General features: G+C 42.4%; 1 protein-coding gene across 9 annotated transcripts; it reads left to right on the forward strand.

Annotated features, from left to right (window-relative positions):
* Positions 1-32,112: 32,112 nt before the first annotated feature.
* Positions 32,113-59,499, forward strand: LOC148900396 (transducin-like enhancer protein 3-B). 9 transcript variants are annotated; one of them, XM_088992054.1, is made up of 21 exons: positions 32,113-32,528; positions 32,812-33,014; positions 33,271-33,371; positions 33,576-33,639; positions 36,780-36,824; positions 41,550-41,612; positions 43,640-43,744; positions 47,891-48,089; positions 48,505-48,521; positions 50,650-50,772; positions 51,771-51,821; positions 52,193-52,354; positions 53,285-53,420; positions 53,844-54,025; positions 54,612-54,688; positions 55,481-55,730; positions 56,309-56,556; positions 56,655-56,802; positions 56,882-57,032; positions 57,865-57,941; positions 58,195-59,499. In XM_088992054.1, exons 2-21 carry the CDS (start codon positions 32,991-32,993, stop codon positions 58,300-58,302), a joined length of 2,331 nt encoding a protein of 776 aa, XP_088848180.1. In that variant the 5' UTR covers positions 32,113-32,528; positions 32,812-32,990; the 3' UTR covers positions 58,303-59,499. The 9 variants fall into 9 exon arrangements, with proteins under 9 accessions (XP_088848180.1, XP_088848181.1, XP_088848175.1 ...); XM_088992055.1 differs by having other exon boundaries at positions 53,847-54,025; XM_088992049.1 differs by having other exon boundaries at positions 47,891-48,088; positions 48,462-48,521.
* Positions 59,500-70,538: the final 11,039 nt, after the last annotated feature.

Below are 70,538 nucleotides of genomic sequence, written 5' to 3' on the forward strand. Positions count from 1 at the left end.
TCATTGATTTAAACGATTTTTTTCTTTTTATTTCATGTGATATTCAATTTTTTTAGACTCGGATTTTGCGGTTTTCAAAAGCTGTAAGCCATAATAATATAAATTCAAACAAATAAAAGCTTGAAATATCTTGCAAGACAAGACGCCAGCCGCCCCCGGCCCACCGTCAACTTCACCTGTAGCTGCACCTGCAGCAACTCTCACTGGGGCCTTACCCTCCCTGCCCCCTCTCACGACCAGCTTTCCACAACCAACATCTGCCCTCCCAACCGTTGCCACACCCTCAGCCGCCACTCTGCCTCCTGGTTCCTGCCTGTCTGTCACAACTGCGCAGGTGAGGAACCAACTGAGAAGGATGCAGGTGAGGAAGGCAGCAGGTCCGGATGATATCAGTTCCCGACTCCTCAAGACCTGCTCCGACCAGCTGTGTGTCATTGTCCAGCACTTGTTCAACCTGAGCCTGAAGCTGGGCAGAGTTCCACAGCTGTGGAAAACGTCATGCCTGGTCCCAGTGCCCAAGATTGCCAACCCCAAAGAGCTCAACAGCTACAGACCGGTGGCGCTGACGTCTCACCTGATGAAGACGCTGGAGAGACTCGTCCTCGCCCACCTGCGACCGCTGGCAAGCTCATCGCTGGACCCGCTACAGTTTGCCTACCAGCCCAGCATCGGTGTGGAGGATGCCATCATCTACCTCCTCCATACGGCGTTGCTGCACCTGGAGAATGCTGGGAGCACGGTGAAGATCACATTCTTCGATTTCTCCAGTGCCTTCAACACCATCCAGCCAAGTCTACTGGGGGACAAGCTGCGGCATGCCGGAGTCGACCATCACCTCACATCCTGGATTACAGATTACCTCACAAAACAGGCCACAGTACGTGAGAGTAAATAACTGTGAGTCGGGAAGGCTTCTCTGCAGCACCGGAGCGCCGCAGGGAACAGTCCTGGCTCCATTCCTCTTCACCCTCTACACCTCGGACTTCAATTACAACACCCCAACCTGCCACCTTCAGAAGTTCTCTGACGACTCAGCTATTGTCGGCCTCATTACAGAGGGAGATGATAGGGAGTACAGGGGACTGACAAAGGACTTTGTGGACTGGTGCCAGCAGAATCACCTCCAGATCAACACCGGGAAAACCAAGGAGCTGGTGGTGGACTTCTGCAGGAAACAATCCTCACCTGCACCATTGAACATCCAGGGTTCGGACATTGAGAGGGTGACCTCCTACAAGTACCTGGGTGTTACTCTCAACAATAAACTGGACTGGACAACAAACACGGATGCCCTAATCAAAAAGGGACAGAGTCGCCTCTTCCTCCTCAGGAAACTGAGGTCTTTTGGAGTTCAGGGGTCACTCCTAAAGACTTTCTATGACTCTGTGGTGGCATCAGCCATCCACTATGGCATTGTCTGCTGGTCAGGCAGCATCACCACCCGGGACAGAAAAAGACTGGAGCGCTTTGTCAAGCGGGCCAGTTTTGTCGTGGGCTGCTCGCTGGACTCTCTAGAGGAGGTGGGCAACAGACGGACGCTAGCTAAACTAAAAGCTATGACGGACAGCCCCTCCCACCCCCTCCTGCCCATCCTGACAGCTCTGGGTAGCTCCTTTAGCCAGAGACTATTACACCCGCGCTGCAAGAAGGAGAGGTACCGCCGCTCGTTCCTACCGACTGCTGTCAGGCTTCACAATTCCCAATGATCACATGTGAAAAAAAAAAAAAAACTGGACACTTGTAAATATGGGTTGTTGCAATATATCTAAATGCATTTCTTGATTCTGCACTATGTACAGTCTTGTTTATAGAACGTTTTTTGCACATCTACATTTGCACAGTATACAGTTGACATTTTTATTTTGTTATGCTTAGAATATCTTGTTTTCTATCCTTTCACTCCCACCCCAACCCCATCCCTCTTCAATTGCTGCTGTGGACTGCAAATTTCCCCATTGCGGGACGAATAAAGGTATTCTGATTCTGATTCTGAATGCATGTTATGAGTCTAAATAATATATCAATGTCATCCTTTAAGGCGAATTACTTAAATGAATGAACTTTTTAACAATATAATTTTCTGAGTAGTAACTGTATAAGCAGTCCTGTGTATGCAGGCAAATTATTTAAAAAAATACAACGCATGAATGCAAGCTGGCGTGTGTTTTTAAGGAGGCAACCGAAGCAAAATAAAGTTGTATTTTATTGTATTGACGATGTACCCCTGTTATTTTATTGATTTAGGTACAGTGGAGCCTTGGTTTACAAACTTAATTGGTTGCCAGACAGAGTGTGTAAGGCGAAAAGTGTGTATCCCAAAAATTAATTTCCCATGGGAAACCATTAAAATGATAATAATCCGCTCCCAGGGCTCCATAAAATATAATTTTCAACTAAATAAGCCTTAAAACTACACACAATGTACATTATTCTATGTCTAATCAATGTGCTGTTGTATTGTAATGAAAGAAATACGCTGCACTCTGTAGGAAATTCACTTTATTTACATTTGTGATGGTCGTTGATGGCTCTTAATTCACACCTGTTGCTTTCTGATTTGTAAGATCTTACGAAACTGAGGCATCACATTATCATTCATCATGTTGATGATTCTCATGGCCACAGTCTTTTCTGGATGCAACTGTTCAATAAAAGCCTGCACATCATTCCACTTAGCCAACATTGCTTTGATGCTCTCACTTGATGCTGCAGCCATCTCCTCCTCCTCGCCCTCAGATGACAACTCCTGAATGGCTTGCTTCTGCTTGTCCTCTTAAAGGCAAATAGAATTCTCTGTGTTGAGGACCTCATTATGGTCAGCAACAAGCTCCTCTATGTCATCTGCATCCACTTCGAGTCCCATGTTCTGTCCAATGGAAGTTATGAGTATCAAATCCTTCAAATTCCCTCTGAAGGATGCATGCGGGCCACTAATTCTTCTATGCTGCTTTCAAGGATCGAAGGGTAACATCATTCCAAGCCTTTCTGTCAGCTGAATACAATGATACACATTGAAATGGTCCTTTCAATAATCCCAAAGGGATAGTTCGGTGTCACCTCGTTCGTGTTTCTCAATGATCTCTTTCTTCTCCTCGACTGCAATTTTGTTTTGTGTCTTCTTCGGCTGAACACGAGCCTGTGGTGGGGTCTTTTTCAGTCGCATAACAGCAAACGTATAGTTGAAGACGCTCGACGTGTGCATTCAGATAAAGGGGGTGTAGAAAGGTAGGCCGGCTGGGGCGCTGTTCGGTCGTGTGCTTTGGTATTCTTCCGCCTAAGATTACTCCGCCAGCCGTGGTGGGGCGCTCCATGTGTATCCCGAAAAGTAGTGCTTATGCCAAGGTTTAATTTTCATAAATTTAACGTTCGTAAACTCAAAATTTCTGAAGGCAAGGTGTTCGTAAACTGAGGCCCCACTGTATTTATTTTTTGATCAAGACTCATCCTCAAATCCATCAAGGTCCAAATTTTCTGTATCCAAAATGAGCAGATGGTCAAACTCAAACAAGTTCCCTCACATCATTTTCAGAGTCAGTGTCTTTGCTGTAAGGTAGGAAATTATTTTGCGAAAAATCAAACTACAGTGCAGCAGACACATTCCAATCACAAATTGTGGCCCAGCTAAACAGATCACAATGCGTACATTTAAATTAAATTACAAATTGTGGCGTAAATCACTGCCCCCCGCCTCCCCAATAAGTATCATTGCCTTTTTTTCCGGGGGCAAATGCAGACAAAAATTTGACACATCAACATAGTTATTTAAAATGTGGTATGTTTTGTTTTTCATCAAAAATAAAATCAGACAGTCATATCAGACAATGAGAAACAAAAGACTGAACATTGTAATGAATTGTTCCAGGGTCTAGTTCTGAAAGAAGAACTCGTAACATTGTGTAGGTATATCAAATGAGTGTTTTTAAAACATTCCCACGGGTGTATGTCTCAAGCCAGTAATGGTCTAGTAACACTTCAAGCAGACGAACCTACCTGTACCCGTTCGTCATGAGGCAGTTTGCACGCTGTTCCAAACCTTGTGGGAACATTTGAACTAATGGGAACTCATTAGATGGAGTTTAAAAATATCCTGTCAGGTAATATTAAAGTATTTCATCTGATTGTGATTGGGACCATTCAGACCCCAGGGGCTAATCAGATTATCTCAGATAAATTTCCATTCAGTGAGGCACCTCGTTTGTAACCACCTGTTGTTTGGTTAAAGTTGCTTTAAATCACTCTAATCTTTTACACTTAAAATGACTACAGATTGAGTTGAGCTACTGTACATCTGCTCCTACAGGCTGAGCTACTTCACGCATCGAACTAGAGTTTTCTCAGGTCCGACTGCTTTTGTTCTGTCGAAATACACACAAGACAGAGCATCCAATTAGAGAATGGAAATACACCAAAACACCCACACACCTGCTGCTCATGCTCAACCGCAGCCCCTCGTGTGAACGGATTGGAGTCTAATTACCGCTCTCACACTGAGACGACTTTCTCCACACTTGTCTCCCAGGACATGAGCGCATGTGTGTGTCTCGCGGTCATAAGGTTAGCTTCTGTCAGCTCAGACACACTTCTCATTAGGCCACCTCTCGTGTCAGTGGTACACGGACAATCGCAGCACTACAAGGAAGAACACGTTCAACATAGCGCACTATTCAGCATGGGGTCCATTCACTTTGTTTATTTCCAATTACCATTTTTTCCCGTGTATAAGGGCCACCCAAGATCCTTCATTTTCTTCAAAAGGTGAACCTTGTACTTATATGCAGGTGTAACTTATGTGTGAAGTAATATTGAGCAACTACAGGTCTGGCAACTACTGTCAGCAGCAGTGTGTAAGGCGCACCGCAGTATAGGGCGCACCCCCAATGAATGGTGTACAGTGGGACCTTGGCTTATGAACTTAATTGGTTCCCAGACAGAGTGTGTAAGGCGAAAAGTGTGTATCCCCAAAAAAAAATTCCCATAGGAAACCATTAAAATGAGAATAATCCATTCCCACGTCCCCATAAAACATAGTTTTCTACTTTCTAATTTTCTAAGCCTTAAAACTACAAAAAAAAAAAAAAAAATTATGTAGAATAAATGTGCTATAGTATTATTATTAAAGAAATAAACTGTACTATACAATACAAGTCATTTTATTTACCTTTGTGATGGTCGTTAATGGCTTGATGGAATGGAGTGTCCGGTTTCCTCAGCATTAAACACTTGATGAGGAACATAGGCTTCTTTCACCATCTTGAGGAATTATCCCTTGTAGGTGCTTTCTCTGTGATAATTGTATCTAGTTCTTCATCAATTGTGATATGTTTAGCTGGGTTGATAGCTTTTTGCATCAAGTGTACAGATGACTTGTGCGGGTTATTTGTGGAGCCTGATTGATGGGATATTTTAACTGTTGTCTATCACTTTTTTTCACTATTCTCACTCTCACACTTGTTTTTTTTGTTTCAAGCTCTGTCATCTCCCTTTCATGTGTCTGTTCTGACTCTCTCTCTGTCTGCCTCTCTTTAATGTTTAACCCCCCCCCCCCCACTGCTCGGTTCTTGACCAATCACGTGGCTTTAACCAAAGTCTGGAGGCGGGGAATAGAGGACAACAACAGTGGCCACCATTTTCTCGTTAGGAGAACGGGCTCGTTCGCGAACGACACATCACTTATTGTGGCAGCTCCGTGTGTATCCCGACAAATAGTTCGTATGCCAAGGTAAAATATTCATAAATGTAACGTTCGTAAACCGAAAAGTTCGTAAGCCAAGGGGTTTGTAAACCGATGTTTCACTTTATTTTCAAACCTTGAAATTCCTTACATAATTTCTTTACATAAGGCGCACTGGACGATAAGATGCACCTTCAATGAATGAAAAAAGGTTTCCAAATATAATATAGAAATATAAAACAGTTTTCCAAATAAAAGGCACACCGAATTATAAGGTGCTACAGTGGAGGCTGGGGTTACGCAAGTCTTGTACAGGGGGAAATTGAGTCGGTGACTGCCGAGAGTAGTTGTGAGACGTGTTGCGGCTCAATATCACTTCAGATAGAAGGCGCACCTGCGTATAAGGCGCAGGGTCATCTTTTGAAAAAAATTAAGGCTTTTGGGTGCGCCTTCTACACCGTAAAATAGGGTAGTGCATAACCCCAGCCTCTACTGTAGTGCCTTGTAATGTGGTGTGACTTATATTTGGAAAACTTAATGTTAAACTAAACAAAATGTATTAATTATTTATTAATTATTATTATTTATTAAACTTAAACTAAGTATTTCTATATTATATTTGGAAAACGTTTTTCATTCATTGAATAATGTGGGTGCACCTTATATATTGAAAAAGTTGGAAAATACAGTGAGACCTCAACTTACAAACTTTTCGTCTTAAGAACGTCAAATTTATGAAAATTAAACCTTGTAATAAGCACTATTTTCATAATACACACCCACTACAGCTGGCGGATTGATCTTCGGCGGAAGTACACGACCAAACAGCGCTCCAGCTGGCGCTACTTTCCACACCCCCTGTCATTGAATGCACACGTCGATCGCCTACTTGGAGCTTTTTGCTGCTAATTTTACTATGATGGGACCGAAAAAAACACCACAGGCTCGTGTTCAGCCCAAGAAGACACAAAATATAATCACTGTCACTGAGAAGAAGGAGATACAGTAAAGTCTCGTTTTATCGATCGTTTATATTGATAATACTGCTTATTACGACACTATTTTCATTTCCCGTGCACATTTCTAGTCTTTTTATGTATAATTACTTCCATTTAGTACGATTTGTGGTTTTTACGATAATCCGGTTACTACGGTGCTCTTTTTCATCTCCCACCGTCCATTTTGCTATGTTTATATCGATACAAAAGATATTTAAGATGAATCGATATTTGCTTAGGGGTTTCTATACAGTACCACCATTATCGAAATCTGTATCGGTCGCTGTCTCGGTCGCGCCATTGGTCGACTTGGTCACGTGAGGTTGTTACGTGACCAGCTCCCGTGTAGCAGAGCCATTTTCATTTTCAGACGCCAGTTCGTGTGTAGTAGACGAGATTGAAGTGTTTGTGTTAAGATTGATGACTTTTTTAAATTGCATACATAATACAGTAAGATGTAAGCGTTGTAGTTTGCCTGTTGTGTTATGTACATGCCCACTGTACTGTATATGAATGCAATCGTTTTTTGCAACAATTTTTCTTGTTTTGTCTGCTGAAGCGTGATGATTTTGATTATATCGACATTTTTTCTAACTCCCGAGAATATCGATATAACGAGAGTTCACTGTAATTGAAAATCACGAACGAGGTGTGCCTTTGTGTGATTTAGTGGCCGAGCACGGCTATGCTAAGACAACCATTGGTCCCATTCTCCGGAACAGAGAAGCCATCAAAGGTGCGTCTGTTGCAAAGGGTGTTTCCGTGCTCTCAAAGCGACGGTTTCGGGCAATCGAAGAAGTTGAAAAACTGTTAATTTCGATTCACGAAAAGCAACTATCCGGCGACAGCGTGAGTAAAGCTATTTTATGCGAGAAAGCGCGGCTAATTCACGCCGATATCGCCATGCGCCAACCTGGAAGTTCGGCGCTTATTGAGGATTTTAAAGCCAGTTCGAGAACATCTGAGGGCGAGGAGGAGAAGGCAATGTTGGCAATGTGGAATGATGTGCAGGCTTTTACCGAACAGTTCCATCCAGAAAAGACTGGCTATGACAATCATCAACATGATGAACGATAATGTGATCCCTCAGCTTCATAAGACCTTACAAGTCAGAAAGCAACAGGTGTCAATAATGAGGTTTTTAATCAGCAAAAATGATGAGGAGTCTCCAAAGAAAAAAGAGAAGCACACCAGAGGTTAAGTTACCAACAGTCTTTATGGAAGGTAACTGTCCTTCCATAAGCCATCAACGACCATCAAAAAGGTAAATGAAACTTTATTTTACAGCACTGTTTATTTCTTTAATTACAGCCCTCGTGTAATGTGCCTCTCTTTGTGACTTTATGATACAATGCAGTGTATTTATTTCATTACAATAGTACATTTATTATACATAGAATAAGGTATGTTGTGTGTAGTTTCAAGGCTTATTTAGTTAAAAACTATATTTTATGGATACCTGGGAACTGATTATTCCCATTTTAATGGTTTCCTATGGGAATTTTTTTTTTAGATACACACTTTTTGCCGTACACACTATGTCTGGGAACCAATTAAGTTTGTCAGTTGAGGTCTCACTGTACAACATTCAATAGGGGTGCGCCTCATACTCCGGATACACTGGAAAATACGGTAGTCTTGTGTCATGTCGTTTAAGGCAGAGGATTGCAAAACAATGATTGACAGATAACATACAAAGGATCCTCACAGTTTAGTTTAGAAATAGCAATGCAAGGGAGGTACTGATTTCTTTTAGGGAAAACTGCCGTCATCCACGAATGAAGTTTGTGTTTTGAATCTGTCACACACTTTTTCGTCCAAAACTGAAATGACTTCGACCGCAATGTCTGTGTGTTCTGTTACCAACAAAGAGCACCAGAGGAAAAGTGGCTCAACAAAGCAAAGCAAAAGGTCACCTGGGTCTGAACAGCATGACGGACACAAGCTCTCATCGGTGAATGTCCGAGTCTGTGCCAAAAACAAAGTCCTTACCCTTGAGGCCTAATTAGCCCTTCAGCAACGGTGTTGCTAATCGTTTATAAATGTGCCTCCTCTAATTTATTTGACCCACAGTGTCACAATATTTTAATATAATAGGGGAGTTGTTCTCCGTTCACTGGATGACCCTCCCATCTAATGCGGCATTAAAGCAATGTTAATGAGCTTTTAATGATGCAATCAAGACAAGATCAATTCATAATTAGTACAAACAATGACTTTGGAGTCATTAAATACAACTTGTGATCATGACAGTACTTTCAAAATGACAAGTTTGACAGTTGGATGCACAACAAAAGTCAAGTGGCGCTCTTTTAAAGCTATCGGATATCATTGCATAATCATTGCTTTAACAGACGACTGGAGACCAATGTGGCTAATAAACAGAACAATAGAGCAGTTCGTGTGAGAAGTACTCCAGAAAAAGACTTTCTTTACGATGAAAGACATGGATGGACAATAATGCCTTCGAATGCGAAAAGCGAAAAAAAAAAAAACTGAAATTCTCCTCGTTGGTACCAAATCCACCTTGAGCAAAGCTAACAGTTTCTCTCTCACTATTGAAATTTTGACCCCCCCCCCCAATCAGGTCAAAAGCCTGGGTGTCATCCTTGACAGTGCATTATCATTCCACTCCCATATAAATAACAACCCGATCTGCGGACTTCCACCTACGCAATATCAATCGTCTTGGCGCGTCTCTCATCCCTCACACCACTGCTATCCTTGGTCATAGTCTTGTCACCTTCCGGATTGACTATTGCAATTCACTTCTCCTTGGTGTCCCTCAGAAACTTCTCCACAAACTTCAACTAGTCCAGAATTCTTCAGCCCGGATCGTCACCAGAACCTCATCCTTACACCACATCACCGCCGTCCTCCAAGAGCTCCACTGGCTCCCGGTCAAATGTAGAATCAACATTAAAATTCTTCTTTATACATTTAAAGCTATCCATAACCTTGCCCCCATACCTATCTGACCTTCTTCAAATTTGTATTTCTTCTTGTTCTCTCAGATCATCTTCCGACCTCCACCTCTGTGTGCCTCAGATTCACCGGACCGTGTGTGCATGTGCACGAAGCAGAGTCTCTAACTGCACGGTCTTGCATTTGTGCAATAGAGTGTGTCAGCATGGGTGAATGCATGCATGTGTGACGCTGTATGTTTGAGTGCCACATGTCCTTTGTGTGTCTGTGTGTGTTTGTTTGCTAATCTCTCAGGGTTGCAATTCATCTTGACAGCCTGTGTAGCCTCGTCACGTCAATGCCACTCCACCGTTTTACTCGGACGAGTGATGGAAGAAGTCCACAGGGGGAGGGAGCGAGTGAGTGACAAAGAGGATGACAGATCACATTGGACTCAACAGCAAAAAGTGCTGTGACACACACTCTTGTGCATATAGCACTATTCAACGTGGTGTAAAACCAAATCTGAATCAACTATCTACTTTTTTTAATGAATAGATCATACAAGCTGGTTGAAAGACTCCTGCTATGATTTTAATTGTCAGCTGTATTATTCAAAAATAGTTCGTTTGTGATGAGAACAGTTTATCGTAATTTTATAGTTTCACGCCACTACATGTGACCAATCTAATGGATAACTGTGAGATGTTCTAGTAATGAGTGAGCACAAACCACGATGACACGCTGGTGCTGTTTGTCACATTCCTGCTCCTGGGGAGTTTGGTGCACGCATCGCATACTGTATATCAGGCAGTTTGACGGCTTGAACACACATTCTTAAAAACCACAGCTTCCCTCCGAGCTTTCATTTTCCTCAAAAAGACAAACGTTTTAAAGGCCACGGTCATTCTGACTTTGTAAACGTTCTACTGTATAGTGTTTACGGACACGTTTGGTCTCATTGCTGTTTGGAGCTGTATATCGCGACTGTGTAGCTGAAGAATTTTCATGAGTATCAGCGAGCAAAAAATAAATAAAATAATCAAATGAAATCACTTGCAGTGATATATTAACAACATTAATTTATAATGATATGCCTAATCAGCTGCATTGTCAAGCTCTGAACACATCAAGATGGTGTTTACAGCTTTATCACTCAGCAAAGAGAGGCAGAGGAAGACTGTAATTAAACTGCACTACCGGCTGTGCAATGATGTTACATTTGGAACATGACTCAATATTTCATTTGTCAGGAATTGGCAGACATGTACTCATGGTAATACAAGACTGTCATTGTCTTCTTGTATGGTATATGGTTTTGAAACTTAAATTGGCTTCATCCATTGTTAGGGCAATTCGCTGTATGAACACATTTTAAACATATTTTCTATTTCCTTTCACATTGTTTTATTTTCTCCGATTTCTTGTCATCATGTCACATTCCGTCCTTTACATGACGCCACTTCCTGTGCATCATCAAGAAGTCACATTTTGTGCCGTCCCAAAGATAAAATAATCTTTTTGTGTTTACTTTTGATTCCTGCTTCATTAATAATGACGCTAACATCCATGACAGTTTAATCTAACTAAACGCCAATAGTAGTAGTTCGCTGACGAAGCTTTTCGAATGAGGAGCGAAACGTCCAACAACTTCAAAGAAGTACAAATGATACCTGAAGAAACCTTTTCATCGATGGACCACTCCTGTATGACTGAGAGCTTACACAGACGGCAACACTAATGCATTGACATGAGGGATTAATTTGTATATCCCTCCATCATAAAAGAACAATTTACGATAAAAAAAGAACAACATCACAGAGTCTAGAATCCTAACCACAAAAAAAACCTTTTGAAAAAAAAATGGGAAAGGATAAAAAGGGGGACACCTTGAGAGGTAAATAGAACTAAAGATTGCTGGGCTGTAATGAACACATGCTATGAAGCAGTACCATGTTACTTTCACAGCAAACTAGTTTAACCAAAGGAATGGAGTATGGCAGGTTGGTCAGCCCCCTGTGTGAGCAAAACCGCTGATATTTCGGGCCATAAAGGAGAGTAAGAGAGTGCCAAAGTGATGGCCGTTTCACTCCATCACACAGTTGGTCAATTTCTAGGAATAAATCGCCGGGCCATGTCGGGCATACCACACTAAACACAAAACATAATAAAGTGACACAACATACTTTTTGTGCCGTGTTCATGAGGCATCTGAGACGCCAGATCGGCAGTCTTTGTGTGTTTCTGTCAGGTTTCGCTGTGTCTTGTTTTGTTTTGTGTTTCAGCATCAGCTGGAGTGTTTTGCATCACGTTCTAGCCGTGCACCTGTGCCTGATCAAGGCAATCACATGAGGCCTATTTAAGACACTCTCTACCTGCCTCTCTTGTTCAGAATCAGAATCATCTTTATTGCCAAGTATGTAGAACACACAAGGAATTTGTTTCCGGTAGAACACGCTGCACTAGTATCGTCGTCAAAAAAACTGCTAAGTGGCACTATACAGTTCCATTTTGGCTACTGTTGAAGAGTTCAAAGAGTTAATGGCTTGGGGTCGGTAGCGCCTGCCTGAGGGGAGTAGCTGGAAAAGGTGGTGGGCAGGGTGCGGAGGGTCCAGTAGGATTTTCCGCGCCCTTGTTCGGATTCTTGCAGTGTGCAAGTCCTCGAGAGTGGGTAGGGCGGTGCCAATTATTTTTTCCGCCGTCCTAACTGTCCGTTGAAGTCGAATTTTGTCCATTTTTGTGGCGGCCCCGAACCAAACGGTGATGGAAGAACACAGGATGGATTCGATGACAGCCGTGTAGAAATGTTGCAGCACCTCCTGTAGCAGGCCATGCTTCTTTAGCAGCCTCAGGAAGTACATTCTCTGTTGGGCCTTTTTCAGAATAGAGTTGGTGTTGACCTCCCACTTCATGTCCTGGGAGACTGTGATTCCCAGGAACTTGAAGGTCTCAACGGTTGACACAAGGCAGTTGGATAGTGTGAGGGGTAGCTGTGGTGATGGATGTTTCCTGTTTCCTTGTTGAACTATTGCTCTTGACCACTGCCTTTGCTCATGTGCCTTGTTCATAGAATCCTGTGCTTTTGGTCACCTTTCTCATTGTTGTCTATTTAGGTTAGTGAGTATTATGTTTCATCTTTTATTTGATACTAGTTTTGGTTTGCGGTTCCAACCATGCTTAATTTTATGTTACTCTCAGAAATCATTCGATCCTTGTCAAGCGCTTTATTGCGCTAATAGCTTCTTTTGTTGACCACTTTGTCGGTACTTCGCTTTTCCTTAATTAAACATTTTTTCGTTGTAATTTATCTGAGTCTGCATTTGTGGGATCCACTCTCCATCTGTCTGCGATCAGACCACGTGTCAGTTTCACACTTTGCGGGGTGACAACGTGTTTGTGTAACAACTCATTACTCAATCGACCACAACGTTGTTCTTTGTTTGTGAAGAGTCTTTTGATGAGAAATACAAGTCCAAATACAATCCAAATACAGTTACAATCATGTAGTCTGGGGTCGGGAGAAGTGGTTTCTACTCAGGACCTGTATTTTAGGCCCAGTTGATGAGAGAAAAGTCCCATTCTAGTGTATATTGGCCAGTATCGGAGTAATAAGAGAACTTCCTATTATCGTCAATCGTTTTCATTCAATGTTTTGCACTATGTTGACTTTTAATACTAGGCATCTCTTACAAGCATCTCTCAGTATGCTAAAACTAGGAACTTCATCCCATCTCGATGTAATATCTCAATAATATTGTTTTTAAAAAATGGCATTCTATTTAAATTGACATGCTTTGTGATGATACTTTTGGTAACCAGTCTTGGATCTCATTTCATTGTGAAGGCTCCACATGTTAACCCCCTCAGTATTAAGTAACAACACTTGTACGCTTACAATCAAGCTGTATTAAGCGTTGCGACAACAGCCTGCACCAGAGAGGCAGAACCAATTAAATCTGTGCTAAAGTGCATCATCTGCTTCAAAACCATTTAGATGTGCTCCTAAAGATAGCCGTTAATGAGATTAGAGAGCGGTAATCATCGTCGGAGTAGTCAGCTGAAACAGTCTGCGATGAACAGATAATGCAAAACATGTGATAACGGGTCTGACCAATGGGAAAATGTTTTCCATTATAGTGGCACAGCCAAAGGAAATACAATAGCATGATACAAACAAAGGCAGATAGACAAACTTATATAGTGTGCAAATGAAAATACTGGAATCATGACGAATACAATGAAATGGAATACTGAACTGAAGAGATCAATTGAAGGATTTTCTCCTCCGATTCCACAGTTTGGTTCCTCATGGAAGAGTCCTACTTGTCCCAATGTTTTCTTTACCCATTCAACAAATTTCTTCTATATTTGTAGCCTTGCCTAGATCCAGTGGTGAACTGTCAAAGCCTGCAAAGCCTTCTCTACTGGCCTAAAAATATCTGAATCACAGACTGATGTTAATTTATGTTTTGTCCATGAATTCTTATTAAATAATTCCAAATTGGCTTTCAGCGTCCTTCTATTGCTTTTCTGCTATTGCGCTGCTTCCAAATGTGTTTTCATATTTAAGAATTTAACCAATCGTATTCCAGCCATCATTTGCTACCAGAGACAGAAATCTACCTGGGCGCCATCACAATCAGATTTTGAGTTAGCAAACCAAAAGTGGTATCAGCACCTTCTTGCACGTGCAGGTCAATGTCAGAGTTTTCGCAAACCATGATTGGCCAGTCATATGATTGGATAATCATCACTAACCACTGGTGATAAGAACATACTGGCCAGAGTGAGCACACTAAATCGGTAGTGAGCTGCGTAAGCAAATATATTGTTTGGATTTAATAGCAGTTTTGTCAACATACATTGGCTGAAGGAGGACAAGAAATTGATTTGGTTGTAGATTTACTCTTAAAGCCATTTTCAAGACAGACTTTTCAGGAAAAGTTGGACATCATTAAGAAAGGTCGGACTAGAAAAAATAGCAAAAAATATTGCAATTTTATGAGGTTATTAATGATGCTTCGCCATGCTTTGCCAATCATCTTCTCTGTGGTGTGAAACAGCGACTTCTGAACCCATAGCATGAATTCACACATTGATGGTAAAAACTTGAACAGTTTGCTGATAGTATTTCTTTGTTCACAAGTTATTTCCTGGCTAACGGGACCCTCTAGTACAGGATAGTGAATCACACCACAATTTTTTACAGTGGCAGCTGCGGATTGATTCAGACGTAGCACAAATTAAGTCCGAGGAGTGACATGCATGGCCAGCCACTACCAAGATCTGTGCATTGCAACATTTAGCAGCAGTTATTTTCACTAATGGCTTGGTTTGTGATGATATAAGAACCGAATGGAACGGATTTGGGGATTATGTTGGAAAAAAAAGGATATGATGTTATGATTCTATGTACGTTACCACTCAATCTAATACATTGTCTTTTCCGTTTAAAATGTATTTGAAATGTCTCCCACCTCACAGCGAGAAGACACTGTGCAGTTTATATCCTCTTATATACAGGGAGTCCAACTTTGTACACAAATTGAAGATGTAATGTGTTTGAAGTTGGATATATTGAAGCAAATTGAGCATTGTCATTGTCAATTCTGTTGGCCATCTGTATTGCAGTGCCAAAGAACCTCACCCCTTACATCCCCACCACCCCTTATTTTCCAATTAATATGGAGTACCAATTGGTGCAACGTTTTGAACTTGTTCAAAATGTATAAGTGCCGCACACACTCGGTCCTGATCTTGTGAACTCCGGAATAGCCTCTGTCTCTTATAAAGACATCAAATGCCATGGCCACTTAAAAACAATGACGCAGAGCAATGAGGTTGTATTCTTTGTGTATGGATCTTTGAAGGAGACGGCTGTCGTTGGAGAGGCACTTGAGTCGGCTCCTAAAATATAGTTGTGAGTGCTGCTACAAAGAGCATGAGACAGAAGCACACGGCGCTTCAGGTGCGAGAAAGCTTCACGTCATGACCCCAGAGAGGATGTTGATCACGCTTCACAGCAATCTCATCTTCACAGGCCAACAAGATGGAACACCTCAAAGATTCGCTCTATGATTCACTAAGCACCACTTGAACCTCCAACTAAGAAAACCCAGATACTCCCTAAATCCCAATTAATAAGAAAAAGGTTTGGAGTGGCGGCTCTTGACACTGGTTCTGACGGTTTAATTGTAATTTTTGCAAGCCCCCTCCGGCACGAATCTCCTCTTCTTGATAGTTCTGCGCCTCTGATTGATCTGAAAGGCCTCTTTTGCATTTACATTTATTTCCAGCAGTGGTGTTTGAATGCATGTCAACTGATGTGTGGGAAGGAACAATTGTACATATTGTATTTCGTTGTAATGACAGCGGATCCAAGCGCAACTACGACAATTTGCCAGTAAAATAAATAAATAATGTATTCTATGAAATAATCTGTGTATGTAATACATTATACTAAATCTACAATTACAAAGAATTATTAAAGAACATAGTAACACGGTGCGCTTTGTTTTGGTAAACCTGTTAAAATTGAGATGAGATGAATCAATCACATTTTACACATCAAGCGACGTGACACTTGATAACACGACGCATCCCAGTCATGAGGTTATAATGTAGTGAACAGTGTTAGCGTTAGTGGTGGCCCTATGTCTCTTTGCCACACGTCTGAAACGCCACAGTTCCGAAAGTAGTTCATCATGTGACTACCGTATAATTGTCACTGGATTTTTTTAAACCATCCTCCTTCCCCGCTACATGAATAGGATGGTTTCTCTTCTAAGCTTCAACAACTAGCGTTCCAATATTGTTTACATTTGTAACTGTGAGAGAAAGTTAACTTGCTTACCATGGAAACAAAAGGCCAATTTTGATTCATACTGATAGTCGCAGTCGTAAAAATGTTTGTCAAAAAAAATATGCGAATCCCATACCGGATCGGTCGAGGCCTGGGTTAACAACGGCCGCCATTGGTACTGTTGACCTTCAGGGTGCCAGTGGAAAATGGACTACTGTTGGTCAAAGAAGGAGAGGAGGGAGGTGTGCCCGGAGGAAAGGAGAGAAATGGAACACCAAGAGTATAGAACTGAGAGTAAGAACTTTGAATGTAGGTACAATGACAGGTAAAGGTAGAGAGCTGGTTGACATGATGCAGAGAAGGAAGGTAGACATACTGTGTGTCCAGAAGACCACGTGGAAAGGGAGCAAGGCTAGAAGCTGAGGGTCAGGGTTTAAATTGTTCTATCATGGTGAAGACAGAAAGAGAAATGGAGTTGGGGTTATCTTAAAAGAGGAGTTTGTTAGGAATGTCTTAGAAGTAAAAAGAGTATCAGATAGAATGATGAGTCTTGTGGTATGCCCCACAAGTCGGATGTGAGCTTGCGGAGAAGGAGAAATTTTGGTTGGACTTTGATGAAGTAATACAGGACATCCCGAGAAGTGAGAGGGTTGTAATTAGTGGAGACTTCAATGGACATGTTGGCGTAGGAAACAAAGATAATGAGGAGGTGATGGGCAGGTTTGGACTCCAGATGAGGAACGCTGAAGGACAGATGGTGGTTGACTTTTCTAAGAGAATGGAAATGGCTATTGTGAATACTTTCTTTCAGAAGAGACCGGAATATAGGGTGACCTATAAGAGTGGAGGAAGAAGTACACAGATAGACTATATTTTGTGTCAACGGCGCCATCTAAAGGAAATCAGTGACTGCAAAATAGTGGTTGGTGAGAGTGTAACCAGACAGCATAGGTTGGTGGTGTGTAGGATGACGCTGGCAGTGAGGAAGATGAAGAAACCAAAGGCTGAAGTGAGGACAAAATGGTGGAAGTTGAAAAAGGAAGAATGTTGCATGACATTTAGGAAGGAAGTAAGACAAGCACTGGGTTGGCAAGAAGTCCTTCCAGATGACTGGCAAACTACAGCGAACATAATCAGAGACACAGGTCGGAAAGTACTTGGTGCATCGAGTGGAAAAAAGGTAGATAAGGAGACTTGGTGGTGGAATGGGGAGGTGCAGAAGTGTATACAGAGAAAGAGGTTAGCAAAGAAGAAGTGGGACACTGAGAGGACGGACGAGAGTAGACAGCAGTACAAGGAGATGCAGCACACGGTTAAAGTAAAGGTGGCAAAGGTCAAACAAGAGGCTTATGATGACTTGTATGCTAGGCTGGACAGCAAGAAAGGCGAGACTGATCTTTACAGGCTGGCAAGAGAGAGAGACAAAGATGGTAAGTACTTGCAGCAGGTTCGGGTGATTAAGGATAGAGATGGCAATGTATTCACAGGTGCCAGTAGTGTGATGGCAAGATGGAAAGAGTAATTTGAAGAATTGATGAATGAGGAAAACGAGAAGGAACAAAGAGTAGAAGATGTGACTGTTGTGGACCAAGACATAGCAAACATTAGCAAGGGTGAAGTGAGGAGATAGCTGAAGAGGATGAAGGGGGGAAAGGCACTCGGGCCTGATGATTTACCAATCGCTGTATGGAAGTGTCTTGGAGAGGTGGTGGTGGTGTTCCTGACTGGGTTATTAAACAAGATCTTAGATGGTGAACAGATGCCTGAAGAATGGAGACGAAGTATACTCGTGCCCATTTTTAAGAACAAGGGAGATGTCAAGAGGAATAAAGTTGATGAGCCATACATAGAAACTATGGGAAAGAGTAGTTGAAGCTAGACTAAGAGCAGAAGTAAACATTTGTGAGCAGCAGTATGGCTTCATGCCAAAAAAGAGTACGACAGATGCAGTGTTTGCTTTAAGATTACTGATAGAGAAGTACAGAGAAGGTCAGAAGAAATTGCATTGTGTCTTTGTAGATCTGGAGAAAGCTTATGTCAAAGTGCCCAGAGAAGAGATGTGGTGTTGCATGAGGAAGTCTGGAGTGACAGAAAAGTATGTCAGAGAGGTGCAAGACATGTATCATGACTGTAAGACAGTTGTGAGGTATGCTGTCGGTGTGACGGAGGAATTCAAGGTGGAGGTGTGACTCCACCAGGGGTCAGCTCTGAGCCCCTTCTTATTTGCTATGGTGATGGACAGGCTGACAGACGATGTAAGACAAGAATCTCCTTGGACCATGATGTTTGCAGATGACATTGTGATCTGTAGCGAGAACGGGGAACAGGTGGCGGAGAAACTAGAGATGTGGAGATATGCCCTCGAAAGGAGAGGAATGAAGATCAGTCGCAGCAAGACGGAATATATCTGTGTGAATGAGAGGGATCCAAGTGCAAGAGTGATGCCACGGGGAGAAGAGATAAAGAAGGTGGAAGATTTTAAGTACTTGGGGTCAACTGTTCAGAGCAATGGAGAGTGTGGATAAGAGGTGAAGAAACGTGTCCAGGCAGGCTAGAGTAGCTGGAGAAAAATGTCAGGTGTGATGTGTGACAGAAGGGTTTCAGCTAGGATGAAAGGAAAAGTGTATAAAATGGTGGTGAGACCAGCCATGATGTTTGGACTGGAGACAGTGCCACTGAAAAAAATACACGCTAGAGACAGAAAGTAGAGAAGTTTTTTCAGTTTTGAAAATGCTCAATCATTGCAAACAAATGTCCAAGTATTAAAAATAAATGTCTGAATCTATTGTACACTTGGTTAATTAACAGTGATTGTGTTACTGTATGTTCCCCTCGAGGCCTTACAGTACGCTGTTTATTAATTTGTATGAGTATTATTTTTGTCCTCATTAATTTCTTTGAGTGTTGTATGGCATCTGAATCTCTTAGCGTTCACAAATAATTCCTGAGATAAGGTCTGTACTTTTTTATAAGTACTGCCTTAATCGTACAAAGCAATTTCTGGCTGGCTACACTTGCCATCCAAAGGAGGCAGTATTTTTAACGTGTGAAGCCATGTCTTCTTCTGCATCATCTGACACGACACGGTCTCCCTATTAGCATAACATTAACTTTGAAAAGACTGGTGCTAAATGCATTTTTCCACATGAATAATGTAAATAAGAGGCAATACTTTTTTACGATTCCTTTTGCACAAATCGCACAGGACATATTGTCGAATGCAGAAGTTGTTAAAAGCCTTCCCTGGAAGAGTGCAGTGTGGTGGACAACAAAGCCCAACTATAGAGTAGGTGAGTGTTTCAATGATGCATGGAGGTTGTCAGATTAAAGCAACTCATTACACTTTGGTGGCATTTTTTTGAGCATCAAAACACAATCAGACCTAAATGATGATTCTCTGGGGGAATGTTTCAAAGAGCACACAGCTGTCCGTTGATGACAAAATGAATAATATTAAATTTCCCCTAAGACCAAAACCTCATTAATAATTGTGTTTCCCTATTTTCGGTTGTTTCTATTATGTTTCTGTTCTGCTGGATACAATAGTTCACAACTTCAGATAACGAAGATAGAAAATGGAATGTCCTGTGTTTTAGTATGTATGGATAGTTTTGCACTTTACGATGTGATGAATACAATAAAAGCAAAGCATGTACTGCAAGTGATAATGATCAGGAAAGCGTAATTAGAGGATTGTAGTTTTAGTGACATATTTGCTAGAGCATGAGGTAGACCTGTACAATCTGATGAGCGTGGATTTTCTCCGGGTATTCCAGTCTTCTCCCACATCCCAAAAACATGCATGACAGGCTAATTGAACAGTCCAAATTGACCAAAGGTGTAAGTGTGAGCGCGGATGGTCGTTCTTTTCTGTGTTCCCTGCGATTGGCTGGCAATCAGTTCAGGGTGTCCCCTACCTACTGCCCGTAGACGGTTGAGTTTAGCTTCGGCACATACACATTCTCGCACATTTATGTTGATTTTCTCATATTCATAATGGTTATTGCATTTCATTACTACATTTAATGCTGGTGTATTCCTATATTTAATAAATCTATCAAATGTATCAACATAATTCTTGTGAGCAAAATCTCATGAATATCTAACAAATGTAATAACTTTTTCATACATGTATCAAATTTATCACCTTTCTTCATTATAAGATGGCTATGGGAAACCACCGTTGGTTGCTCATTGGTTGAACCCAATAATTTAAATATTTGAGAACACAAGATATTCCGAAACTCTAGCATCAATTTGACCTGTTGTGGTGGCTTTGTTCATACATGTACTGTATATGAAAGATTTTGTCAGTGAAGTGCGGTGGACAATCACAAGCAGTGTTGTAAATGTTGTCGTGAAATGTAAAACACAACACAACTGTGACTTAAGAGTTTAATTACATCAGTGAGGTTTCACAATTTCAGTTCCTTGAAAACATAACATGATAGCCTCTGTACTTACAGCAATGGGAGGAGCAGGGTAATTGGAGATATTGATCAGGTTAAATGATAGCCTTTTCCAAACCCTGAAGGGTGGTTTTCTCAGCTGTCGTCCGTTCTATCTGATGACCCATAAAATCAATGACCTGGCTGCAATCTCCCAGATGGCATATCTCGTTCCAGTTATCCACCAAGGCTGTATGGCTCAGCCTTGTGACTGAATACAGCACACGTAAGGACACTGCACATGCACATACACACACACACGCGCGCACACACACACACACACACACACACACACACACACACACACACACACACACACACACACACACACATAGTGGTGCGTCCACAACTGCATTACAATTGTCACTGCATGTGTACAAGTTCAAACACCTCATCGAGACTATTCCAAAGGGGCTACATGGAGGGGGCTGTTCCCTTGGAAACCATTTTTTCCTTCCTCCCCAAAATGAACTCTATTTTCAGGTCGCCCGCTGAGTGGCTGATGAAAAAAAAGATCATTACACAGAGAAGATATCTCAACTATTACAATGCCGCAAGGCTCTTCATTGATGCCTATAATACTTCTAGTTTCTCGGTAGCTTGTCAACACAAAAATATTAAATTTGTCAGTATGGTATCATACAGCAGTCATGTCAAAAAGGTGAAAGTCAGACATTTTGTAAACAATTATTCAGTTATTTTCTTTGGTTAACTGTGCCGGAATAAAGTTTGAACAAAAGGTTGATGTCATGATCTGGTTGTCGACCAACCGGTGTTGCTGTCGGTCTCGCCTGCACCTGTACAGATGCTGGTCGTCCCGATCAGTGGCGGACTGCCACGTTCGGATTGGAAACCGATGGGTGGCGCTGTCAGACCTGCCTGCTACCTCGCAGTTGCTGGTCATTCCCAATCAGTGACAGTTAAAAGGACTCCCGGCACGACCATTCGGTGTCGGGTCATTGATGTATGTCATATGCTTTGTATGCAATTGTATGCATTGTGCATTGTGTATGCATTGTATGCTGTGCATGTGTTTGTTTCACATTGGCGGACATTTAATCTTGCTTTTCTTTTGATACTTTGTATTTTTTCCGTTCAGATGACTTTGATGTTTTACATTTTGTTCCTGATGACTTTATTTTAATACAATTTGACAAACACCACCTCCTGCTCCCTCCTGCCTGCTTTTTGGGATCCACAACCGCCATCACCACCTTGCAAAACGTGACAGTTGAATGCTCAAAAATATGAATCAGTTCCACGGTCACTTGCTGTTCTAGGTCGTATTTAATGTTCTTTTCCTGTTTCTCACAGGCCATCCCTTAAAATGGGATCAGACTTTATTCTTATTATTTTTAATTCATGTGCGATATCATTCACAAAGTAGTGACAAAGTGGGACTCACTGACAACAGCCTTTCACACTCAATCTGAAGGACAGGTCATAAGGTCATTCATTGTGTTGACGTGTTTTTTTCCTTTGTTTTTGGAGCCACTTGGACTGAAATCACAGAAAATGACGCCAGGCCCTCTAAAGAGCCTTTGACTGTGCAAGCGCACTCGACCTGGTCACAGTGCGTGTTAGATGAGTTTATTAATCATGTGCTGCAGTAGAAGTCTAGTCACTTTCAATTCAATACCTGAGTGAAGCAGTTCAGACGAGAGAATACAATGACTCACCCGTATTTATATGATAAGTGGACTCATTTCAAATTGACACAGAATGCACTCAGAATATTGATACCGCATGTATGTGTGTAAGCTTTTACTCGTATTGTCACCATAATTTCAAAAGACAATCTGACATCTCCACTTTGTCAGGATTTTGATCTTTTGGTATAATTAGATTGTGTTATACTACAGGTCCTGCTAAGATTGCGCAGCGAAACCAGTTAAACCACTTCTTCTCATGTCATTTTGACAAACAAGCATAAGTGGTGAGCACATTTTTCTTATTCATCTCTTTATTTGATATGGACAGAGCAAAACATTGGACAACACTGCTTTAAATGCTTTAGCACAAGTGTTAATTCTCAACACTTATCGATAAGGGGGGGGGGGTCTCATTGGAAGGTACTAGTAGATAAAATACAGGAAGGTAGAAAAACATCTTGAACACAGTCAAGAGGTTTTGTGTTGGAATTTCATCTCCAGCCCTCCTGTGTGGCGGTTAAACATACTCTCGATCACATAGGGTTTTTAATGTTGTTGTTTTAATGTTAGAGTAATCAGTGACTCAAAACTCCTCTTAAGTGTGAATGTGAATTATCGTTTGTTCATCCTGTATGTGCTCTGTGTTGGACTGGCGAACGATTGGAAATGAGTAAAGAAAGGACCCAAGTGTGTCCTTGGCTTTCTTTTCATTGCAATTGTGTCAGATTACTCAGTAAATATAGTCTATCTAAATCCGTAACGACATGAAGATTCATTTACTGTTTATATTGTGCAGATAGTATGTCCGCTTCACCATTTAAAAACGTAAAAATGTAAACATTCACCAATGAACCTTAAAATATGATATCATTTTCTGACTCTAATAATGGCACTTTAAGCAGATTTTGTGACTTGCTGTAAGAGTTCCCAAACTGTTAAATTCACCCAAACATAATTTGGAAATATGTTGGATACCACTGCTCATGTATGCATACGGCGCTGCTACTACTACCCCTAAAAGCTTTTATTTTTGTGACTGTATGCAGAAGTGTGAATGTAGATTTGAGATGTTTTACAGATTGTAGGTTAACTGTTGATGAGTGGTATTGGATTGGATTGGATTGGATTTGCCTTTATTAGTCTTGCAGTGGAGAAATTTACATTTCACAGCAGCAAATTTATGAAAGAAATGAAAGTAGAAAAGCAAAACACAGGAGCTGGAGGATTGTGGAACATTAATTAGGGAAGACGCTTCTGGCAAAATAAGTTGCTTTTTACTGTAACCAACAGAAATTCTTTTGAGTCAGCTCGGCCTTTGTGCTCTACGAACACAATCATGAAGCCAGCAATGGGAAGTTGAGCAATTCATTTGTTGCCAATTGAGATAATTGACTCACATCCATCCGTTTGTAACATCATCATTGCATCGACTTGAAGATGCCTTCTGGCTCGAGTTATCTGAAATAAACATTTGTTTTGGTTATATCAGTGTAAGTTTGGTTCAACTCTTCCATCAAACTTTGATGGGTTACAATTGAACATTATGCAGGACCTCCACACACACACACACACACACACACACACACACACACACACACACACACACACACACACACACACACACACACACACACACACACACACACACACACAACACGCACACATACTGTAATCCGCGAACATCCCAGAAGCTGATAAAAGCAGGGCATGCACGATTGCTTTCATTCGACTTCCTCTCTTAGTGTAAGTTTGTTGCATTTGACGAGGGTCTTTCATCATGTTTGCATTGACCAAATATTGTTTAATTCCTGTGATAAACATTTAGTTCAGGTCTCTTTTCATGTCTGCATGACAAAAGCTGGTTAGTTAGTTCTATTGTAGCCAACAATGTCTTCTTTGAAGCCTTAGCTCAGCCGAAAGCATATCAGTCTTGTGCTCATTTGGTTTGCTGTGATCATCCTTACAAACTGAACACAGCTCCCATCCGAACAAAGAAAGTGAGAGTGAGAAATAGAATAAAATTGTAATCTGATGGGCTCTACAACAAAAATATCTCTCAATGTTATCTCAGAGCTGAGAGCAAAGGTAGCCTGATTTATTAGGACCTCACACATAACCCCTAATAATGTGTAACCATCTCATGACTTTACACAACCTATTTTTCACACTCTAGGTGAGTGGACGTGGTCCCTCCGTTTTTCAGGAAGTATCAGGCTCCTTGTAGACAGACATATTTGAGTGTTCAGTGGCCATGCAAGCCAATGAAAATATACCTTACGTTAATTTATTTTTGGGTGACTTGATGTGAGGGAAGCAAGAAGGATGAAGGAATGCATTTGCCAAGTTCTTGTGGGGATGGGAATGAAACGATCGGGGTTTTTTTTTTTTGAAAGAATTAAAACCATCTCTGCAAATAGCTCCAATATTTGCATAGTGCCTCCGAGTTGGGGTTTCACAACGTCTGGGTTTCCTGTGCAAACAACAACAGTGGAGAGGTCCTTAGGTGCGGAATGCCCCTCCTTGTCCCTAATCAGGGCTGGTCTCAACAGAACACCGACCAGATAAGGCTATATGATCATGTTTTTCTATATAGCATTATTGATTCAGCTTCTTAGACCTGCTTTCGGAATCCTGACTTCATGCTGCCTGAGGTCCGTTCGCTCTGACTTTTCTGTGAGTCTTGCCCAGCTGTTGGCAAATGAGGGATGGGATTTTATATTCCAAAAATGTATACCCCAAAATACTGTAGCCAGAAAGTCGCCTGTAGTCTGAGCTACCATGTCAGCATGTGACTGTGCCAGTGACTGCTGTGTGCGCATGACTGGACAGCAAAAGATTGAGACCCAATTCAAATGAGGGAGCTGGTCAGATTGGTTAGGAAAAGACTATTTTGATCCCACAACCCCACACAAAGGAACAAATATCCCCCTGACACACAGACAAATAAAAATTTAACCTTTATAAATTTAACAATGACCCCACCCATACATACTCATCCAAACTTACAAAAGTAATGTGTAAGAAATGTGTCTAACCCTTTAAAATGGTTTGCATTGTCCTAAAAAACGTTTTTAAAAATGATCTGAAGACAACCTTGATGACCCATCTTTATCACTATTCAGGCACATGAAGGCTTGTGAGGTTGTCATGATGCTGGTCTTGTGTCTCCAGAAGGTGGCAGTGGAGGGCCTTTCCTCCAGCAAGCACACCTGCTGCCAATGTATTCATTCTAAGCCAAGTATTGAAGAGCTGCCATCATGCCATGTCTCTTATCAAATTATTGACCTTGTTGCTGCTATTACACAAGGGTCATTTTCTGTACCACTTCATAGTTGTATTTGCACTTTTTCTCTTGCTCTGCAAGTATTTATTATTCGTCTTTGATGTTGATCATTATTTTGATTCAGCAAAATTGGTGATTTTGTTTTTATTCTCCGTGTCTTTCTTTTGAAAGTATCATTTCCCATTGACCAGAAATTTCTGCTTAAATCGTGTTGTGTGTTCTTGTATTTGAGTACTTTTGTCCTGTGGGAAAACTCAGTTGAAGAGGCCTATGAGCGCAAGAAGCTGCGCTACACAGAACTCGCAGTGGATGTGCAACAGCGAGGATGGAAAGCCAAGGTCTATCCCATTAAAGTTGGATGCAGAGGGTTTGTGGCTTCCTCCACCATCAAACTGCTAAAAGACCTGGGCATCCATGGACAGGCTCTGCGGCACACAGTTAAATCACTCTCCGAAGCGGCAGAAAGAAGCAGCCACTAGATCAGGATGAAGACGAAGGACCCTTGTTGGGCTCATAGGTCAGCAACCTAAGACACCCCCCCCCTCAGCTTCTCAACATCTGAGTGGGCATGGGACACAAGTGCGGGCGTGATCAACCTGTCGCTGGCCATCATCGATGAGGGTGTCTGGTGATGAAAGGCCGAAACACACAATGATACTGATGATGGGTCCCAAGTTCACAACTTTCCCATCTCTGAGGCACAGCTCACACCACTCTCAACATCAAGGCTAAATCTCATGTGAGGACCATCCATTGGCACAAACTACAGAATAACATCATGTCCAGTGTTTCATGATTCTTCTTCTGTCCCGACTTTTGTTTACATCCACGTTTGTGGATTAAATTGCCATTTGGTTCATTTATGAACTGTATCAGAGGTGGAGAGAAAGTTTCACTGGAAATAATATGAAGGTGAATCAGCAATGAGTTCACTGATTCACCACCTGCTGCTCTTTTGCATACCAATATGCCTTCTTTTGAGATGGTAATAATTAATGAGTTGAAATATTATTCATTGGCAGGTCATGTCAATGACACAGTATTCGCTCTGAACAGTAGTATTCCCAAGTTTAGCAATAAAAAAATGATTGTACTGTACAGTTGCTTGGAGTACATCGTGAGACCCAGGAAACATCAAGTTTTTAATATGCCTGCAATTGAAAATAACCCAGATTAACCTATGTGATTTTACGATTATTAAAATCACAGTAGTAGCTGACCTGGTGACTCATGAAGATAATATATTATGTAATAATGGGTGACTTCAATGTTCATATTAATTCTTGGTCTGAACCACTTACTGCGCCATTTGAAACAATAATCGATACTTTGGGTTTCATGCTGATAATAGACGAATCAACCAATAAAAATGGCTACACGATACTGTAGATACTGTATGGTAAAACAATGTGGCTAAGCAATTAACCTCAAATGCCATGGTATTGCCTTATATCACTGTATACGTATCTCTGACCATTATTTAAGATTTGAAAACTTGACTGACTCACTTCACCCTCACCTCAATAAAAGCGAAAGCGGCCGCAATACTAATTCCTAACCACAATTGCTTTCTCTGAGCTGAGCCCACTTCCTCACTTTCTTGTAGTGGTTGGTGTCTCGCTAATGATTTCAACTTGTTCAGTTCAATATGCCCTACTCTGTAGCATTAACTAAACTTAAAACTCATCCAAAGAGTCTCTTACTTAGTGACTGCAGTTAAACAATCATGTAGGAGACTTGGATGCAAATGGTGCGCCACTAAACGCAAGGTCGTCCGGCAGATGTGATGCAATGGCTCGTTGAATTTCCCTACAAACTAATGACATTCTATCCACAATATTATTAATTCATCACTCATCTGGGGCATTGTACTTGCAGCTTTTAAGACCGTTGATATTTGATCAATTCTGAAGAAACCAAACCGCAACCCAGAGAACCTCAGTAATTATAGGCTCTGCTCAAATCTCTTGTTTATTGTGAACATTCATGGGAAAAGTAGTTGCACAACATCTTAATAATTGCACAGGCACTAACAATCGATTTCAACTTCTTCAGTCATGATTGATTTACAGCTGACCACTCTAATTACGACAAATAATGGGTGTTTTTCGGTTTTTGCTTCTTAATTCCAATGAAACAGATGTTTGTCATCCACAATGATTTAAAGACATTCTGAGTCTGGACGAATGTACTATTGCTCAAAAAGAAAATTTGAAGAAAGAAAAACTTATTACGTAATGTTATATTTTACTCAACTCTTCAAATGCACCCAAAAAATATGCAACTACAACTGCATTTTTTGTAACATATATTGCTCTCTGGTCTTCCTATGTCCAAAATTGCAAGTCTCCAGTTAGTATAAAATGCTACAAGTATACCCTCGACAAAGACAAGAACGTTTGATTATGTGAGCAAAACTAACCAAAGTTGCAGCAGCTCCTGGTCAACTCAAGATGCGATTTCAAGGTTATTCTATACCTAGCACCATCGTACCATGTTAAGCCTTACCTTATGCTTTGTCTCAAACTCTTGGTTCCTAACACGCCGTTATCTTTTGTAATCTGAAGATTCCACAGCGTTTTCTGTTTGACAAACATTTTCCCCCTCTCATACTAAGGTTACCAAAGCGTCTACATCGTATTCTGTCTACACAAGTCAATATCCCCACAAAACATATTTGCTGCATGTTTCTCATGCCTCTTTTGCTTTCATACCTGTTGTATTGCTCATGAGTGGATGGGTTGCCACATCCATTCTGGCAGATTTAATTTTGGTTTCAAAGAATGCCCCCGTTTTATGGATTGCCCTTCCTGTTCAAGGTTGCTCCATATTTGATCTTCACCTGTTGGGGCCCAAAAATAAATAAATAAACTATCGGAAGTCCTTGACTGGTTTCCAGTCAATCCGACTACACATAGGGACAGACAACAATTCACACATCACTAAACAATGAACCGCCGCCCGGAGAAAAGTGAACCACTCCGCCATCAGTGTTGTTGTTCCAAATAATATTGGATAATTTGGCCGTACAACATTGGGTTATGTTTAAATATATGTACCAGTGAAGCGCTGAAGGGCTAAAACATAAAAATATCTGAATCACACAAGTCACAAAACTCATTCACACATTATTGTCTTACTTGTCTCAATGTTGTTGTTGAAAGTATTTTGGATATACAGTGATCCCTCAGCTCACGAACTTAATTGGTTCCCAGAAAATGTATGTAAGGCGAAAGGTTCGTCTGCCGAATATTTATTTCCCATGAGAAACCATTAAAAATTAGAATAATCAGTTCCAGGTCCCCATAAAACATAAATTTCTACTAAATAAGCCTTACAAATAAACCAAACAAAATATACCTTATTTTATGTATAATAAATGTGCTCTTGTAAAGAAATAAACTGTACTGTATAATAGAGTCGTTGTATTTACCTTTGTGACGGTCGTTGATGTAGTTGCCTCTTGATGATATCCGAGTGAAGTTGCCACACTTTCTGCGCAAATCAACAGACGTTTTCCACCGCTTCTATTGCCTGAGACCGTTGCTTAGACCACACATAAACACCCTTAACCACACATATAGCAATGGTCGACTTAGCATAGTGATACTGGGACGCTAAGTCACACAAACGCACACCTCTTTCGTGTTTTTCGATGATCTCCTTCTTCTGCTTGACCATAATTTTCTTTTGTGTCCTCTTTGGCTTAACACTAGCCTGTGGTGTGGTCTTTTTCATTTCCATAATAGTAAAAGTACTCCACTCGATAGCAAACCACGTTTGCACTCAAAGGGGGTGTGGAAAACTCGTCCGCCAGCCACCGTGGGGCGCTGTTCGACCATGTAGTTTAGTATTCATCCGCCAAAAACTAGTCCGCCAGCCACCGTGGCGCTGTGTGGTTTGGTTAGTCCGTCGAGAACTAGTTCATCAGCCAAGTCTATATGCTTGTGAATTTAATGTTCGTGAGCCAAAAGGTTCATGAGCTAAAGTGTTCGTAAACCGAGGTCAGTATCACAGTATGTGATTATGTCTTCAAGGAAAGTAGTAGCTGCTTAAGTGACAACATAGTTTTTATTTCTCCCCAGGAGGTCTATCATGCCCAATTGAATTCGATACACCTGAAGTAGTACAGTTCAATTTTTTGGTCTTCTAAACATGATTACAGTAAAGGAAATTAATTTGATCAAAGACCCTCATATGGCAAAACCCACATCAACAAAACACCCAGCTATAGCATTCGAGCCTAAACTGAAATGCTGTATGCCGAAGAGACAAATCTGATTAGACATCTATGATATTCACATCAACTATAACTAACTGTAAGCTGCCAATATAATGCTTTATGCCATTTTAATTTAGTATAATTTGTTAGCTAAATGCTTGTCTCAAACTCTTCAAACACACACACACACACACACACACACACACACATTCACACACACACACACACACACACACACATACACAATGTATGATGATTTGTTTGGATTGTGGTAAATTGTCTACTTGTCTTCATTATACGTAGTTTCAACAAAAATGTTCCATTTGTGAAATATGAACTTCCTGAACAAGTAACAACATTATTTGCGTCCTTTAAAAACACAAGCGTAATTCCTGGCTCCGCAAACCATTTGCAGATCTAAAGGTGGGCAGAATTCCCAAATTTTGTTCACTCTCAGCGCATATCAATGTATCTGCGGGAGTCAGACATTTGTTACTTAGCAACAGTTCCAGTAGTTTGCACCATGCTACATCATGTTCAAAATATGATACACCCCATGACTTTTCGTGAAGTCAACCCTCCTCCCCCATTCTTCACATCACAGTTGAAAATAATATATGATTATGATCTCAATTATTAGATTCAAGCAATCCTTATGAATGTAATAATTTCCTGGAGTAAGGGTCTGCCTGTGGGGAGGAGGGGCAATATAAATGCCAAGTGTCCAGAATGTGGTTCACGTTTAGAACACCATTACTAGCTTGAAGATGTTGTAACACCAAGTGAAGGCAAATTACACGAGACCGCAGTACACATCCAACCAAATAAACCATTTGAATCTAAATAGCCAAAATACTTTCTTGAATTACTTTCATATTTTACCACAACAGAAAATAAACCACTGGCTATTTTGAAATGAATGCCCGGGGTTCTCAATTCAGCTATGATTGATGCCCAGTCGGTTGGAGTAAACAACTTTTGAAAATATATACACGTGATGCAATCGGGATGACATTTTCAGGACCAGACTCCCCCAATATCTCCCGCAGCTGTATGAATGATTCCCATATTTCATGGATTGAACTCGTCCCCCTGTCAAACGTCTTTATTCCCAAAACGGCACGTTGCAGGTTTACCACACAAACGCACAGCAGATAAAGTCGTTGAACGTTTAAGAGGAGAAGGTGAGGACGCAACTTGCAAAAAGCCATTGTTGAGAGAGATAAAAGCTTTGTTTTACAGAAAACGTTTTCATGGGGTGAGGAAGAGAGGGGAAATCAAACTGATATTTAGCCCCTACTGCCCCCTTCCCCATCCGCTTTTCGCTTTTGTTTTATGCAAAGCTCTTTTTACCACATGGTAGTGACAGATTGTTTGAGCTGAAAGGAAAAGCCATTCGAAGCTAATTAAGCAGCCATTCCAGCCTCTATTCGCAGGAAGGAGGGAGAAGGAGCGCAGGCATTTGTCAGCACCGAATCCAACGTGGGTTTAATTGACAGCCTTGCATCCTGACTGACGGCTTCTACTGCACTGGACCAATTACAAGCTGTGTGGGAAGACAGCTCAGAGTTTATTGGATAATACGGATTGGTTGTGGGCGGGACGACCCACGTGGTGTGTTGCATTGAAGGCGACACTTCATTGGCTGATGTCCTCATGAACCGAAGCGTGGTCGCCCACTTACTCCCTGATAAAGAACAAGCAGAAATGGTTGAGGTCTCATTTGAAATAGGTCCCTCAATTTGAAGATGTTTAAAGGAACGCTTCGTTGAAATAAGCACATTTAGTATATTTGGCAATTATATACACAACCGTATTTGGGTGAAATGTGCAACAGCAGCGTAGCTTTATGGTATGATCGCGTGTGCATACTGTTTGATTCCAACACTGATTTTTTTTAACTTATCAATGACCACCGTGCACCAATATCTACAATATTGTCTTTGTTTCGAACAAGTTGTTGAACACAACCATTGGCACTTTTGCTCCAAAATGGTGAGTTTGTGAGGTCACATGTCACTGACCAATCAAAGCAACGGTTCAATGCGTCCACCCCACGTGGGACTTGTTCGTTTTGATTGGCTGGAACACCCAATTGGTTAGCGAGCGGTCCTCTCACGTCGGTAGTGTTCTCGTGTCAGTTCTCAGTCTGTGTGTGGCATAACGCGCGACGGAAGAAGCGGACGAGCTTGTGCTTTATTTAAAAACTACGGACTTTTTCCCCGTCTCCACGAAGTGCTATTACCGAATATCAATTCACAGGACACACTGGAAGCCACTTTGCTACTACTGGATTTAATATACCCTTATATTGAAGGGGGTTCCATAGTCCTGCTGGACGGAGGACGTCCACCACCTCTGGACCACGGGGGTCGAAACACAGCACAGTGGAGGAGCAAAAAAAGGACGGGAAGGAAAAGCGGCCGGATATTTTTGTTTTCTTTTTTTGATGCGGTGACTCGTGCGAATGAAGGATATACAACGAACAACGTGTGGATTATAAAAAAAATCACAAAAGGGGGGCAACGGGGGGCAAGTGGATACAAAGGTAAAGGTGACCGAACGACATTACGCATCGGCTAAATAGAATGTGTGCGTGCATGTCGACTGTTCTTTGTGTTGGAGCACCATAGCAAGTGCTCGATAGATTTTCGAGGAAACAAGCCCAAGTGTTCATAAGGGTGTGATCCATACTATCAGTGTATACACTTAAGCATTGTTATTCTCACTTTTGCCCAAGTCGAAGAGCTGTAATTATTTCTACTGAATGTGAAAGAAAAAGGCGAGATCCACTTCCACACCAGCGTGTTCGTGTGTACGTGCATGTGTAGGAGAAGTGAGAGCTTCGATGCCGGGTGACTGAGCGCCTTGCAGCTGCGAACGCTACTTTGTCCGTCGGCGTCGCGTGCCACCCGTGGAAGGGGTGGTGACTGGCGTTGATTTGCTGAACTTGGATGAATTGAAGAGGAAAAACAGGAAAACAACGACTTCCCTCACGTGAAAGGCAGATATGTATCCGCAAGGCCGGCATCCGGTAAGTAGCTTTGCTTGATTTCAAAATGGACATACACGCCACCGCCCTTACAGGTACGACGCCCTCGGCGTGGAGCTACACACCTTGTTATTTATTATCGAGTGGCGAGAGACTACAGAGTGGGAGTGGGGGTCAGTTGATGTATCAACATGTCTTTTAAAACGATTTTCTGCATATTTGTCCACATTTTGTCAATATACATATTCGCACTGAAGAAATTAGAGGTTTTCAACAAACTGTTACTATCGATTCGCAGGCGCCTCACCAGCCAGGGCAGCCTGGTTTCAAGTTCACCGTGGCAGAGTCTTGTGACAGAATCAAAGACGAATTTCAGTTCTTGCAGGCACAGTATCACAGGTACAACGTCCGACCTACTATGTAAACATGACTGGCTTCCCGCTAAAAAGTATTGAGAACGCTTGTAATTAAGAAGTCCTAGTGCAACTACAAATTAAAGATTGTACATTTATGAATCAGACTTGGAACACAGCAGCGAAATGATGTGTGTTGTTGCCACAAATGGAGTATGTAATCAGATATTTATCCTTCCCTCTCCTCAAGTCTAAAAGTGGAATACGACAAACTGGCCAACGAAAAGACGGAAATGCAGCGGCACTATGTCATGGTAAGTGTGATCATTGTGAAGATGTCCATTTCAATTCAAGGTCCTCTCCTCTATTTAGCCTCAGGTAAGCGGTCACGGGTGCCACAGAGTGGTGGCGATATTTCCCAGGCGCCATGTTAATGCTTGTGCCTGCTGTGGTGTTGTTGACTCTCCACGTCTGTGTATTCATTGGATTAGCAGGGGCAGGGCGGGTGTGGACGAGGGGCGGTTGAAACTCGAGCAAGGGTCAAATATCCATCTATTGATTGCGGGGTGTGTCGACCCCCGTCGATGGCCCCAGGGTCCTCTTTATGACCCGATGTGACCCTTCTTGACAAACCAAGTATGACCCGCGGCAGGTTAATGGCCGCTCTGCAGGTTTTGAGCAGGAATCAAAGGGTTTCCTGTATCCCCCCACTCCTCACCCCGCTTCTTAACTATATCCCAACGTGACACTCCTGACACCCAGGGAGTCTCGAGATATAGACAATCTATAAACTTGGTGTGTTTTTCATCAGCCTGTGAGATAATCGAGGTCACCTGTCTAGTTTAAGGCAATCAACTTAGAGTCGATATGTGTGCTCAACTTTAAATCAAACACTATCTTTCATGAGATGATGAAATGATCTAAAATCACTTATTTGTCTCACATTGGAAACATTCCTATTTCACAGCAGCAAAGTTAAGAAAGGAAGTGAAAAGGAAAAAGAAGTAGAAAAACAACACCGACGAGCTGCTGTAAAGGCAGCCACTCTCGTGGTGCCATCTTGAAGTCAAAACAATAACAACAAAACAAAATAACAAATATGACAATACAAAAGACACATAGTTATTCAATCAGAAGCACTTTTGGACTTTGATAGGCAAATTTTTAACTGGCTAGGTAAGATTTCATTTGTGTTGAACCAATTTAACTCATTCACTGCCAGACGATGCCAAAGTGTGTCCACTCCAGTGCCAGGGTATTTGACATTTTCACTCAAATTGCAGGGCTGAAGCTGTAACAAAGTGCTAACGTGGACAAATAGCAAATGCTGCCCCCTCGTGGAAGGGACAAACATTGCCAGAGGTCTGACTACAGCTTTATCGGCACCCCCGCAAGCAAAACCAAAACCCGAACAAATTTGGGAATGGCGCTGCACGTCACACTTTTCAATTCCAGAATAAATTTAGGAATGGCAGCGAAAGACTTAATGGGCTTTTCGGACACTACAGCGACAGCAATAAATGTGTTGGATGGGAGTTTGTGCTTTGTTTGTGTATTATGACTACATGCTAATGCTACAATACAACAAATGGTAACATGTGCCAATGGTGTGTTTTGATCCCGATATGCAACTCATTCACAATGTTTGGTCAGACTTCACTGAAGGCGGGATTTGAGGCCCAAAATTTACATCACGGAATCAATTCCCTTCCCTTCAATATATACAGAGCCGAAAATTTACTCGTCCATGGGTGGAGGGTGCGGACGACAGATGGCGGCTGTATGCACGTAACCGTAATGGTCTTTTGGGACGGACAGGGGTGATGGGGTTTCAACAGGCCCTGAAATGGACCTGCCATTCGGGAATCACAATGACATTTATTGTGCAACTTTTAAGTCTGAATACAATGGGGACACTGCCTCACGCCAAGGAAAAAGTGAAAATTCTGCTCAGATTTTAAATGAAAACAGTGCAGCTGCCTTTCTGTTTAATTGCCCAGATTTTATTAAATTCACTGCGATGATGAATTAAATACTAATATTTTGTTTTCACCTAAAACAATGCTAACCGATCTTCTATTTTAAATATGTATTACATAGCAAATAGACTTGAATCTTATCTGCCTACTCCTCTCGGGTGACAATGACGTCCTCCATTATTTCCTGTCTTCACTGCCTTCACATATTATTCTGTGTTATTTTCTCCACCGTTACTTAATTAGCTGCTTGCTATTTTGCTGTTCAAAGCAAGCTATTCTCTGCTGTAACAGAGTTCCAGGTAGATTTATGTCACAGAAGCAATTATTTCATTGTTTTGCAACCGCATTTTGATTTAGCGCGGCTTCCCGTCTTTATCATTAGGTTCTCTTCGTCGTCATCAAAATGCTGCTCACTTCAAAAAGTGTTACCTTTTCTCTGCCAGTGAGGTGATGGTTAGTGACTTAATGGCAGGTAGACACCAGATACATGGAACACTTTTGCCTTCGTATTATGTTTCGCCACGTTAGCTGTTCACCTGCAGCTCGAAGGTAGTACAGGCGCCGCATAAAATGTGCAACAATCATTCAACGCTGCAAAACAATGAAGTGACGTGGGTGTACAATTTGGGCTCCTCTGTCAAACTGAGCAGTGTCAATTTTTCATTCCCATGGTTATATGGTAGGCTGCCGATCCGTCCCTTAGCTAATTAAATGGAATAACTTTTATTTCCCAGCGTTTTAGTGTGTATTCTTCACTACAGTTTTTCTGTTGGGTGAGGGTGGCCCTTTGAGGTTGTTTTTGATTAGCTCAGTCTGATTAACTCATTCACTGCCAGGCGTTGTGCAAAAATGTGTCCACTCCAGTACCAGGGTTTTTGTCATTTTCACTCAAATTGCAGGACCCACAGAATATTGAGTTTTAGGACTACATAAACATTCAATATAGCGTAAGAAACTTTAGACTCTCTCCTTTCATCAGGAAAAACAGTTAATTCCTAAATTATATGGGTTTGGTGTTATCAGAGCTTGAAATGGGGTGAGTGGCTGTACAAAAGGCAAATGCTGCTCCCTCGTGGGAGCGAAAACATTGCCAGAGGTCTGACCAGTGCTTTTTCGGCACCCCCTTGCAAGAAAAACCAAAACCCGAACAAATTCGGGAATAGCGCTCCACATCGGGAATGGCGGAGAATGAGTTAAAAAAGCAATTAGTTCCATATGAAAGTGACCACACATCTTTTCTACATCCATATTGCATCTGTCATTAGTGCGCAATATTTCTGCGATTAATTGGCAGTCCCTTATATTGCTCATACTACTTTACTCAACGCTACTCTTTAATCACATGATAAAATGATTGTTTTGTCAAGTAAGACCATTTTAGTATTTATAATTCACCTGCGCTATCTTTTGACCATGACGCGCACGTTCGAAACTACCAGGGCGTTCTAACGCTTTTTCTTTTCTTTGGCCTGCAGTACTACGAGATGTCCTACGGGCTCAATATTGAGATGCACAAACAGGTATGTAGCCATAGCACCCCCCCTTGCCCCCGTCTTTGTTTAGCCAAAGCAATCTTGTTGTCCCTCCGGTCTTTGTGGAATACACATACGCACCTGACCTTAGTTCCTACCCTGATCTGGAAATGCCTTCAGGAGGCGCACATAGTGGCTTTCTGTCGTGAAAATGCTGACAGGCTAAACGACAACACGATGGGCACGCTACCTGATGGGGGTGGTTTGATAAGATTAAAGTGAAGTATTTGGCAGGCTGTCTGAGCGGATGTGATTTAATGTCCCCTCTGAACGCTCTGGTGTTTATGTGTGTGTGCACGTCTCCGTATTGTAATCTTCCTCCCTTGCCTGCCTTATTCCAGCTGAACAAAAAGCTCATTAGTTTAGCTGCCACCCCGCACCGGGCATCCTGCTGCCAGCTACTGCTGCTAAAGATGAAAAGGAGAACCCTGATTAGTACAAAAGTACTTTCATGCAACAGCCAAGCTTAGTAAAATGAGTAGATGGAATCGGATATGTGGGTGTCCTGAGATAGCGACCACATTGCAGACCAAAAGTGTCTTCCTGGCCTGTTGATTTTTTTCAGTTTAGGGAAAATTAACAGTCCAGAGCATAATGGGCATTATTGTAAATTCAACTTTTGCCGTTAGGAACATTGTACAGAGGTCGATGTTGTATCTCGGGTCCTTTGAAGAAAGGAAAGTGTCTTTGTTACAGAGATAAAGAGTTGGTAAGAGGAGTGGTAAGACTTTGTTGTTCACGTTTCATCTGAAACCGCGGGATATTTAATCATCATCATTTAATCAGCATTTTCATAGGCTTGACATCATTTTGGATGTCTAACTCTCCAGCCTTCATCACTCTCGTCTCATCAGGTGCCTGCTCAATCAGTTAAATTTCATTCACTTGCAGTTGATGGTTTTACTCCGTTTCCTGCCATATTTTACTCAGAGTTTCCGTATCTGAAGTGAATGATGGCAGATGCCCCGGTGCTGATAGCGTTGCAATATAACATGAGACAGTTGGCGGGGAGGAATTGACCTGCCGTGGCCCTCGAATCATACAGTAGCATCAGTGAAAAGCTTGGTACATAAGCAGCACATGGCGCCAATGGTCCGCTATCACGTTTTTTTTTGTATGTGTTCTTTTTGTTTATCAAGCAGCTTGTTGTCCCTGCTGCCTCCTCTTTTGAGTGTTGTTATTGTTTGCACACCGCAAGAAATGTGCGGGTGGTTGATCCGACTTCATGCTGGTGGCGGTGTACAAAACAAAGAGGGTTAAACCGGGAAAAGAGACAGGAAAGGAGCATGGCGCTTCGGGGTAAATAAGTTAATTGACTGCTCCTTTCCCGTGTGTGTGTGTGTGTGTGTGTGTGTGTGTGTCCCCTTTTATTGTATCGATAAGCCTGCTGCATGGTGTCAAAGGAGCACTCTGAATAATGCATTATTCCCGCCACCCCCCTTATGCCAGCCTTGATTAGAAAGTGTTTGCGATGACATCAGCGAGAGGTAAATGGACCGCCCTCTGGCCTTGGATCATTGGATGCACGCGGCCATATTACTTTGCCTGGTCGTAAGATTTATGGCAGTGTGAATAAAAAGAGATCAGCTCGCTTTGTTGTTATCAGTCCAAAGCAGATTTGAGAAACAGAGCGATGAGATCACACACTCCCCCCTGCATAGAAATAAATACTCTTATGACTAAGATGGCAACGGCAGGAATATCTTGACATCAAATTCGTACAGCTCTCGCCACACTGCAGCCGCAGACACCGCATCAGCTCTGCGTCTGCCGTGGCATAATTTGTTTTGACGGCATCTGCGATGATGGCAAAGGCTTCACATTGAAGGTAATCACCCTCACTTGCTGTCAATAAGTGATTTTAATTAGTGCAGCTCATGAGGCCGCCTCAGCGCCGTGCCCCATTGACTTTGCAGCGGGGCTTTCGCTCTCTTACCACGACCGTTGTTCTCTTGTACTACCTATTTGTATCGCACGCTCACTCTTGCATGCTTTTAGATGTCACTTGTCAATGTGATAAGAACAGCAAGAGTGCGTTAGTTGCATCATCTGGAGGCACACCGTGTATATGTCATGTCCGGACTCGATGTTGGAAAGATGGGAAAGTGCTCCATCAAGAAGGATATCTATCAGCTTCCTGGATGGAGGAAAAAGAATGTGAGGAGGGAAGAGCGAAGAGCAGCAGAAAGCAAGCTTGTGCGAATGAATAATTTATAGCGGATTCCTGGAATTGTTTGCCAAGGTGATGATGGGCGACCTGTCTCTAAGCCAAAATAAACTAACTCCGCGAACACACACACTGCCTCTCGAGGGAGGTTACTTGGGGTCTGGGCGAGGCGTGCTTTATTTTGGTAAACTTGCAAAAGGGCTGCGGGTAGGAGAGAGTGTGCACGTGTACTTTTGTACTCACAATCACTGGATCATGGTCTTCGGGGTAGAAAGCAAGATCCGCTTTGTCTGTGTCTACAAAAGGCTTGTGACGGAGAGAGGATTATCAAAACATTGTCTCCTGCTTGTGATGATTCCAACTTTCGCAAATTAATCTGTTAGCCATCGGCAAAATATGCCGGAAGAACTACACTTGAGTTTTTATGGGTCGGTGCCGAGAATAAAATGACACAGATGCAAAACACCTTCATGCATTTAGAATGACGAAGACACAACTACTACACCGAGTGCCTCTTTCTTCCTGTGCTCTAGCTTGGAGAAGATAATTTCCCAAACAACCTCCCACATCATATGCCACTTGTTTTCCTCTGCAATTGAATCCTCGACTCTGCTCTCCACTTGGGGACTAATGCCTTCAGCGACAAACAAGCAAATGGCTTTTGACGCACCATTGGCAGGAGGGATGTGGTGAAGGGAGAGAGTGAACGAGGGAGAGAGAGAGAGCTCTTCATGTTGTGTTGCTGCTAAACAACCCTGAGTACCTGTAATTGTGGCACGGCAGTGAAAAGCTCCTGTCGCCCATCTAAAACTTATGTTTTCAATGATTTTAAGTGACAGTAAACGTTTTCCAGCACCCATTTCTGCCGCTAAAAGCCCCATGACAAGCAGTCTCTTTTAAATGGCAGTCTGAATAATATAGGAGTGCCATGGCAGTGATATAGGCCCACGACATTATTCGTTACGGCAGCTGTTGTCAAAATTAAGAGCACATATTCAGCCATCTGAGCTCAAATCGTAGTTCCCTCCTATTATTTTTGACAAACATGCATTGGTGTTTCCAAAATCCGGCTGCAAACGTGCTTGCGAGTGAAATTATTTGTCAACTTGAATCAACATTTGAATATTTGTTAAGCATTCCAATGCGACCTGTGCTTTAAGCACATTCAATAAACTTGCTTTTCACAAATTCGGCAGATCTCCAGTGAGAAGGTGCTGGCAAAATCGGTGCGTTTTCAGTCCATTGCTAAGAGATTGCCCTCCATGCCTTGCAGTTTCTTTTGTTGTGTCTATTTACTGTGAACACATGGATATTGTTCTTTAAAAAATTTCATTTGCCGTTGCTTCAATAGCCAAATTTGCCAGCCAACATGCCACTGTTTCCTCCTTAACTATTTTTGCTCCCTTTGTAGCCATTTCCAGAGAAGCTGTAATCCCATTGTGTGTCATTGTAGCCAGCCCCCAATAATGATGATGCTTTATGAGTTCCTTCTCTTGTCGTCTTTGTTTTTAAGTCATGCCGCTCCTCACTTACCCGCTCCCCAGTTATCCCTCATTAATTTCCTGTGGCGATCACATCGACAGGCTGAAAATTCAATTTAATGACCTTCCTCTGTGCCGCGCCTAATATGATTTTACGGGCTGTTCTGGTCAGGACCCTCGTCTAATTTACATAACGATCATCCCTGCCAGATCTGGTTGCCCTAGCAACAGAGCAGTAATGCGGGTAGAGGGGGTTACATGAGGAAGCGGAGGAAGAGGGAGGTAGCGTGTCGTGGAGATAAAGAGGGAAGGCTGTGACGATGAAGGTGGCTGGATATTGAGAGACAACAGTGAGCCAGGTCAGACAGAAGACGGAGAGGGTTCCTTGTATGGCAACCCACACCTGCCGGGCTCCCACCCCTAATCTCTCAGAATCAATTAGTTCGCCTGCCTTGCTTCAGTCAAACCACATTACCTTGGCGCCCAATCAAAAACATTTCACGTCACGAAATCCTTAAGCTTTTCTGCTCGTCTTCATCCCCTCTTCATTCTGTGGAAAGTACACTTTTAAAAAGATTAAAAAGCTAAATTAGCCTGAAAGGAATATATGTAGGTAGGCACCAAAGCATCCATTTATCCAAATGCAGCACCAAAAAGTACTCTGTATGCACCCTGCAGTAATGTCTTTCTCTCCCAGCTAATAATTTGGTAGATACAAAAGAGCCCACTGACAAATAGCGTCCGAGACTTAAGATGACTGCTTCAGCCTGCCCCAAGCTACCCATGGGCAGTAATTATGAAGCATGGACCTCGTTAGTTTCGTTCCAGGCAGACAACATTAGAATATTTCAGCCTCCTAATTATATAATGGTGGCAGTAGAGAGTGGAGTGTCAATTTGTTTTGGGTGGACCTAATTTAGTTCAGAGATCGATCCAACTGAACCTTGAAAACATTTGTTGGTGAGTGGAAATATGCCACATTGTCCCGTTTGGCTGCTTCATTCACGTTTTTCCTTTGCCGTCAGACTGCCAAATAGGTAACATGTTTTCTCCTTTTTCTTGTAGACTGAGATTGCGAAACGGCTCAATGCCATTCTGGCTCAGATAATGCCATTCTTGTCTCAAGAGGTAAGTGTCACTGTAGAAAAAGCAACTAATAATAATGATAATAATGATCATAATAATCATAACCGTAATAATAATCATAATAATAATAATAATAATCATCATCATCGTCGCGTCGTCCTACATTTTATTTTAAGCGCCTTTCAAAGCTCTCAAGGACACTACAGTCACAGACAAGCACAGATACTATAATAAATAAAATACAATTACCAATAAAAAAATAGGGCGGCCCGGTAGTCGAGTGGTTAGCACACCGGCTTCACAGTGCAGAGGTCGCCGGTTCGCGTCCCGGTCCGGCCTCCCTGTGTGGAGTTTGCATGTTCTCCCCGGACCCGCGTGGGTTTTCTCCGGGTCCTCCGGTTTCCTCCCACACTCATGGCAGGCAGATTGACCACTCCAAATTGTCCCTAGGTGTGAGTGTGAGAGTGACTGTTGTATGTCTTTGTGTGCCCTGCAATTGGCTGGCAACCAATTCAGGGTGTCCCCCGCCTCGTGCCCGAAGACAGCTGAGATAGGCTCCAGCAACCCCCGCGACTCTAATGAGGAATAAGCGGTACGGAAAATGAGAGAGATGAGATGAGACAATTACCAATAAAATACAGTAAAGTCTCGTTATATCGATATCGGATATATCGATAGTCCCGGTTATATCGATACTATTTCTATGCACGCACGGAGAAAATTACATGCAAACAGGGTCGGATATATCGATAGTCCCGGTTATATCGATATTTTTTCGGACTCCCTTGAATATCGATATAACGAGACTTTACTGTACAATAAATAAAATTCAATTATAAATAGAAACAAGAGAGCTACACAGAAAATGCACAGAGGAGCCAAGATGCTGGTGGATTTTGTTGACTTTTTCAGAAAAGAATAAAAGGAAAGAATTGCAGGTGTCAGAGGAATAAAAGTGAGAGGGGAAAGATACAAGGGGGATATAGACAAATCCCGGCCGGAGGAGTAGAGTCATTTTCCCATGTTTCATTTAGGCAAAGAAAGTCAATCTTACTACCTTTGAGGATGTCATGGATAAGTTCCCCCTTCCCAGTAAACGAGCGGATGTTTAGTAGGCTAAAGATGACAGCGGGACCGTCCTTCGTGGTGTTGCAGTTGTGAGAATTAGCCATCTTAGCAAGGCTGGCAAAGGTGCTGTGATCCACATATTGGTGGTTATTTTTGCGAGGCCGGCGGCGGGCTGACCGAAGGGAGGTGAAGTCCTTTGAGTCATCGAGGGGGAATCTCTGACGAGACCCACGGTGGATGTATTTCCGCGGAGGGCGAGGGGCGATGTCAGCCAAGTGGAGTATCGGCGGGGGCTCGTTCATTGGGAGCGGATAGCATCGAGCTCGGCCGCTGAATATTTGATCCGTCCTTCCGTGGGTCGATGTCTGGGTGGTGGTGAATCGACGATGAAAGGCTCGAGCAGAGCGGCTCTGTCGCAGCATAGTGGAGCCATCGTTCAACTGGTGGATGAATCGAACGGGCGTTTGGCGCCAGGTAGGATGCCGCAACAAGTGATCTCTAATAGCAATTAAGTGATCGCTAGTAGCAATCAAACGGTAGAGATGATTGATTGAAGGTTCAAAAAATGAAACGGTATGAGGTCGATGTGTGTATGTGATCGATGTGAAAAATCTGATGGTGGCAGGAAATCAAAGGTTTTGCCGGAGAGCAGCGGCAGCACAACGCGCCAGCGTACACTCAACCCGGAAGGTATGAGTGTAAACTAAGTATGAGATGTTCACGCAATCGTTTTTCCCAAAGTACGAAAAGTGCAGTGGAAGCTTCAAAGTCAAATACAATTCAATATAAACTTCAGCCCGACATGCGAGAGTGCCCACGACTTTCAACTGTGTCACCTTATTGTCCATATGCCTTGATAATGCGAACGACGAAGCTTAGAATTCAAAACTGTTGAGCAGGGAGTCATGGACACCAGATGAGTGTTTTCTTTTGTGGTGTCAAATAAAAATGCCATTTGAAGTGTAAATAATTCCCTTTCCTTCCTGATGTGCTTCCTCTAGCACCAACAGCAGGTTGCCCAAGCTGTTGAGCGAGCTAAACAGGTGACGATGACTGAGCTGAATGCGATCATCGGGGTACGTGGACTTCCCAATCTGCCTCTCACTGTGTGTATATCCCCTCTTCTTTTTTTATTTGACCTAAAGACAGGGGCAAACCTGCACGTCGAGAGGAGTGTTGGCACACTAGACCATGGTCAAATAATCCCGACATGCCGCATTATGTTGGGAGCTTTCTTTTAACTTCATGTGCTTTTAACTTCATGTTCCTTTGGCCAGAGTTTCAGTTTCAGTATATGTGGGAGACAAATAGGGAAGGCCATTCAGATTGAATGCAAAAGACAACTTCCTCTCTCTGGATGCAGAATTGCCCCTGATTTCAGTGTTGTGGCATGTCTATTTGAATTTGTTTTACTATAATTCACAATGTTTTTGAAGTGAAGCTTCCTTTCAATCTGGTTCTGCAAGACAGAGTCAACGCACAGTACATAAAATTTACTCGAGCCCAGTAAATCTTAGGTAGGTATATTTTTTCATTGCTGCTCCTTGATTAAATTTGAAGTTCCAATGAAGAGACTTGCCTCGGCAGTAACTTAATAGAGTCTTGATGTCACAAATTACAGTGAGATCACAGTTGATGCTGTTTCCAAGCTAAAAATTTTGCTTTGACTATTGATGGGGCCTCACTTAAACTTTGTATTTTCTTCTTTTTGATTCAAGGGCAGAAATCTAAGTGCACTTTAAAAAAACAGTAATTGGCCTTTTAATCGTTACAAGCCAACATTGCTCTTGAGTCAACTATACCTTTTGCTTATTTAGTCCTCCATCTGCTTTCATTTAAGCACATGACGCTTACCAATAGCCAGCTTGGACCCACATGTTAAAGTGACCCTTTTGATTAGTCTTCTCTTTAGCAGAGGTTAGTCGGTGGTTAGCTAGTCCCATTGGCATAGGTGGGATGGGGCTGGGGAGGGTCAAGCATAATGGGAGGTGGATAGTGAAATTCGATTCAACTAAATGAGCCCCAAGCACAACCCCCGTTCTAAACATAATTATTTCCTATTTCCCCTTGAAAGAGGTCATCCTGTCAGCAACAGGAATGACCTTTCTTTAATTACAGATGGGTAGGAACACACAGAACACAGGGAGAGGAAAGAAAAGCTTTATTATTTGGTAGCCGACGTGGCAGGTAATCAATCTCCCTGCCGAGAGAGAGAGAGAATGGGGCTTGACATTCAAAAACCGAGACACCAATCTGCAATCAACCCGTATGGATTCGAGCGTATGGGGAGATGTTAACATATTCAAACTCTAGGTAAATATTTTACTTGCAATTAACTGTCTATTTTAAATACTGTATGTATGAGAACGTTACTTGTCATTGTCTTGCGCCCGAGGTGAGATTTCATATGGCGTGTTGGCATTTCCACTCTCGGCACACCAAGGTGTAATTGGGAATGCTGTCGAATGCAGCATTGTCCTTTCTCTAAATCTGTTCTTCCTGTCTTGTGTGTTCCTTCAGAAGCAGCAGCCACCTCACTAGGTAGATAGATAGTATCTATCTATCTATCTATCTATCTATCTATCTATCTATCTATCTATCTATCTATCTATCTATCTATCTATCTATCTATCTATCTGTCTGTCTGTCTGTCTGTCTGTCTGTCTGTCTGTCTGTCTGTCTGTCTGTCTGTCTGTCTGTCTGTCTGTCTGTGTGTCTGTGTGTCTGTCTGTCCTTCCTTCCTTCCTTCCTTCCTTCCTTCCTTCCTTCCTTCCTTCCTTCCTTCCTTCCTTCCTTCCTTCCTTCCTTCATGATCAGAAATTACTCAAAGCACCATCTGTTTCAAACTGCTTGCCATCTACTGCATATAACAAGCATTGCTTTTGAAAGGCAGGTGGTCAGGATGATGCTCGATTTGAGTGTGTGGTTGGCCTCTTGTTCGGCGTCCGTGTTACCTGGGCGTCACGGGTTTGCAGGCGACGATACAATAAGCAGCACAAACGTTTACTGCTCATTAATTTGTGCAATCAGTCAGGTGTGTTTTCCAGTATGTCATGCGGTGATCAATGATCACTTGTTGCGCCGGGAATCACCAGCTGGTTTGAGTTGGTGCTGGTGTTGATGCTTGCTCTGGCTGACAGTTGTGTTCTGCAGGGAGTCGGCTTCGCCTAGTTAACTTTAATTGCCTTTTTCCTGTGCAAGTTGCCTAGGCTGCAATGACGTTTACACATAATGAAAATAGATAAGACTAAAAGGGAGCCAGCTCTTTAACCATGAATATTGAATTGGAAGCAATTTCACTTCTCTCTACCCTGTCTTCCCCCATGCCCCCCATTTCTCTCGCCTTTTTCCTCACTCGTCTGCCCAACCACATTTTACTAATGAGGCTTCTTGATTATGATCCCTGCATGGTTTTCCTCATTAGGTTCACTGAATAGGGATGCCCCTGCCTCAATCCCATGCTGACTCTTCCACTCTCTTGTTAGCTACTGATTCTCTCGCTTTTTCTGCTGCCTTTGTTGTAATATTTTTGTCCCCCATACCTCAAGGGAAGGAGTGTGTGCTTTAACCTGTGCACGTTTAAAGGACATCTGACGACACTTTTTCGTTTCCTAACTGACATCTGATAAACGGTTTATAGCATCGAAAATACGCAAAACGCGCAGGATGATATTTTTAGTCAAATGCAAAACACCAATAAAAATGACTTAAAGTTTCCAAAAACTATTTCAAATTGAACCCGGAAGTGGCCAGTTTCAGAAGGTCCAGTTTCAGTTTCAGAAGGACACCATGAACCCTTGTTCATGGTGTCACGCCAAGACGTCTTGCCTTGCTCGAGAATCAAAACAATGGGTTCAGATTCGGAGAAGATGCTTTCTTGTTACTCATCCAGTAATGAATATGATTCAAATAGTCCTGAAGAGGAAAGCATACATGTTTGCAATCGATTAAATAATTTATTCTGTGTCATTTTGAGGCATCTGATCAGAAATGTAGCACCCAAAAAATGCAGAAGATGGTGCCAAAGCTCCGTGGAAATGGGCTGATTTGTCTGCTTAGAATTTGTGTCAGCGAATGTCAAATAGTTGTCTTGGTACAACACACGATTCCCCATCGCGTTACAAATTATGGACACAACTTGACCGGAGGCGTCGGTTCTCCTTTAAGTTATTGATAGGTGCCGCTGCCTCTTAGTAGGTCCATGGTCACGTCAAAACTCCGAACTAAATAGGATTCAACAATTTCCATTAGTTGAATGTGCCTCTGCGTGATGGGCACTCTCCTTTCTATTTCATGCATTGCGTGTAAGTATGCTGTCATTGAGATAGAATCTCGCAACCGTACAACAGTCACGATTTTTGTGCGTAGTCGTTGCTTAATGTGCTAAGTGTGATTTAACCTTGCTTTAAAGCACTCGCTTCCCTATGGCTGAGTGGCTGTTTAACTCGTGTCTGTTGACTCACTTTAACCCCACTGGCCGCCTTTTGCGCATAGACGTCTGTGTGTCGGCATGTGTATGACTGTGCTGAAAAGAGGGTTTTAGTGGAGATTATTTTGCTCTCATTGTTTTAAAATCCACATTACTTTATTGACAGCAGAATCCAACCGTACCTCCAAATGAAGAGCATGAATTTGTTGCAACTTGTGTGAAAGCTCTTGAGGAATTTCTGTTTCAAATGCTTTTGCTGCATTATCCTCACTGTGTGCTTGAGTACAAAGCAAGGCCCGTGACGACAAGGTTTGGTGTGAGAGAACTGTACTTTGCCCTCACAAAGCCTTGGACTGAACTCCATCACCCCACAGATAAAGTTCCGTCAGACACACTGCAACATCTGAGACTAACACGGTCTCCCTCCAGGAATATAAAAAAATGGGATCACATTCAATCATTATCTAATGGCCTTGGTGGTACACTATAGCGTGTCTATTTATTTAGTTGTGAACAAAATTACCGAACTGGGCATGTCATTACCTGCCATTCTCCTTGGCGGGTTGAATCGTGCCAATGATATGCAAGAAAAGACTATCTGGTGTTAGCCCGCAGTAGGGAAACAAATTGCTTTCCTCTCATTGAATGAACTGTTGGCAGTCGCCGTCATCTCGCTATTATCCATAATCGCTTTGGCCTGGGAATAAATGCTGGCGGAAGACGACGCTAATGCCCACATCCAGTGCGCTCACACATGCACTCACTTCCCAGCCGACCCACTTGTCCTCTTGTCCTCCCTCCCGCCTCCCTCTATTTGTTGCAGCAGCAGCAGCTACAGGCCCAACACCTCTCCCATGCAGCACATGGGCCACCTGTGCAGCTGCCCCCTCACCCATCAGGTTTACAGCCACCCGGCATTCCCCCTGTGACGGGCTCCAGTCTGCTTGCGCTTGGTGCTCTTGGCAGCCAGGCGCACCTGCCTGTGAAGGATGAGAAGAACCATCATGACCCGGAGCACAGAGGTGAGGAGCACCCCCGCTCTCCTGTCTCACTCACCCACCAAAAGTCCTGTTTTTGATATACTGTACAGTGCAGCTAACTGAACATGCTGTAAATGTCACGAGGAAGTCAGAACCAGAGACATTTTAAAAACCAATTAGTCACCGGCCTAGCACCAACAAACATTTACCAACCAGCCATACAGATATTCAATATCATTTAGATTGTCTTTAAATAACACGTTCTTAGACACAGGTATTATAATGAACTATGCAGTTGATTAATTCAAAAATGAGAATAATCTTTGATCTGAATAATGTATTACTTTTGTCTGATGAAAGCACACTGATGATGTGACACCCATACTAATTAGCTTTTTGATTTTTTTCTCTCCTGGCCCGTCATCTTTTCATTCGCCTCTGGCTCTTCCTCTGAAAGAACGAGAGTCGAGCACGGTACGTTTACTTCCCACTCTTTCTATGTGCTCCATGTGTGTTCCGTCTTTCCCGGGGATTCGGTATACCTTACAAAAACGGAAGATCCTTAGAAATCCATGTTCGCCATGTAAGACCACACATTTTGTGGATACGAGTGCTCTACCATGAAGGTATTCGCTGACTGAAATCAAATATTGAAGTCTAACCAAATAAAGCCTAGAGCTCTAATCCTCAAGGAAAATGACTCCAATCGGACAGAGCGGATTAGTAGGCAGCTAGCTTCTTTAATTTCTTCTCAACTTTGGCCTTCTTTTCTTTCCGTTCCTTGGGGACCGCTAGATTTATTTTGTGCTGCCCGCTACCTGACTCCCTTTCAACCTGACATCTTTCTTTTTGTGCCTTCATTTTTTTTGGGCCGGGGAGGGTGCATGTCTAATTAATGTTCCTCGGCCGGCTTGCTACCGCTGTCTGTTGGTGTTTTATACCTTCATCCACTCATTTTAAAGCCCCTGTTTATTGGAGTGCCTCATAGCACTCGCATAACTGGAGCGTAACGCTCTGCTGGATGGGACAGATTACGTTCCCATTGACTGGCCTATCTGAATGGGTCCACTCATGTCTGAAGGGAACCCAAACTATGCCTCCATCTTGTGTAGTGACAAGCACTCGCATGCGCTGGCATATACATGATCTAGCCACACCTCTTTCTAGTGCACACCCACTCGTGCTTCAAGGTTTGCTACCCTGTTTTCTCTGGTAATGCAACACCAGACAAGGTGGAAGGTACACGGTTATTAGGTCCAAGCAGCCCTTTAAAGGTCACCCGCTTGCATACAAAGACAAGCTGTAGTCCATCGATCTTTGTCTCGACCCCCGACCCCCTTGCCTCAAACGAGCAGTTACTGCTCAAATATTTTGATGCAAGATGCAGGAAACTGGAAATTACAGAATCGTGCTTCGTCAAAGGAAGTGTTACAGATGTGCTGCCTCATGCAAAAGCAGAGTTGTTGTCTTCCTGGCTGCATTTTTGGCCTTTTTTAAACCACCACCAGGCCTCAGTGGGACCCTCGCTCCCCAACCACTTTTCTTGCTCTTTCCTCTTTTCCGATGAAAGTACAGGTTTGTTGTGCTGCCATTCGAAGTTCTCTGCTCAGTGTGTTTGGCCATTCCTCCCCAGACTACTACAAAAATCCCATTTGGAGTTGCTTTGAGCGTGCCAGTTCATGAGGGCATTTCCAATATTGCGGAGCTCATTGCCACATAGCTATGATCTCCTTCTGCCTTACTTTGGCTAATTTATTTGTATCCATATCGGTGATCCATACCTTTTCATTCCCTCTTTTGTGTTGTCATATTCTCATCATTTTAATTTAGTGGCCATTTTTAGCTTTACATTTCCATTGAGTTAATTTTGAATGAACGTTGCAGTCAATGCTTTTTTCGGGACTTGTTGACTCTGATCTGGCATAGTCCACATAATTAGATCTTCAGGCAGTTAACTTTTTTAGATGATGGATGAGAAGGCGACTTGCATATATTTTTTTGTAATTTAATTTGCCTGCATATGCATGTTGTTAATCTATAATTATTTCAGAATGTAACCAACAGTCTTTGCTCATAGTCTTCTTTTATTTGAATGATTGAATTGCTTCAGGCATGGTTCTGAATGTTTTACTTAACTTCATTGTCTAAAAGAGGATTATCCATGGATATGTGTGAACACAAACACGTCCCTCGGCTGGCCTGTCCTTACTTTAGGTGGGACTGTTTTTATCGTTCCAGAGTGAGGATGGGTATTTCCACTTCTGTCAAAAATCAGTCCAGAACCACCATGCACTTGGTTTCAGTCAATAATTGCCACAGCTTTGCAGAATAGAAGCCCAAGTCCTGTCTAGACTCCAGTAAAGTGTTAGTTGGAAGTTGGCAGAGCGCTGCTGTCTTGGTCCCCCACATCTGGCACTTTCCTTGACTAACGAGTCAATTTGTGCGTTGCGGAAAGTGCCAAGAATGAGCGAGATGACAGATTAGAGGCTGAGCTTTCTACAGCAATTTTTTTTTCTTTTTCTTTCATGTGAATAATTAAAGATTGAGGATCTTTTGAAGCGTTTAATTTACACCGACACATCTCTTTATTGTTTGTCGACAGAATAATTCTGTGTCGCCATCAGACAGCCTGCGGGCAGCGAGTGAAAAGCACCGCGGCTCATCAGACTATGGCCTTGACCCCAAGAAACGTAAAGTGGATGACAAGGACAGCATGAACAGATATGTGAGTGTTCATCTCAAAGGTTCATCCAAAATGGAGAGTACTTCTAAATTTCTCGATGAAACTATTGATTCAGCAGTTACGGAAGAGAGTGCCTCAATCCCAACATTTAAAGGATAACCGACGTCTCCCGACAAGTTGTGTCCATAATTTGTAAAATGGCTTCAAATGACTTCTACTGAGCGTATTTTACAAAGATTCCACCGCATATAGTTATATTTTACGTTTTAAGACGCGCTGAATATTCCGGAAGTCTTTTTTTTGAGTTGGTGACGACTCCGTACGTGACGCCACTGAAGGAATGCCCCTGACAGAAAAAAAGGACATATTGTAGCAGTCCTTCCATCAGGTCAATGCATTTTGAAAACGTCATGTTGCACCAAAACGAGCCAGAAGAGGGCGACCAAGCTCCATATAAGGAATTTTTCAGCCTGTGGAAACGGGCTGATTAATTCCTCACAGGGAGCTTGGTCGCCATTTTCTGCCTCTTTTCTGGGAAGCTACATTGCAGTCCAGATGCCTCAAAATGACACGGAAAGACTTATTTAATCAATTGCAAACATGTATGCTTTCCTCTTCAGAACTATTTGAATCATATTCATAACTGGATGTGTAACAAGAAAGCATATTCTCAGAATCTGAAGCCATTGTTTTGATTCTCCAGCAATGCAAGACGTCTTGGCGTGACGTCACGAACTGGGGGCGGGACTTTCTCAAAATGACCAATTCGCAGCTCAATATTTTGCAGATTGTGGACACTTTAAGGGATTTTTATTGGTGTTTTGCATTTGAATAAAAATATCATACTGCGTGTTTGGGGTATTTTAGATGCTATAAAACGTTTTTCTGATGTCAGTTAAGTCTGCTGTTTGTCCACAGTCCACAGTTTGTTGTTGACAGACAATCAAACTAAAACACCAACTTGGTTAATATGAATCATCCTACAATTTTTAGACATTGTATCCTGACTGTATTGTGTCTTTGGCATGCCTTCATTTTAGGATAGCGACGGAGACAAGAGTGATGACTTGGTGGTGGATGTTTCAAACGAGGTAAGACCGCGTTAGCACAATGCTGCCCAGCTGCATTCCACGGTGTTGGCATTGCCAAAGAGAGCATTGACACCTCTCACACTGTTGCCAAAAAGCCTGTCATACAGTGAATTGTGTATGTCCGTTTGTTTGTTATCATTCTTTTGGGGTCCATGTGTAAATTAAGACAAGATAAAGATAAAAGGGAGCAGCAGGTGAATGAGGAGTATTTGTGTACGAGAGCGTTTGAGCACATATGAGTGGATATCTATATATTATCTTTGTTTGCACATGAGGCCCTCGGTTTGTTTGACCTGCGTGTACATGCCAGTCGCTTTCCTCCGGTCTGTTTGCCCAGTCTCATACCTCATCTGTCTCATTTCACGCTGTAGGATCCGGCCACCCCCCGCGTGAGCCCTGCTCACTCTCCTCCAGAGAACGGCCTGGATAAATCACGGGTTCTGAAGAAAGACGCTGCGCCCAACAGCCCCGCCTCAGTGGCGTCGTCAGGGAGCACGCCATCTTCCAAAGCAAAGGACCACGCCCATATGACAGTAAGCCAGCCACATTTAAACTGTTTATTTAATGTTAAAAAGAAGACTTTGAATGAGACAGTGCTTTGGAGGGGGTGCAAAACCTTGTCACGAACTAACTGACTAGAAGCTATTTATCCAATGAAGTGGGCTTTTTGGAAGGCCTTGTATGGAGGACGTTCAGCAGCTAGTTTCAATGAGGCCCTTGAAGGGGCAATTGGTCGATGCACACTGGAAATCAGACCCTGTAGCTTCGCCTCTCAATCGCCTTCATGACTTAGCCAGTACGTGGTCATTTCGTCTTTCTTGCGGAGGCTTTATACAACACTGAGTCATGACCCATTTTACCTCCTTGTTGTTGTCTTTTTTTCTCATCTTGTCTCCCGCCATCATTTCCCTCTTCTCTTTTATTGTCATCTGGACTGGTTTGTCAGAAACCGCTCCTCTACAATTAGAGTGCGTAGGCAATTAGAGTGCGACACCCAGCTTCTATTCCGCTTTAATGTGTTTGAACAGACTGAGAAACCCACCTCCTTTCCCTTGATTGGGGACGCGAGAAAAAGCTTCATGATGAAGTGCTTGGGCCAGCGTCTAGCTTGTCCAGCTATGTTTAACGAGCTTAACCTCTGAGTGAAAGGTTTACGCCTCGACCCTTACGCCAACCACTCAAACCACGACTGTAATGAAGTGCCAGTGTGGGATTGGATTACCCTGAGCTCTCCACTCAGTTTGTCAGTCTGTATTTCCTCGCGCATGGAACTGTTTTCAGCTCCATTTGTTTTTTTTGTTTTTGTTTTTTTTTCTTCTAACTGGCAGGTGTTATCTAAGGTCACTGAACATTTTCCAGACTTTTTGTCTTAGCCCTGATTTCTCTGACAATGCATTGACTTTAAGCTAACCCCCCGCCCCCAAAAGAAACAAAACACAATTGCATGTTGTTTGTTGTTTTAGAATGATAAGTCGTCCACACCAAGCCTAAAGTCCAACACACCTACGCCCAGAAACGAGGCCCCCACACCAGGAACAAGCACCACTCCTGGGTTGCGGCCTTTGACGATGGGCAAACCGCCTGGCATGGAAGTGTTAGGTATGAAGCACGTTCATCACCCCAGACCTGCCCCAAACTTATTTTGGATACCTGAATGGAATGAATGATAAACTTACCAAGATGTTTTAGTATCTTGCTGCATTTTTGGGGGTTTTCCGACCATAAACGGATGGATGGATGGCTTGCTTCTATATTGTGAATGAATTGTGATGTGACATTACTGCTTTAAATATCTCCCACTGACGAGCTGACGATAGAGTATTTAAGACATAAACTATTTTTCTGGACACAAAGTGCACTTGAGGACAGAAAGGAAAAAAAATTAAATGCTGTAGCAAAATTGAAAATCAGACAGTTCAATACCTCAAAGGTTTCTTGTTCCTCTCAGTTTGCAAATTCAAGGCCTTCACCAACGAACACTTTTTTGCAATCCCTTAAAATGTCCTTTTCCCTCTTCTATAGCAGCCCCTGCCCTTCGCACCCCGCTGTCTATTGCGGGTTCCTACGCCGCCCCCTTTGCCATGATGGGCCATCATGAGATGAATGGATCCCTGACCAGCCCCGGTGTCTATCCTGGTCTGATTTCGCCTCAGATGAGTGCAGCGGCTGCTGCTGCTGCAGCTGCTTATGGACGCTCGCCAATTGTAAATATTTTGCTCTGAATAGTGAATATTTTGCGCACGTCTTTCCCACATTTTTTTTACGTCAGCCTCATCATGTGGTGGGCATTGATCAGCTTTGGCACAAATTAACCCTCATTGCTTTAAATTGTACAATCTGTATGCAAAATGTATTGGAGAAACTAAGGTATTCATTCTGTATTTCCATCACTCTTTGTGAATATCTCCGCAGCCCTGGATACATCTTTGTGTACGTATTGAAGAAGAACAAAGTCCGCCAGGACCCCATTATTTTTATGTTCACTAGTTAGCATTCTAAAGGCTTAAAAAAGTCGCTTTCCGAAAACGAATCTCATGTTTGAAAATCTCGCAGGCTTTCATTAGTATTACCAAGTGGGATGTTGTGTTATCTTGTGTAAAGCTTTTCCGTTAGCAATCGAGTCGAGTGTGTGCTTTTCAAGGGATTTGCCTCGAAAACGAGCACGTAGGGCTTTCCTGCGAATGATGAAAGACGGCCTTGTTTTCCACCTGAATATTAGAATTGTCCAACTGATACTGACAGTTTTGTTATTTGTTTTGAATGTTTTACTCCACTTGCTTATTTATGCAGGCGGGGTTTGACCCTCATCCCCACATGAGAGCGCCGGGCCTGCCAACCGGCCTTCCTTCCATTTCGGGAGGAAAACCGTGAGTATTTGACAACGTCGTCATGATGCTTTGAGTGAATAACAGATTGAGCTACATGTGAAAAGCACCTGTGGTTGTAACTTGAGGTTTCAATCTATTTGATTTCTGGTTAAGTTAACTCATTCACTGCGAGACGATGTGCAAAAATGTGTCCACTCCAATGGCAAGGTTTTTGTCATTTTCATTCAAATTCTAGGACCCACAGAATATTGAGTTTTAGGGCTACATAAGTACTCAATGCAGCGTAAGGAACCTTCGACTCTCTTCTTTCACCAGAAAAAAAGAGTTAATTCCTCGGTTTTATGGGTCTGGAGTAATATGAGGTGCAAGTGAGAGTGGAAAATGTTGCCCCTTCATGGGAGGGAAAAACTCTTCCAGAGTCTGATGAGCGCTTTATCGGCACCCCCGCAAGAAAATCCAAAAATATTTTCGGGAATGGCGCTCCACCTCATATTTTCAATTCCCGAAAAAATTTGGGAACAGCAATGAATGAGTTAAAAATGAATTAAAAAAAACAATGTTCCCCTCCCTTGCTTGCCCATTGTCAGTGTGGCAGTGGTCACGACACAGTTCAACTTGAATGTAATTTTGTTGCAATCGTTAATGTTACAATAGCATATTGGCTTATTGGAAATGGACATTCTTTTTAGTCGACTGTTATCACAAGGGGGAAACCATAACATGACTGTCAGTGGTATAGTTTTTCCGTCCTGTCATAAATGACAAAACCACTCTGACAAGAGACTTACGTTTCTCAAATTGATCTCCTCATTGCTTCTGGCTTCTCTGCAGGGCATATTCTTTTCATGTGAGTGCGGATGGTCAGATGCAGCCTGTGCCCTTCCCCCCAGACGCGCTGATAGGCCCGGGCATCCCGCGACATGCTCGTCAGATCAACACGCTGAGCCACGGGGAAGTTGTGTGCGCTGTCACCATCAGCAACCCCACTCGTCACGTCTACACAGGTGGCAAAGGCTGCGTGAAGATCTGGGACATCAGCCAACCAGGCAGCAAGAGCCCCGTGTCCCAACTTGACTGTCTGGTAATTAGTTGTCATTATTTCTTACGGGGTCATGGCTGAAAGCCCTTTTCCCAAGACATAACAGACTCAGGGTATGACAGCTCATTGCCCGAGTCCCATTCCCCATCCCATTGTATCTTAACCCCACATCCCTTCGGGAGCGAAATGTGAGTAATTTACCAGTGTCTGACTGTGCTGTGCCACGCTATGCTGAAAAAAATCCTTTGCTAAGGGGGGAAAATCCTGCTGAGGAAAGATGTTCTGATTGGCTGACCTAGTCTGCCATTACCAAGCGCATTTCTTCCTCCCAACTGCCTCCCTTTTCTCATTTTGATACTGTGGCTTTGTCCTTCTATGGCCTTGAGGTGCATCGGGGGTGCAATTGGAGCTTATCAAGTTGTCAGAGTGTCGTTTTAATTCGGCTGAGAGCATTCACACTCCTGGCTCCTATCACGTGGGGGGAACCTTTTTTCCACCAAAAATTGCACAAAAAAGCCAACTGATGGGATGAAGTCTGTTCTCATCGCTGTTACTTTTCTTAGCGTGTTGAGCTGTTCCCAATTCATCTAGACAATGTTCACTTCTTGTTTGTGCTTCAGAACAGGGACAATTACATCCGCTCCTGCAAGCTGTTGCCCGATGGCCGCACCCTGATCGTGGGTGGCGAAGCCAGCACGCTGACCATCTGGGATTTGGCATCGCAGACGCCACGCATCAAGGCGGAGCTTACCTCTTCTGCCCCTGCCTGCTACGCGCTTGCCATCAGCCCCGACGCAAAGGTCTGCTTCTCCTGCTGCTCGGATGGTAACATCGCTGTGTGGGACCTCCATAATCAGACCCTCGTCAGGTAAGTCCTCCGACACATCAATAAAAATGTCCAGCTCCAAGAGGATTCACGGCCCTTACAGAATCATGACTTAATGCCTCTCCCCTGTCTGATTCCAGGCAGTTCCAGGGCCACACGGATGGAGCCAGCTGTATCGACATCTCGCATGATGGGACCAAGCTCTGGACCGGAGGGCTGGACAATACAGTCCGCTCCTGGGATTTGAGAGAAGGGCGGCAGCTTCAGCAGCATGACTTTACTTCACAAGTAAAGCCAACATTCAACGTTCTGACTTGAAAGTTGTGCAAGGTTCCGTAGTCAGCTCTTTGGTTGGCCCTCGTTCCAGATCTTCTCTTTAGGCTACTGCCCCACTGGAGAATGGCTGGCTGTGGGCATGGAGAGCAGCAATGTGGAGGTGTTGCACCACACAAAGCCTGACAAGTACCAGCTACATCTGCACGAAAGCTGTGTCCTCTCACTCAAGTTTGCCTACTGTGGTAAGAAATTTGTGTCAGACATTTTGGTACATGAAAGATCTCATTTTTTGGGGGGTGGGGCTGGGGGTCAGGGGTGAGCTGTGCAAAGACTTACTACAATTACAATTGTCAGTTTGTTTATTTGTCCAGTATTGTCTCAACGCCAGAGTCTTAATTTATCCATTTGAGGGGAACTCGGCTGATCTTGCAGCATGATTTTGACCTCAAAATGCAATATTGAGAGAACACCGCTTCATATATCACCCCTCAAACCAATGTATTTTTTTCTTCTCTAAGCCCTCCTACAGCACAGTGTTGCATTTTAGCCACAAAGCAGCCGGCTACTTGAAATGATGCTTCTTGCTGCCATCAATTAGACCATTAGCCAAAGAGTCATTTGGCTAATTAGTCCAAAGATGATTTAAATAATTATCTGAGCGGAAATACAGTGCAGGACCCCATTATAAGAATATTTTTCAGATCGTTTATGTTGTACGATTTTACTCAATTAGCTTTGATGGGAAATGATGGATAAAGTCATTATGCATTTGCCTCCCGGCTGCAGTTGTGGCTGCCATGGCCTAAATGTTGCCATTGTAAAAAAATGCTCCAATCGGTTAGCTTGGAGGCGATTGTTTTCCGAAGACTATTCTGTCTGCGATTAGCTAGCAACCGGTTCAAGGTGTCCCTTTGTTGGGGTAATTCGCGATACGAACATCTTTTTGCATCGTTCACTTTGAACCCATCACCCTTGTCGACTGCTTGAAGATAGCTGGGATAGGCTACAGCACACTCCACGACCCTCGTGATGATAAGCCCATCGGAAAATCGAATTACTATTCTGTGTTTTTAGGTAAATGGTTTGTAAGCACGGGGAAGGACAATCTGCTGAATGCCTGGAGGACTCCCTATGGCGCCAGCATATTCCAGGTACAGTATTAACACCAGACGTTGAACAGCGACAAGCGGAACGCATAGCACAACTCTTATTTCCTTGCTCATTTCAAGATAGCCAGAAGCATCTCCTGCTGCTACAATCTCCTGCTTTCTTCCCCCCTTTCTCATTGCACATAGTTTTTTTTTTCGATTGGCAAAAAGCCAGAAGGTATTCATTCGAGTCATATCGGGTTCATGTATTCTATCCAAGAGGAGTGCTCAACATGACATTGGTTTATTTGTGCAGTCCAAGGAGTCGTCGTCGGTCCTCAGCTGTGACATCTCAGCGGATGACAAATACATCGTGACGGGTTCTGGTGACAAGAAGGCCACTGTCTATGAGGTCATCTACTAGAGACACTCTCACTCTACTCTAGCACTTCTACTGAAACTACTCTTGTCGCTGACCCTGCCATCGATATAAAAAGTGGACCACGAGACCTTTATCCACCCTTGATGACATCCACTATAGGGAAGCAGATTTTTACAGCGTGCAGCCTTTTGTCGGAGGGTTTCACATTTTTGAGTCTTATTTTCTTTCGTATTATTCAGCTATTTGAGCAAAACTCACTGAAGCAGTGCTTCAGCCCTGCGAACCATGGTCCACACATGTCGTGTGAAAACTGTAAATATTGGATGAAATTCAAATACATTTTATAGATAAATATATTATAAAACGTATATATATTTTCACGTCCTGGATGTACTTGTGGTATGTTTTGGCCCTCACCGTCTTACTTAATACGTGAGCGCAAATGATAGATTAGAACTTTTGAACTGTAATTCACCTTTTTTGTTATTTTGAAGCACACTCTGTGGGTTGACCTTTTCAACTAGATGCAGAGAAGCAGGACACCGGAAACTAAGACGCTGCAGAACATTTGAATGGCCTTTGAGCTCAGCGCTCTTGTGAGATAATGTCATCTGATCTACATTGTGGAACCACTGACTTAAGTTGTACGGCCCGACCGGTGAGAAATGGATGAGAAAAAAAAGCGAGTGACGGAGTTCAACGTATAGCCTAACCCTTGGACCTCAGTTGGCAGCAGAAGCACTTCGGCAGCCAGAAACTTTACGACAATGTGCTTTTAGCTAATTCCACATAACAAGTGATGCAGAATCGCAGCATTGCTTTCTTAACTTTTGGCGGAAGTCAAATCTAAGCCCCTTTTTTGTCTTTCTTTTCAAATCTCATCAATATTGCTCGAATGTGTTTGGTCTGCCAAGTACAGAAGGTCAGATCGGTGGTCATATCTACCTTTCAGTCCTTGAGGAAATGATCAGTGCCTGTCCTTGAAGCTGCGGGAGGCAAAAATATGTGAAAGACTAAATTGAGTGTTGTTTATGTTGCTATGAACACTTAAGTGAATCAGTCTGGTTTTTACACTGTGCTTCTGACGTCGGCCTTTCCTACAGTAAACAAAGGGGAGGAGATGTGGGGGGTATTGCACTCCGCACGACATCACACCAAAGTATGTAGCAAATGCTGTCAGCACTGGGAAGAACTGTATAGTTGTTAATAAATCAATAAAAAACAATTTTTTTGTAGAAACTGGCTCATTCTCTGCTGAAAGAATATTCGCCACATGAATGCTAAGAGATTCGTGGGCGCTTGCCCTCGGCATTCACTTTAAGTGAGCGGTGAAGGTTCGCAAGTGTGCGCACTCATGTGCACACAAATGGTTTTTTTCAGCGTTTGTACAATTTTGCAAAGATGTTTGCCAGGCATTGCCCGAATGTTTAAATGGTCACAAACCGCTTTTGTTATGATGTTGCTAATTTCTTTGCAGCAACATAAACCATTACATATGTGACCTTGAATGAACCCTGACGAATTGACCATTTACCAGAACATTTCAAATGGACTGTCAATAAGCCTGATGCATGTATCGAGCAGAGAGATGTCTCCATGCATGTCTCCGACCAACCTATCCACCAACAATCAGTTTTGAAGAGACAGCCCCTCCCACGCCCTCCTGCCCACCTTGACAGCACTGGGTAGCTCCTTCAGGAAGAGACTGTTACACCCGCGCTGCAATAGGCAGAGGTACCGCCGCTCGTTCCTACCGACTGCTGTCAGGCTTCTTAATAATCACATGTGAAGGAAAAAAATGGACTCTTGTATTGTAAATAGCACAGCCACCTTATGTTGACTCAACACAGTTACATTTATCAAATATGCCTTTTTATACTTGCACTATGTACAGTTCTTTATGAAACATTTTTTGCACAGTTACTGTATACATTTCAGTCCTCTGACATTTCTATGATGCTTAGAATACTTCTTCTTAAGAAGTAATCTTTTCACCCAACCCCTTACCCCTCTAAATTTTGCTTCTGTAGATAGCAAATTTCCGCATTGTGGGATGATTAAAGGCTTTTTGATTCTGATCAGTTTTGAAGTGGCATCAGCCTTGTGCTCGAGTCTCAGGCAGCAATGGTACTTAACATGCGCCGCACACAAGTGGACAAAGTAGCATTAAGTTCACACTCGAAAAAAAAAAGTAACAATTACAAAAACATTAAAAAGTAGTATTCTGAAAATGAAGTTATCCTCATGAATGAACCTCAAAGATCCCAAACCAACAGAAAAGCAAGCCTCTATTCAGTAGCGTACCCTATCTTAACTTTGTTTATCGCATAATCGTGAATTCTAAGCATCCACAAATGGTTTGGAGGCACGCATGATCCGTCGGGAGACAGGTTAGCCCATCGGCCTCAATGTTCGCAGGTGCAGGGTTTGATTGCGGCTCCTGTGTTTGCATGTTCTCCTGTGTGGGTTTTCTACAGGTACTCTGGTTTCCACCCACGTTCCAAAAACATGTTTGGCATGTTAATGCAACAGTCTAATCCGTCTCCAGGCGTGATTGTGATGTCGAATTGTTTTTTTTGCCTGTGCCTTGCAATTGGCTGTCAACCAGTTCAGTTTCTCACCTGAATAATGATTTAACAACAGTAAACAAGAAAAATCTACATATCGTATTTTCCGGTGTATGACACCCCGGTGTATAAATGCGCACCCCCAATGAATGATGCATTTTCAAACTTTGTCCATATATAAGGTGCACCGGACTATAAGGTTCACCTTCAATGAAGGAAAAAAGGTTTCCAAATATAATCTATATCAATATATCAAAGGTTTCCAAATATAAGTTACACCACATTATAAGGCGCTACAGTAGAGGCTGGGGTTATGAACAACTTCTACAGATGGAAATGCAGTCAGTAGCTGCTGACAGTACTTGCGAGACCTGTTGTGGCTCAATATGACTTCACATATAAGGTGCACCTGCGTATAAGGCACAAGGTCATTGTTAGAAGAAAATCAAGGCTTTTGGGTGCACCTAATAGACCGGAAAATACGGTACACTTTGTTTCGTATTTCCAAATGCTCACTTTGGCGACATTGGATTGGATTTGCCTTTATTAGTCTTGCAGTGGAGAAATTTACATTCCACAGCAGCAAAGTGATGAAAGGAATGAAAGTAGAAAAACAAAATACATGAGCTGCTAGAAAGGCAGCCGTCTTGAAGTCAAAAGAACAAAAAAAAAACTAAATAACAAATAATATGACAAAACAAAGACCATATGACAACACAAAGACACAGAGAGTCATTCCTTCTTCAGCACTTTCTGTACCCTCTTTGTTACATGAAGCAGTTCTAAATGAAAGAGGATCAGGGACAGCATGGTGGAACGTGCATGTACACTACAAGCTAAATGTTGAAAGCAAACATGCGTCTGTAGCATCCATTGACGAAAAGAGATTGTCTCACATCTCCCGTCCCACATAAATCCGTTTGAATTCCAACCCGCAACATTCCACATACGCATTTTGATAACAGGCCTGCAGACGACTAATGTGGTTTGCGGTCTACTTGGTGACCTTAAAGAGTTTGGTGTTTCTCTTTATTCGTAAGATTGCAAGTGCAAGTGACACGCAGATGTAATGAGTCCAAATGTTTGATCGTGGCGTGGAGCCGAGCAAATCGTGCTGTGGTCTGCGTCCGACGCTGTGACGTGTGTCTGTGTCCGCGGAGGGCGCAACTTATACACGCATTTGCATGCGTGCCGCCACAACCCCTCGTTTTGAAGTCATCTATTCTCACCTTGGCACGTCACCTTGGAGAAAAGCTCATTACCACATTCATATTTGTTTTCTAGTTTCACATCCGATTCACCAAAATGTCCAGTTATTTTCTCCACCTTATTGGACAAAAAAATAACAAACATGCAGCATGCTCCTCCAACTCACACGGCTCCTCACTTACATTTCACACACGCCCACTCTTCCTCTGTGAACAATGACCAAACACTTTGGGAATTTGCCACTATGTGCTCTCACATGATGTGACGCTCAACCGTGTGTGCCTGTAAAAAAATGTCTCACTAGTCATCATGACATTGCAAGTTTACAAATGTGCTGCTTTATTATGTTCCAATAGGTAGTGTGCCAAATATAATGTTGCTTGTTGGTCGCTGATCAGGATCTTTGCATCCTGTCCTCAACTTGGTCCCCAGTCAGTTCCTTTGTTTGTTCGTCTCCTTTCCCACTTGCTTGTTCTGCTCGCACCACAGGAGGTGTCATCGTTCATTTTCACATTTGTGTGGCGAGCTGGGTGTGAGGCTGTGATGTCTGACTGCGCGTGTGAGTGAGAGGAAGACGGTGTGGTTGGGCATGCAATAGGAAACCATCTCTTTCTGTCACCATGAGGGAATCAAAATTCATACGGCCCACGTTGTCCACTGTATGTTTCCTCTTTGAATTATTTTGACAATTACTGTTTATTTATATTCCTGCACCGTTCATGTGGCCGACTTCCCATCCAAAATGGGAAATTGCCGGAGTTTTTTTTTCATTTGTAAATTTTATATACACGATGTAAACTAATTCCATCCTGAAAAAAGGCCTAACGGAGAATGTGCTTCCTGAGGCTGTCGAAGAAGCATGGCCTACACATTTAGTGCTACAACATTTCTACACGGCAGTAATCAAATCAATGCTGTGTTCTTTCATCATGGTTTGGTTCAGGACAAAAGCCGACTTCAATGGACAGTTAGGACAACGGAAAAAATGATCGGCACCACCCTACCCACTCTGGAGGATTTGCACAATGCAATAATGAAGACAGGAGTGTGGAAAATTCTACTGGACCCTCCACACTCTGCCCACCACCTTTTCCAGGAACTCCCCCCAGTCAGACGCTTCTGATCCATGCGCACCAAATCCAGCAGACATTTAAACAGTTATTCCCCCAAGCGATTGACTCTCGAAAGAGTAACCCAAATCAAAGTTTTGCACAACCCGGTGGAACAATATCCCATTATCATCATTGTAGCTCGAACTCTGTACTCACTGGAACCACTGTCTGTGTGAAACTTTGCACATTGTCTCACGGTTGTTGTTTGAGAGGTACCACTTGCTCTAAAGAATTCAATTAGATTAGATTAGCCTTTCTTAGTGTCCCCCATACTGAGTTGATGATACTAGTGAAACGTGTTCTACCAGAGACAAATTCCTTGTGTTTTCTACATACTTGGCCAATAAAGATGATTCTGATTCTGATGAGTCATGGGTTTTTCTTTTGTATGCTTTATTGCAAAAGCGGGATTGGACCTTTTGCTTCCGCAAGTACTGCCCACTACCGTATATATACAAACGTGCACCTTAACAGCATTTTCTTTTTTAGTTTTTCTCCGGTACAAATTTTCATATGTCACACTCCCAATGAAGGCAAGAAGAAAAGAGGCATACTGTATGCCGCTAAAAGCTCCCATGAAGGCCTCTTAGCCTTTGACAGGCTCAGCCTTCATAACACTGACTCCAAATGCTTTTGTTCTCCTGACAGTCAACAGCTTTTTCAGGAGGGAAAAATGATGGACGTCATTCTAGCTCCCTCCTCGTTCCATCAGCAGGCAAGTAAAGCTTCTATTTTTCACCCGACAGCTCTCTCATTCCATCTTTCCTTTAGAGCACGCTGAGACAAGAAGGAGAGCAAAACTGATGAGCCTTTTCCATCTCTCTTTTCTCATCTCAACAGCCTTTTTCATTTTCATCATACACCTCACACTTTTCTCCCCATGTCCATTCAGCCGTGATCGTCCAATGCCTTTGTGCCACGTCTTTGTTTTGTCCTTGGATTCATTCCTGCTGGCACTGGCTCATAAAAACACGCGATTGACAGTGTAAGAATTCCTTAAAAAGAGCGAGAATGGATTAAAAATGTATTTCTCTCATCGCATGGCACTCAGAGCTCGTAGAGTAAGATAAAAGGAGGCCTGTGTCGAGCCGAGGAATGCTGGTGTTCCATCTCCCAAGAGTAATTGGACTCCCTTTGACACTGCACCTTCCTCTCCTCGTAGGTTGACCGTTCTTCAGATGTGAAGCTTTCATCAGCCTTCACCTGGCCATGCAAGCACATCCAAATCATCAGCGATATTTTATTTTGAATGTTCACATTGATAGGGGCCGCATACAAGAGCCTGTCTTCCTTTCATCACACTGATGAGTGGGATTCCTGTTTAAAATGCATTTCTGAGACTATTTTTATAGCTTCAGATAAATATAGAACGTTCCAGCAGGATGGCACCATGGCCGGAAGGGCTTTATTGATGCGGTTTCCACTGACCTTGTAAGACATGCCGGTGAACGTGCAAAACTGAGATGGATGCCGTCAGGAAACAGTTAACCTCGTTCTTGAATTTTGACCTGAAAAATTCACGACTAATTAACGTTCTGCTCGCAATTACGGTCAATGCAGAGTTTGCCCAAGAATACCTAGACAAACCGCAGTCCACCCTATTCGTTGTGCAGTGCGGTCACAAAGGTGATCATATTTTTAAGATGATGGTTAGAATTCTTTCAGTGAACTGATTTATCCAATGATTGGGGGGGATGGTCTCATGCCGTGGCCATTAATCTGCATGCCAACATTATCCTAATGTTATAATCACACATGTCGATGGAGCACTGAATCTATCTGCCTGTGCCTTGCTCAAACACACCAAGATCACTGTACTAAGTTCATCATGTCTACTTGATATCTAATTTAAAGCAGATTCTTTACTTACAGACAGTGTAGGTGTTCAAATACCTGACAGAAGGCGGAAGTAGACGCCGAAACATGTCAGGTATTTGAAGACCTACACTGTCTGTAAGTAAAGAATCTGCTTTAAATTATACCATGATCACATAACCCATTTAGATCTACTGTGAGGTAATTAATGTAGAGTCTACTCCTTGTCACCAAATTACGTGGAAGGAACTGGAAAATGAGTCTGCTCTAGGGTTTACTCAGAGTATGTGGGCACCTCTCACCAAAGTCTAAAACGTACAAGTGAAAAATGACCTTGACGTCCAGGGATGATGGTTGGTCCTCAAAGTACAGAATTAGAATCCAGAATAATAAATAAATAAATAAATAAATAAAGCATGATTGAGGAAAAGGGAAACTTGCATTCAACAAAGTACATAAATAAAGACAATAGACAAAAGTATGACTGAGACAGTGGTCACGAAAGCACCAAAGAAAATTACATGAAAGAGCAATGAGGAAAGTAAGAATGGATGCCAGGAAATGGAAGACCATTTGGGAATAAACAAGGAGGAAAAAGGAAAAAAAAGTCCAACAAGGGTCAGTGACCAGTACAGGAACGAGACAGGATTCAGCAGAGCAGATGGCCAAAATAAAGAAATGATCTGACATGGCTCAAAATCACCTAACCATGGCTTTCTATGATGAGTTCCTTTCAATCCCGTCCAACCTGATCAAAAGAAAACCTCAACATTTTCATTTGCTCTACTTCAAGCTATGCTCCTTGCTGTTTCGTCAGTGCCACTGTCAACACTGTCTTTAAAATTTCTAGTTGGTGTCAACGCAGACTCTTCCAATATGACACCTCAGACACTTTCCATCCTCACCTGCTTAGATTCAGGTCAATTTCCACACTTACTAATGATATGTATTGTTGACACTTCGATTTAATCCTGTCAGGGGCAGCGGTCATTGGACAGGTTTTCATCTCATCAGGTTACAGCACAGGTGTCAAAGTCAAGGCCCGGGGGCCAAATCTGGCTCGCCACATTATTTATTCGGGCTGTGAAAGCAAATCAAACTTGTGAAATTCAATGATGCTTGCTAAAGTCTGAACCCAAATTATCTCATGTAAACCAAAATGACAGTCGTTGTTTTTGACTTCATATTTGAACACGAATTGCTGTATTTTCCGGTGTATCAGGAGCATCTATATGGCGCACCGGACTGTAAGGTCCACCTTCAAGGAATGAAAAAATGTTTCCCAACTATAATATATAAATATATAAAAGTTTTCTAAAAATAAGACACCTCATTATAAGACTCTGCAGTAGAGGCTAGGGTTATGCTCTACTTCTTCTACAAGGGGGAAATGGAGTCACTGACAGTATCTGGCAGACAATATTATAATATTATTATATTGAAAATTTCCCCATTATGGGACTATTAAATGCTTTCTGATTCTGATATAAATTAACATATAAGGCACACCTGCATATAAGTCGCAGAGTAATCATTGGAAGAAAATCAAGGATTTAGGGTACACCTTATACACCGGAAAATATAGTATTCATTTATTTGTTGTGCATTGTGCGCTCTGTATCTGGAGGGGATTAAACATTCTAACGGATTCCCAAAATTCATAACATACCCCGAGAGGAAACCGTTACTATAATGTGGTCAGCGGCATAAAATAGATTTAACAGCCATTTTGTTGCAGGGTGCATGATTGGGTTAAAGGGATGACTGTCGGAAGTTACCGGCCAATCGGAATTTCCATCAGCCACTTTATTTGCTCATTTGTACTTCTCTCACACGATGTCTGTTTCTGTCTCTTGGTGATTCCACACATTCGAGTTGCTCATGAGTGTATTAAATCATGATGTAGCATTACCACATTTAACGCAAATGTTGAAGTAGTCACTACCAGGAGTACAAATAACTGAGAACAAAGTCATTCACATTAAAAATTACACACTAAAATCTATGTTTTTTTTCTAGTCATGATATTAGATGAAACACAGAAACAAAGAAAAATACTTGTTATATTTAACGGATTATAATTGCAAGGTGTTGGTATCATAAATGTATCCTTCAAATACAAAAAAAAAACAGCTGTCATAAAATAACAAAAAAAATATATATATATATATAGAAAACCACAAAGCAGTGTTTTGAGTTGCGTCAATATTTGATTGACCTCAATTCAAATATTCCGTTTTGCATAACAACCTTCTGGGAGGGAATATCCAAGAGTCATTAATAAGTAAGCTGGATAATGTCACACTTAACACAAAAGCCTATTGAAATTGCTGTCATCTGCTTGTAAAGTTACGTTGGCATTTCACCTCAAGCAACCATGACCCCTCACCGAAAAACAAATGACCATTTCATCCAGTGCAAACACTGCCTGTCAAACTTGAAGTCACTTTTTCCTGCCCAAAGTCACCTCCTCTAACCTTCCTTCCTCCTCTTCATATTCAGTTCTGTCTTTGTGTTCTTTTCGCCATGTCCTGCTAAAAAAAAGTGCAACACAGTCAGGATCGTGAGAGGTATGATTTTATTGACATTGATTCACATCATTACAAGATTGATTAATGCTCATTTGGTTTCTCAACATATTAATTTTCACATTACATGTATCGTTTCCACTATTAAGATACAAAGATTTTATGTACGTAGTCCTTTAAAGGACAACCGACACCTACGGACAAGTTGTGTACATAATTTGTAAAAATGACTTCTACTAAGTGCGATGGTGAATCGTGTGTCGCAGCCAATTGCGGTAACCCGCATTAAGAAGGTGTAAATTTACACAAATTCCCAGTGGACAAATTAGCCCATTTCCAACGGAGCTTGTGCGCCATCTTGTGCATTTGCTGGGCGCTACATTGGAGTCCAGAAGGCTCGAATTGATACGAAAGGACTTCTTTAATGGATTGCAAACATTTATGTTTTCCTCTTCTGAACTATTTGAATCATATTCATAACTGGATGAGTCACAAGAAGGCATCTTCTCCGAATCTGAACTCTCTGAAGCCATTGTTTTGCTTCTGGAGCAAGGCAGTGTGTGACCCCAATAGTAACGTCACAAACAAGGGGGCGGGACTTTCTGAATCTGCCCAGTTCCGAGCTCATTTTGTGGCAGTTTTGGGACTCTTTAAGTCATTTTTATTTGTGTTTTGCATCTGACTAAAAATATCAGCCTGCGTATTTTGGGTATTTTAGTGACTATAAAACGTTTTTCTGATGTCAGTTAGGAAACAAAAACATGGTGTCGGTTGTCCTTTAAATTTACAAATCATTTAGAACAGTGGTGTCAAATGTCTCTTTTTCACAGGCCACACTGTAGTTATGGTTTCCCTGAAGGGGGTATGTTGACTGTGAATTTTGTAAATATGGTGAATCACCTTCACCTACTGTATTTTCTGGTGTATAAAGCGCACCCAAAAGTTGTTTATTTTCTTCCAAAGATGACACTGCGTCTTATACTCCGGTGCGCCTTATATGTGAAATAATATTGCGCCACAACAGGTCTCGTAACTGCTATGAGCAGCCACAGACTCTTTTTCCTCCGTATGAGTGCAAAACCCCAGCCTCTCCTGTAATGCCTTAAAATGAAGTGAGCCTTATACAGTATTTGGTAAACGTTGATATTTTTCTATATTCCATTTAGAAAATATGTTCATTCATTGAAGGTGCACTTAATAGTCCGGTTCGCCTTAAATATGGAAAACGTTTGAAAATACACAATTCATTGGGGGTGCATCTTCTAATCCAGTGCGCCTTACACACCGCAAAATACGGTACTTATTCAGTGGACAACAGATTGGTGGATAACTACCGTCGTTTTGAAATCAAAAGTCAAGACTGGTATGGTCATCAATGTAGTGAGTAAATTGCAATATCTCTGTTATGATGGATTACATTTGACAGTTTGAAATTTTGGACACATCATGATTTTGTACATTTAAAAACATGTACATTTTCCTCATTCGTTGTACAAACAGATGCTGCATTGTTTCTTCAAATGTTTCTCGACCTATGCCACACACCATTCCCTCTGCAAAGGCAGGAGACAACCATGCGATGGTGGCACGGAAGCTGCGGACCACAGGTGATGTCAGTAGAAAGACGTCAAAAGTACAGCCTGCATCCTGAAAAAGCTGTGCATGCTGTGATAACAGTCTACCTATCCCCTTTCATGCTGTACCTCCCCCAACTCTGTCCGGTGCAGACACAAAAGCTTCCTGTGGTCTTCCCCAGGGAGGAGGAGCTCAAGAGGGAACCAACAGGGAGGGTCATCAGTAACACTCCACTGGGATAAATGCTTTTCCTCTCGTCGTTTCACCTCACTGCACTGCTAACGTCCTTGGCAAAAAGGCCTTTGTGTGTCTATGTGAAGAGCCACACCATGACTGTGGTATTGCGTAAGAGTGTGTGTGTGTCTGTGTGTGTTTGTGATTAATTAGCACCCAAGTGTACAATGTGTGAGAAATAAAGAATTTACCTTTTAATGGGAAATTCTTTTCAAAGGGTACATTTTGAGAAAGAATACCGGTTATATATTTTTTTATAAGTAAGCTTTTTTTTGATGGAAAGGACAAAAGAGCAAAATGTACATGAAATATATATTTACCTTTTTATCGTTTTTTTATGCTTTGTGTCTTCTTCAGAGTTCCTGTAAACTAACCACACCACCGAGAATACTGTATTTTGTATGATGATGATTGATTTTCAAATGAAGAAAATATTGACTCTCAAATTGGCTTTTGAACATCCATTAGATCATTCTCAGAGCTACCCATAAACAATTTTAAGTCAGTTATTCTTTTGTCAAAATGTAACAAAAACGATAAAAAAATCGATCCACCAATAAATTCATAAATTACTACATAAAATACAAAATTCAAATGACAACAACAAATATAGCAATTTTAATCACATTTTAATGTTGTGCCACATTCTCAAATGATTGTAAGCCCAAGGATACCCATTACTGAAATAAAATATACTTTAATACAAACTTAGTCCGTTGTAGGCAAATCAAAACATCCGTCTGTGTACTTCACGCAACAGTCAGAGGCTGGGTCCTTGTTGCCTTAAAACCAATTCAAGTCTAACCATGACAGCTTAAGTGAGATTGCCCAGACATTAGGTGATGAGTTCAAGCGTGTTATTTGGGCTTCAGTTGAGGTCGAGGATCAGCTTGCTCTAACAGCCAAGTGGGAAAATCAGCTCCTTATGTTTGAGTTTGGCCCAAATTCCCCGCTCTTTTCAGAATCCTCGGGTTGCGACTAACTCAGACTTTATCTGGGGAGGGAAATAGCTTGGGGTCAAAGCTTTTGACCAGGAATAAGTGGACAGCTGAAGAAGGATCTCAGTTGAATTCTCTCTCAGACCTGCTTCATTTCACCAGTTTTGGTAGACTGTAATGAGATAATATACAACTTCAAATAGGTATTACGTTAGAGCTTATAATGTTTTAATATCTTACATGTGCATATATCCATTACAGACCACATTTTGTGCATACTCCACCACACTGCTTGTAGCA

The sequence above is a fragment of the Hippocampus bargibanti genome, linkage group LG03 (assembly GCF_051943395.1).
Source record: "Hippocampus bargibanti isolate YZ-2025 linkage group LG03, ASM5194339v1, whole genome shotgun sequence".
Taxonomy (NCBI): Eukaryota; Metazoa; Chordata; class Actinopteri; order Syngnathiformes; family Syngnathidae; genus Hippocampus; species Hippocampus bargibanti.

Coding starts and splice junctions, on each gene's coding strand:
- LOC148900396 (XM_088992049.1), top strand. CDS start 32,991: ATGTATCCGCAAGGCCGGCATCCG. Junction 54,689..55,480: donor TCCATTTCGGGAGGAAAACC/GTGAGTATTTGA, acceptor GCTTCTCTGCAG/GGCATATTCTTTTCATGTGA. Junction 56,557..56,654: donor CATAATCAGACCCTCGTCAG/GTAAGTCCTCCG, acceptor GTCTGATTCCAG/GCAGTTCCAGGGCCACACGG.